Source organism: Sciurus vulgaris, assembly GCF_902686455.1.
Source record: "Sciurus vulgaris genome assembly, chromosome: 3".
Lineage (NCBI taxonomy): Eukaryota > Metazoa > Chordata > Mammalia > Rodentia > Sciuridae > Sciurus > Sciurus vulgaris.
The window spans coordinates 93,300,264-93,372,352 of record NC_136463.1 but is presented as its reverse complement, the minus strand read 5'-3'; the positions used below and the strand labels follow the sequence as shown (position 1 = coordinate 93,372,352).

Below are 72,089 nucleotides of genomic sequence, written 5' to 3'. Positions count from 1 at the left end.
CCTCCATCCCTCCCAGAAGGTCAGAGAATCACAGTCACACTTCTTCTATCTGTCTTTGTATTAAACAGAAAAAAGAGATTTACCTGGAATTTTTTTCTATTATTAGGTGATCAATTCTTCTTAGTTATTACAATAATTATCATTATCATGATTTTATGATATGCTGGCAAACCTGTCTGCCAGTCTTTTATGTAGTGAAAGTAATAAACCCCTTTTCTTCACTACTTTCCTTTGTTGACACATATTGATACTATACTGGTTAGATAATAAAACTGGTGTACGTTTTTATGGTCAGAACATGCAATGAATTTTGAAAAAAAAAAAAAAAAATTTTTTTCCCCAAAAGAAAGAAGTACCAATAAAGAACAACTGAGAATTCCATCCTGTAAGTTCAAGCACCTGAAAAAATGCATCTTGCTTTTCTGAGGGTCTCTTTATGTATCAGGGAAAGATTTTGCCAGTGTCCACTGCAGGTGAAAATGCTTTGATTGGACCCTTAGGAAAAAGTATGTGGAAAAACTAGCAAGTCAAAGAGTAAAGCAAAACAAAATAAACAGCAAGTCCCTTAATTAGATGAAAACACAGTCAAATGCTGAATTTTTGTCTCCTAATTCCTCCAAAACTAGTTGGAGGGAGAAGAAATAAATGGAGAGTTATTTCAAAGGACAGCTGTGGAGACCATCAATCTTCTTATCAAATTCAGAAAATATCAGGATTGTTTGATACTGGTGAGATATAAAAGAAGGGTAGAAAATTTTTGTTCTCCCACACAAAAAGTGGAGTTTCTTAAAATGAAGGCCTGTGAGTTCTGGTAAGCCATCTAGATGCAAGGCAGTATTTGCAGGTCTGGAGTCATGTCCTGGACTGGACTTTTCTCCCTGAAAAATATATGTCTTTGAGACTGCATCCCTAGAGAAGACAGTCAGGGTTTTTTTCTCACTGGTGGAAAGAGTCTCCTTGATTCACATTTCTTTCACCTTCCATTGGTTGTAGCTATGCCAAGATACCTAATCCAGTGACCACTGATGTGCATTTACGTGACTGTGGACCCACCTCGATAAATAAAAGACTGTGAGTGTACCAACAAACATTCCTAACGTATGTTTTGTACCCTATTTTGTTTTCATGATAAACTCTGAATCTCACATTTTTCTAGATGCTAGAGAACATCTCCTTGGAACTTGATTTTCCAGACCTGTATCCTGATTATACCCACACCTCCAATGGTTGCCCATATGGTAACTTTGTGCAGATATTTAAAAGGTATACTTTTCTCAAAGGTACTTTACTTCCTTCTATCAGAAAAGTGCCATAGGACACTAATTATTTTTAGAATAATGTACAAAATTGTTTCCAAAAAATTGTCCTACTCAATATGAAAGTCTGTAATGACCACAATGGGAAAGGTTGATGGGGTAACTTTTGCAATGTCCAACAAGCAAAACCATTATTTTCTTTTTTAGTTGTACCAGAGAGTATTATTGTTATTATTTATTTATTTGTGGTTACCAGGGATTGAACCCAGGGCTGCTTAACCACTGAGCCACATTCTTCGTCCTTTTTATTTATTTATTTTTATTTTGAGACAGGGTCTTTCTAAATTGCTTAGGGTCTTGCTAAGTTGCAGATGCTAGCTTTGAATTTGAGATTCTCATGCTTTGGCCTCCCAAACTGCTGGGATTACAGGCATGTGCTGCCACACCGGACTGGGAGTGCAATTATTTAACCTGTCTCTGTTTCTGCAAAATGAAGCCAGTAATAGGATTCTGGGAATTATATAGGTTAATACATATAAAGCACTTAAGAACCTGGTAATAAGAAACATTCAGTAAATAAAAATTATAATCATTACTACTGATGAAGAAATGAAGTTTTGTTAAGAAGCTTCCCCAAGGATATCCAGTTGGGATACAAAGTGGATCTGATCTCTCTCACTCAAAGTCAATCTTCTTTCCTCTGCTTCATGCCAAATCTTGCTCAGGAATGTGGTCTCTGGTCAAATACCAACAATGTTTGTCCATCAACAATGAGTTGTAACTGAATGGAAAATAGCTATGAAATAATCTGATATTAGGAGGCATGTTATAGAAATGCATGCTGTTTTTACAGATAAGTTAAAAAAAAAAAAAAAACATGAACTGTGCTTTCCAGAAAATCATGCGTTTCTGCTTAGTTTGCAGTTCCTTACTGGCATCTAACTTCCTGTAAAATGAGTGTCCCATATTCACTTCCCTGTTTGGGACCTACTGTAAGCAATTACAGTCTTCATAATTTTGAATTTTAGAACAATGATTAGTGGTCCTTTTGCAAGTTTACAGATTCTTGAATATCAGAGCCCAGAAATTTGTAAATAGCTGTGAACACTGAGGAGGGAAGGGGAGGGTGCTGGTGCCTAAGAGCCAATCCAGATCTCCTGCCTGATAGTCCAAATAAAGACAGCCTTGCGGCATCTGAAGCAGCCTCAAAGCACTAAAGGCTCTCCTCTCATTCCTCTTCTTCACTACCCTAAGTTCCTGCTATCACTGCCCTCCAATAAAATCCCATCACTACACCCCAAGGTGTTAAGCGTGAGCTTGCCTTTACTTTGTATCCTGAATGTTCCTGTAGACATCTTCAGGTCTTTGGGGAGGATTAATTTGACTGCTAGAAATGACCAAAGTATCATCTTGTGTGCTTATCCATGGAGCTCGTTTACCTTGCCACTTCCCCTCTGCTCTGTTGTGTGTCACCGAGTGGGGAGGCAGTAAAGGAAGAAGGTTGGCTGACTTCTGAGTGCTGTTTTCCAGGGACTTATGTTATGCCCACAGGCACATATCTGTGTTTGGGTTTGTTCCAGGAAGTCACTAATAGAACATTGGAGGTCAGAGGAAAGAAGGGAGATGTTCCCATTTTTATTCCAGGGGTGGGTTTCCATCAGTGTTGTTCCTCCTCTGTGTCTCCAGCAAACCCTGCAATGACCTACATTGGTTTCAACTTTCAATAGGTGACCCTCCACCCCAGAGCACCAACAGTAACACCCCTTTCGTGCTCCTTCAGACATAAGGTGGCAGGGGCTCTCTGTGGTTGCTTATCTCTGGGTTGCCTCTCTCTGGATTCATTAAGCAGCATCTTCTGTTTACCCTATATAACTTGGGTATCGGTTTTCTGTGATTTTTTTTTTTATATACACTGAGACTGGTTTTTGTTTTTCTAGCTGGACCCTGCCTAGTAGAGACTGATTTTAGAAAAGGAGGAAGTGGTGGTGTCGAAATAAGTATAAACTCATGAGTACGGTGTATTGGTTCATCAACACTGAGTTTTAAATCAACAGACAGTAACTATGAAATGATCCGATGTTAGGAGACATACATTTATGTTATGGAAATAAGCTCAGATTGAACATATTTTGATCTGAACTGTTGTGGAAAAGATTTTGATTGAAAATAAGGTGTTTCAGCTCCTAACATGCTGTACTACAGGCAGGAAGGAAGTCAGTACACACCAACTTAATGATGGGGACACATCACATCCAAGGGCCTTTCCACATCAAAACCACAGGCTTTCTCTCCTGCAAGAACACAGTGCTTTCTCTGAGAGTTGCTTCATGCTAGCAGGAAAGGAAAGGGCTCCTGTCACTCAGGTAGCAGCAGACAAGAGGCCTTGTCATACTCAGGATGGGAGATCAAAACAGCCACTCCAAAGAAGTATTTCACAAGGTGACAGTATCCATCACCATAAAGAAGAACTGCTTTCTTTTTTCATTCTATAATTGATGAATGCCTGCTGTGTGTTGTGTTATTTCAGGTACCAGGGTCAGAATCATCAGCAAATAAAAAAAATACCTTGTCTTCATGGAGTGTATAATATGGGGGAGGGATGGCAGAGAAAAAGAGACAAAACACAAAATAAATGGTAGCATCAATATTCAAATGGTGATATATGCTATAGAGAAAGTGAATAGTGTTTGGAAGAGAGGGTTCAAATTTTAGATGGAAAGGCCTCACTTAGCGTAGCATGTACATGAAGTCCTAAAGGAGGTGAAGGAGAGAACCGTGGGCCTTCTGAGTAAAGAACATAGAGGCAGAGATGGAAAGGGCATCATGTTAGGGAGGAAAGTGAAAAATACAGAGAACTCCAAGGGCAGTATGAGGTGTCTGGCCAGAGCCTCTGGAAGGATGGCATTCTTAGTTGGGAAAGGGCAGAAATGAAGTGGAGAAGTTTTGCTTAGGGTTGGGACTGGGAAGATTAGGAGCTTAATACTTAGACATGTAAACCGTGAAAGACTATTACAAAAGGAGATGCCACATAGGCAGCAGCTTCTACAAATCTGGAGTTCAGAGAGTGGGTGGGGAGGTTAACCCTGGAGATGTCAGCAAATCAAGAATACTTACATAGCATGAAAAGCACAAAGGAGTGATAGTGAGCATAGACAGGCAAGTAAAAGGTCAAAGATTGAGTCTTTGTCCCTCCAACATGAAGAGGTCAGGGAGATGAGTGAAACCTGAAGAGAAGCCTTGGGAGTGGTAGCAAACGAGCAACAATGAGGCAAAACATGAAGGGGTAGCGGTGTCCTGAGAGGTTAGCAAAAAGGAAGTGTGAATCAGGACAGAAGGTGGCAAATAGTGCAAATAATTGGAAAAAAGGTGAGGACTGAGGGCTTACCATCAGACCCAAGATCACTGGTGATGCTAACAAGACCAATGGCAATGGATTGGCATGGATAAAACATTGGGCATACTTAGGGAGAAGAGAAGCAGAAAATGACTGACAGTGAGCGCAGAAGACACTTTCCAAGAGAGTTTCCGTAAAAGGCAAGAAGAAATAATAGAAAAGGAAGGAGAATTAAGAATTTTCTATGGTAGAGAAATAGACACCAAGATATTCTATTGATAAGTAAAACTTAATAGTGAAGAGAGAATTATTATTTTGGGGGGGAAGCATTAACAGCAAGGACAATGTGTTTGAGCAGACTGGAGGAGTTGATTTCCAGTGTACAATCAAGGAGTTGGTTAGTTAGGAGCATGCACAGTGACCCACTGCACCAAGAGGGAAGGTAGAGCATGCAGGTGCAGATGACCTAGGTGAGTGGATATGGTAGGAGCTTGCAGAGTCCTTTTCTGTTTGCTTTTATTTTCTAAGTAAAATATGAAGCTGAGAAGGAAGAAACAAGTCATCAACTCAGGAGGTGGGGTACAGGTGTTGGAGGTTTAAGGAAGAACTGGAAGTATGAAATACTTCACTAGTAGAGTGAGAGAGAAATGGACATGGAAATATAATTTCCAGTTAGTGTTAGAGCCCACTTGAGATCAGTGATCACAGATTGAAAGTGAGGCCATTTGTCCTGGTTTTATGCTCTTCTCCAGCCATGTTCACTTGCAGAGTGGCAGGGCGTGAAGTAGAAAAAGAGTCCCATTTAACTAGGGCTGTGTTTTTGCCTAGGATGAAGCTAAAAGATGGCAAAGAAGTCACAGATATATACAAGGGAGGGTTTTAATTACTGGTCACTAGAATTAAGGTGGGTAAAAATGAGATTGAATCTGAGATGAGTCAGAAAAAAAGGAACCATTGGTAATAGTGATAAAATGTAGGTTTTGATGGGGTCAAGGGAGATTGGAGAAGTAGTACGAGGAGTAAACGGGAAAGATGGTAGATGTTGGTCAGAGAGGATGATTCTAGAAATAGAGTATATGAAGGGGGCATAGTTCAGATAAAACAAGGTCTGTGATATAATCACAGGTGCAAATGGCTGAGGAATGCAGATGAGAGGAAAAGAAAAAGAAAGGAAGTCACTGACTTAGAAGCCAGAGCACTACAAAAATCATATTAGATTAGAAGGATATTAAAATCACCAGGAAGCAAGCATGGTATAAAACAGTGACAGCAAGCCAGGATTAAAATCTTTAAGAATTAAGTATGAGTTGTTAACTGCAGCCAGAACAACGGTGGTGTGGAATAACCTGGCAATCTGAGATTCAAAGCTGAGTTCTTTCATAGAGAAAGGACAAAATAGGGAAGTAGCAGCAATAAGGGGCCAAAAGGACACCAGGCCTCCTATCAGCCCAGCAGCCATTTTTTCAAATTGCAGAGGGCCGGCAGCAGCCATTTTCAAAAGCCCTGGGGACAGTCTCCTCAACAGAGAACCAAGTTCTAGAATATAAGGGTTTGGGAATAGAGACATTTTTAATTCTAACGGACCGGGAGTTCTAGAAATCACAGTGGAAGGATTTTAGGACTTTAGAATAGTTAGATATGATCAGAAACAGAGTTCACGGAGTTCAGAGTATGATGGAGAGCCTGGCAACCAGGACTTCTCATTTGTCTTTTGTTGAAACTTCAACTTTTTTTGGCTACTGACTTGTAGCACGGTCTAATTATCCAGGGACATGTTTCTCCTCACAGGGCAAGGAGCACAGAGACATATACATATACACTGGCCTGTATTTAAGAGACAATTTTCACTGAGCTATGATGCACGATGCCTAAGAGATAATGTATGAAAATTGGAAAGCTCAGGGTAGTGAGTTCCTTTCATACTTAAAAAAATTTGCATGAAAGTGGGAAGGAGTTATAAAAATGTAAAATAACAGATCTGAAATTGGGGCTGTCTTACTATTATAGGGAATGCTTTTTCCACCCTTACCCCAAGGATAAGATGTCACACTCTGGTGTTGGTATAGATTTTGAGGGCATGGGGAGGAACAAAATAGATTGAGTTCTTACAAGAATCATAGGTATATATTTTGAAAGCTGCAAAAGCAAAATTTTATTTTATTTTATTTGCAAATCAGACTAGGTGTCACTTTCAGTCTCATTCCTTCCTGATGGTTAAAAAATAATTCAGTCACTTTCAGGTTAATTCAGACAAATAAGATTGTTCATTCATTTCAAGTAAAATCACAAATGCAGAAAAACTTTCTATCTCCATCCCCTGAGCATCAATGCCCTACGTTTGGGGTTGGGGACATTTGACTTCATTGCTGAGAGAAAACTGGTGCTTAGGTCTGATCTGTACAGCAATAGTGCTATGAAAAAATAATGTGCCAAGATCTCTGTCAGAAGTGCTAGGTAATCACTGGTACTCTTTTGCTTCCAATCCCCCTATTCAGGCAGGCCTCCGTGACTGTGACTGCTCCTTGTAAACATGAGATCCATTGAGGATCAGTGGCCATCTCTCCACCCTCACACAACACTCACTTGGGTGGCAGCGAGTAGAGTGGATAGGATCTTTGGAATGTCTGCTCAGAACTTCCAGCCTATAGGAACACGTTTTGGGGTGTGGTGCCCTCATGGCTCTGTCTTACAGGCTTGGCTATGCGATGTTAGAAGTAATAGTTTACCCATGGAGAATTCTCCATGCAGCCTCTGTCTCCCCAGCTTCACACAAGATGGAAGACCCACATACACCGGATATTGTGGGATCTTCAAATTCAAAATCGATTTGTCATGAGGACGTGGGATATTGGCCAGGAACGAAGAGCAAAACATTGTTATTGAAGTCATACACTCTACCCATGAAGTAAAGCATTTTATGCCCTTGTTCTTTGGTTCCCCATGAGGAAGAACTTTAATACCATTGGACAAAACACTTGTTACGTTTTTCCTTTTTCCTATTTTAATTTTAGTAAAAAACTTAAGCTGACAAATGAAATAATTTGCACAGCAATTGTATTTTTTCAAAGAAAGTTGCTATGTAAGTGGAGAATAATTGTTTTACATTCCTGAGAATGAGAAAGAGAGAAAGAGCAGATGGCTCCTCATGCTTGTGTTGGCTTACAGGCTGGTTCCAAATGGCAAAGTATTGCTGGGCAAATATTTGGAATCACAATGACCCTTTACTATTTGTTGAGAATATTTCAGTACTCTGTGTACTCTGCAAGTCATGTTCACCATTAGGAAAAGACATAAAATATGAGTGGGGGCATCAGTGATTTATTAAAGCATGAGAATGGAATTTGGGGAGAAAAAGCCAGTGAAGGAGAGGATATCCATCACCAAATGGCAAAGATGCTAGCAGGAAGGAAGGACTCCAAGCACATTGTGGAATTTGAGGTTAAGGTAGTGTTTTAGTCAGTTTTTTTCGCTGCTATGACTAAATGACCTGACCAGCACAATTATAGAAGAGGAAAGGTTTATTTGAGGGCTCATGGTTTCAGAGGTCTTAGTTCATAGAAGGCCAGCTCCATTCCTCAGGGCTTGAAGTGAGGCTGAACATCCTAGCAGAAGAGTGTGGCAGAGGGAAGCAGCTCAAATCATCAGGAAGGAGAGAGAGAGAGAGAAAGTGAGAGAGAGAGAAAGAGACACTCCACTCTCCAGATACAAAATATATACCCCATAGCCATGCCCCCAATAACCACTCCCTCTGGCCACACCCCACCTGCCTTGAGCTACCACTCAGTTAATCCCTATAAGGGGATTAATTCACTGATTAGGTTAAGACTCCCACAGGCCAATCATTTCTCCTCTGAACCTTCTTGCACTGTCTCACACGTGAGCTTTGGGGGGACACTTCACATCCAAACCATAACAGGTAGGCAATACTCTTATCCAGGCATGGACAAACTAAATGTGCTTGATTCTTCTAGAGATCAGAGCTAATATCAAATGAAAAGTGGATCTCAAATTATTGATTCTGTTCTCTGAAAGTCAAAGGCAACATAATTTAGCTTTTACAGAGCTATTAGTCTAATAATTCATTATTTGACTTTTAGTTAAACTCATTAATATTTTGGAATATCTTTTGACAATAAAATTAAAGTACAATGATGAATGTCTGAAAAATATCAAACTGCTTAGGCTTAAAAAGAAGAAAAATTGAAACATACCTGGTAATTTGTAGTTAATTTCAGGGGGTGTGAACTGACTCACTCAATACTCTAGTTTTTTTGAGAATAATAAAGAACCAGAAGAGGTGGGGAGTTTATAGCTCATGTAGTCAGATGGGTCCCAGTTTCCATTTCCACTGTGACACTTAATATCTGTTTGATAATAGGTAAGTCTTAACCTGTCTTAGGTTCTAGAGTTTATCTAAGTGTTAGTTTCTTCTGGAAAAAGAAAAGAAAAAATATATTTCATTATTTACAAGAATGAAGCACATATTATGTCACTTAGCATAGTGTCTGGGATGCAGATCTAGAACTTTGTATCTAGTCCCTCCTACTAAATTTGTTATTCAACGAATTGAACTAATATTGCCTGAACTATTTGATTTTTCTTTGAATGCATTTGGGAATAAATTAAACAGGACATGTTTGCTTTGCTTTATATCCCATAATGATTGAAAAACAACTGAAGGGCTGGTGTTGTGGCTCAGTAGTAGAGCACTTGTCTAGCATGTGTGAGGCACTGGGTTCAATTTGTAGCACCACATGTAAATGAATGAATAAAAAATAAAGGTCTATCAACATCTAAAAAATATTTTAAAAAGAAAAAGAAAGAAGAAAAACAACTGAAAGTCCATTGTCCCATTGGAAGGAGGCTAGAAAGACCCAGATTCCTTGTTTCCTTGAAGTAAATAGATTTATTTCTTCAGCCATGCTTTGGCTGCGCCCATTCTCTCATTCCTCTTCTCTATCCAATATGACATTGAGGTATAATTTCTATTTGTCAGGATTAGAAGTTGGCAAGTACAATTTACTCTACCCCATCCCAACTAATGCTCATTCCTGTAGTAGGAATTTATTTTTCTCTTCATACTGTGATGTATTCCAGGAAAGGGTTTTGCCTTATGGGGTGGGACAAGGGGGTCTCTAAAAGCAGATGGAACTCTTCAAGATCCTGCTCAAGTGTCTCATCCATGAAATCTGTTTCTTCATGCCTCTAGTAAGAATTCATTCCCTCAAGCAGTTTCTACAGTACACTTTTGCATTCATGTCTCACTCTATCTTGAAATATAGTTGTTTCTCACATGTCAGTCTTCCTTCATACTCAGTAACATCTCTGAGTGCCAGCACCAGTCTTCTCCTTCACTGGTATCCTTCCCATTGTACTCAACATCTGATTTTGCACATGACCAGTGTCCAAACAAGGTGAGTCCCTATCCATCAATCACCCTGCACAGAACCCTGAGATGACAGTTTTGGTTAACTGACAGTGTACACATAGAATTGTGTGGAAATTGGGGAATTTGTTCAGGTAACTAAAATTATCTGTAACTTTATTTTGAAGTAAGTAAGAAAGATTGAAGTTGTGGAATCAGCACATCATGTAATATAGAAAGCACGTTCTGGTCCTGCTGGCTTCCAGCTCCTTGGCTGAGAAATGTCACAGACTGTTAAAGCTTGCCTCCAAGCCAAAGGCACATCTATTTACACAGTTGTGACTATTTCTGTTTCAAATTTACATCTGCTTCTCAAATGCCCCTCTTCCTTCACAGTAATATTTTCTCACTGCTCCGTGTAAATTCTCCCATTTTTCACGTTATTGATCAGAAGGGGATGGAAGGAGTGGCTCTTGCAGAAAGGGAAAAAAAAAATCACTTGGCATGTGTAGTTGCCTTAAATGCCTGACATTTACATCTAGTTCCCCTTCTGAAAATTAAATAATGCCCTTTTAAGGCACAAAAATGGAAATGTTATAAACTCCGATTTTAAATAGCCGTAGGTATTCTCAGCCGAATTTAAACATATTTTTCTTGATGGGAAATGATTATGTCTTACAGATCCCTCCAACACTATTTTGCTCAAGCCAGCAGACCTCTGTTCTTTCTGATTGGAAAATGTAAATCATACTTAAGAGTTGTTTCAAAAAAAAGAAGTCTCGAGCTGAGTCCTTGGACGCAAAGTTGCAGCTCACTGCAGATTCTACAGCTGAGTTACAACTCACTGAAAATCGGGGATTTAAAATGGAAGCGCTGACAAACCTTCAAGCCAGGGTAGCACAAATGGCGCCTTGATAATTTATAGTCTACAGGCAGCTCTTGGGTTTATTATCACAATGACAAATGCACTGTCATTGTTAATAGGATATTTCCCAGCAAGGACTTCTTGTTATGCAAGCCAGGTTCTGTATGTCATGCAGCATGATAGCAATAAAGTCTACAAGAATTCGTAATGAACTTCAATTACTAATAGATTATGGTTAATGGGAAATATGTGCAGTAAAGATATGAGTTTTTATATGCGCCTTCTGGTATTCTATGAGGCAATGATTTATGCTACAATTTGTTAACATTTTCCACTATGAAAAGGCCCAATTTGGTAGAAAGCCACTTCATTTATAACATATATTTAAGATAATTTTGCACACAATATAAATGAAGGCATAAAATTAGATATTAATCTATTTAATTCTAGCATTTTTATTTTCATTGAAAATGAAGACCCTTTTCTTTTCCGAATAGTGGCGTTGGTTAAAAATTCCTACTACAAAACAAAGCATGAGATATATTGTCTTTGAATTAAATGTAACATGTTGTATGTTAATTTATTTGTTTAACTTCCTTCTGTAATTAAGGACCTGTTAGAATTTGATAGACACTGGGGTCCTGCTTATGTATTATTTTTAATTAAGAAAACCTACATGTATTCATGTTAAATTAAAAGATGAATTTATAACCCACATTATGCTTCCTCTAACTATAGAGATCCATGGCTATGGTATAAATGTGGAGGTACATCTATAAATGATGTGTGTGTGTGTGATACACCTAGACAGACAGACACACACACACACACACACACACAGTCTCTATACATACACACAGATGAAAACTGACAAAATTGAAAAATGCTTACCCTAACTTAGTAAATGCAGGCAAAAAAAACAAAAACAAAAAAATTCAATTATGACAATTAAACAATTCACTTACAGATTCTGAGTTGTTTTTATGAATTAAGAATTATGAGAATTTTAGAGCAGTCATACAGTATTGCATACCTGAAAGCAACTTTACATATATAAAGTATGAGTATAAAATAGCTAAAATAAATCATAAAAAGTTCATTTTTAAACTTAAAAAAAAATCATGCTTTTATGCTTTTCCTCCTCTTCAAATTTTCAAGTTCATGTTTTCTTCCCCATGGGTGCTACATGATGTTTTCAAATGGCAAGTGCAAATACAATGAACACCTACGAACTTATTATTTTTATTACTTAATAGTCATTGAACCACAGTTTTTCTTCTTTTTTCTTTTTCTCCTCCTCCTCTTCATCATTTTGTGGTACTGAGGATTGAATCCATATGTGCTTTACAACCGAGCTACATCCCAGTTCTTTTAATGTTTTGTTTTGTTTTTCATTTTGAGATAAGATCTTGCTGAGTGGCTGAGGCTAGCCTCACACTTGTAATCCTCCTGCGTCAGCCTCCCAAGTCTCTGGTATTACAAGTATGAACCGTACCGTAACACCCAGAAAACCATGGTGTTTCCCTGAATGATGATGGCTCTAAGAATCAGAGAGGCCTTAGAATATACAGTTAAACATTTGAACTTTGAAGGGAGACAATTCCAGAATACAGCTTTACTACTTCTTAGTTTATGCTGTGTGCAAGTCTACCTAAATTTATTATACCTCAGAGTCTTCATCTAAAAAATTAGAATAATTTAAAAACTTTTTATGATGAAATTTAAGTGAAACAAAACATCAAAAATTTTGCATAGTGCCTGAAACATACTCAATTCATTATAAATAGAATTATTATTAATAGTAGTAGTGATAGTAGTATTAGTAGCATTTGAAGAAATACTGGTCTATGTAGGTCAGTAAATGATGTAATGTTTATATACTTATTATTATTCATTATTATTACAAAATTCCTTATAAATCTCAATATCTTATAGGTTTAGTGAACCAGAAAATCACTTGATCTATTCATAAAGACAGATCCTAGGTTCAGACAGCACACATGGTTCAGATTTGGTATGTAATGATGTCTTTTGCACATCTAAAAGGCCTCCCAGGTGATTCTTCAACCTACTGAAATTTAAAAAGCAGTACATGGATTCCATTTGTAGAATCTGTTAATGCTCATCTCTCTATCTTGTTGAAACAGACTAAGTCATCTGTTGGGTGGGTACTTGACATTGCGCAGATTAAACATCTAGAATCCAGGTGATTGACACCATGGAAACAGTTCTCATCTTGATATTTTGGGCCTATTTGAAAAAAAAAAAATTCCTTCAACAGCTCTAGTAACTAGAGAAATGCAAATTATAACAACTCTAAGATTTCATCTTACTGCAATTAGAATGGCTTTTATCAAGAATACAAACAATAATAGATGTTGGTGTGGATGTGGGGAGAAAGGCACACTTTTACATTGCTGGTGGAGTTGCAATTGGTGCAGCCACTCTGGAAAGCAGTATGGAGGATCCTAAGAAAACTTGGAATGGACCCACCTTTTAACCCAGTTATCCATTCCTCGGTTTATACCCAAAGGACCTAAAAAAATCAGCAAACTACAGTAACACAGCCACATCAATGTTTATAGCAGTTCAGTTCACAATAGCTAGATTGTGGAACCAAACTAGATGCCCTTCAACAGATGAATGGATAAAGAAACTCTGGTATATACCCACAATGGAATACTATTCAGACATAAAGAAGAATAATATTATGACATTTGCAAATAAATGGATGGAATTGGAGAATATCATGTTAAGTGAAATAAGCCAAGCCCAAAAAACCGGAGGCTGAATGTTTTCCCTGATAAGTGGAGGATGATATATAATGGGGGTGGGGGTGAGGAATAAGAGAATAATAGGGGAACTTTAGAATATGTAGAAGAAAATTAGAGAGGGGGATGAAAAATGATGGAATGAGACAGACATCATTACCCTATGTACATGTATGATTACACAAATGGTATGAATCTACATTGTGTACAACCATAGAAACGAAATGATATACCCCATTTGTATACAATGAATCAAAATGCAGTCTGTAAAAAATTAAAAGCTAAATAAAAAAGTCACCCATTTTCTTAGCACCAATGCAACCAGTGTTATATTTTCCAAACTATTGCTCTTATCATTCTCAAAATGTTTTTGTACTTTATAGGTTAGAAAAAATATTCTGAGAAAGTTGGGGAAGACTTGGGTTAGAATAACCTAGCTATGGTAGTTAGGATATGAATATAGTTGCTATTACTACAAAAAAGTTAACATAACACATACAAGGTAGATTGTCATTTCTCATGTGATAGTCATAGGACAGCAGCCCACACTTAAAGCTTCTCCTGCATGTCCAGGGGCTTGACTTTTTCTGTTACATTGATCCATATTTTCTAGTACGTTGCTGCTGTCTTCATCTGCATGGTCTGAGATATCTCTCCCTACCACATCCACATTCTAGCTATCCAGGAGAAAGGGAAAGAGAAGAATGAATTTCTTCCACTATCAGTCTATCTTGTAAACTGTGTTGCTGCTTCTCAGGTCCTATTGCCTAGAACTTAGTTATATTCATAAACTTAAGAGAGTATGAGAAATGCATACTGGGCAGTCATGTTTCTAGAAAAGAATTAGACACTTCATTAGCATAGAATTGTGGGGGGGTAGCACTAGTAGGAATAACAAGTCTCTGCCACTGGGCCTCACACATCTGGCCAGTTGGAGATATACAGGTTTTAATCAATTTCTTGATAAAGTCTCTTGTTATAGATACTCAGTTACTGAGGATGTTTTTGCAAGGTCAAAATAATAGATCAATTCCCTGGGATTGCCTTCCCCTACCCAAGAGGCAAGTCCAGTCACATAGGAGCTAATTTTTTAAGATAATGCATTGTTGAGCCAAAGCTGATCAAGTCAAACAGGTGCTATTTTCATATCAGAGATCCCAGCTGAGCTCAGTGCCTAGGAAATCAAATGAAAATTTGGAAGCTAGGAGATAATTCCTGTATGAATATTGAAGAGAGAAAGGGACAGAGAATCAACAGCAGTACATTAAAAGCCACAAGACCCAGTGGTTATGAACATCTTTGGGGTTAATTTATGTGGGTTGGAGCCAGAGCTCCACAAGATTTGAGAACATGGAGAACGTTATATAAGCAAACCTTGGTTTCTTTCTTTGTGAATTTGGAATAAAAATATTAACTCAATCACGCATAAACTTGTACAAGGATTAGATTATATAATGCATATAAATACTTATAGCAGTGCCTAACATCTATTAAAGCCTCAATAAATATTAACTATTGTTAATGTAGAGACCTTAAAATTCTCTATGGTCTGCTTTATTTAGCAGAGGCTCTTACTCCATGATTAACTTTTTTTCAAGCTGGAAATCAGGAGAGGCCAAGGAAAACAGGGAGAAGCAGCCAAGCAGAGGAGCCAGGATTTGCTCCATCCCTAGGACACACAGATGGGAAACTCATGAATTGCCAAGTTTCCCAATAAATCCATCCTGCGAGGCTTCTCATGAAGTAGTAAGCCCTAGGTAGCTTCCTTTTCCAATTCAGTTTCTAGTAACTTTTAAACAATAAGAAGTCCAAACTCTTCTCCTAATCAGCCCTGAAAGAATAAAAACTAAAACTAAAAATAATAATAAACAACCCCCAAAACTGTAAGGCATCTTCCATTAAAGCTATTGTGGAGTAGATGAAGCCTCTTGGAAATGTGCAGAACAGCAATATCTTGATAAATAAGCTATGGCTGCAATGTGCTTGTGCTGATAATAAGTAGCATGGAACAACTGCCTCTTCTACAAAACCCTGGGATTTATGTCCAGTCTGCCTGCATTGAAAACTAGAGAATTAACTCATGAAACCCATACATCAACACGTGTAGAAAAGGGAATCACAGTATAGAAATGAAATTAGCATGAAATTAGTTAGCTGTAGGACATAAATAGAGGTACTGACATCTCTGCGTCTTCTGTATCCAATGTCTTTGGAGAACTCACCAAGCCTGGACTGCAGTTGATGGCCCCTGTGATTTATTTCAACATTTTCTACCCTAGGCAGGTTGTTTGCAAAGTCCTTCAAGTATCATTAAGACGAATCAGGAAACACAGATAATTCTTCAGGAGAAGAATATGATCATGGGAAGACGCTGCTTATACAGAACATCCACAATGTGTCATTGCAGCCTCCAGAACAGGGCATCACTGTATTTATTAATCCATTGCCACAGAGATTACCACAATCTGACACAGAGCTCTAATGAATTTTTGGCACGTTTGGAAATTGTGACTCTTGTTGTCCAGGGAGCCTCGTAAATCAACCCCCCTTTTACTACAGTCGCCTTTTCATGGTGTATATCACACTGAGAAATGGATTACATGATCCGAAGCTTTAACTACCTTGCATTAGTTGATCGTGTACTATGGATGTATATTACACAGTATATGAATCATAGGGGAGCTAGAATATGGGTGACAGATCATTTAAACATGAAATTGGTGATGCCTGCAACCTGGTAGAAATAGAGACAGAGAAATAAAGGCAAAAGTCAAAGTGAATGGATGGGAGAACCCAGGTATTTGCTGCTAGCTTAACACAAACTTATCAGTAAAGCGTGGTGTTCAGAAAGAGTGCTATTTCACAGTTAAAGGAGATGATTTTTCTTCATACTACTCTTTGATCCTCCAATTGCTGTTTTGTCCCTTCTGTAATCAGACCCTTTCAGTTTACTAATGGACTTTTGGCAGCAGAGATGATTTATTTCTATGAAGTCTTAACTCTACATCTAAGATGAAAGATGATCATAAATTTAATTTGCCCAATATATCGATGCACAGTGTGGAATCAGAAAGCCTGGAGTCTAACTTACTTCCAGTTAACCAACTTGCTTTGAGATCTGGGCTGTTATTTAGCTTGTATCTCACCTGAAAAGCAGGATCATTAACAACCGATCTTTCTAACTCATTGAGTAAAAATCTAATGAGATTTTATATTTGCTCTAACTAGGGCATTTGGAGAGCAAGAGGTAGACACCCACATAGATCCCACCAGGGAAAGGGTATCTGTTTTCAGGAGAGCCATAGATAGGAAGTGGAATGGTGAGGAGCATTCCTGAAACAACCAAAGCTCATTTCCCCTTCAAAAGTCATGTCATCTTAAACTCCTGGCATCTCTCATTCACTACACAAGACTGGTCCACTCTTGTTTAAATTGTGGCTTCCTCATATGATCCTCTTGCATGGGCCCACAGTGGCTATCTGGGCTGAATCTCTAATGATCAGAGCTCAGCTGTTATAGGAAGTCACAAACCTCACTGCTGCTCTTCAGACACATCAGGCTCGTTCCCACATCAGGGCCTTATACATCTGCACTTACTTCTTCAGAGACTTTTGTTCCAACCCTTGGCAGGACTTGTTCCCTTTCTGCTGCATTCAAATCTCTGCTCAGATGTTCCCTTTTTAAAGAGACCTTCCTTAGCCACTCCACCTGGTTCTATACACTGTAGTATTGCTTTCCCTTTATTTACTTTTATTTTATTAATATTGCCTCTTTTGACATAAATTTATTTTTATCTATTTCACCCATTATAGGTCAAGTCAATAATGACAGAAACTTGTATTTATTTTTAATAACTGTATCTTTTGCTTAGAATAATGACTCACATCTAAAAGGTAGTCAGCTAATATTGGAGAATGTATATTTGGTGAATAAATGAATGAATGCCTGGTTGTTCCTGATTTATAATTCCAAATTTTTAACGGGAGAATTTAATGTATTCATTTCATATTTTTCAAAAGAGAATGCTCTAATCAATTTCTGGCTGATTTGTGAGTTGTCATTCATGGCCAGCTGCCCATCCCTTGGTCTGATTAGACAGGGTGAGATGAGGTCACTTCACATGGCAGAGTGCAGGCACAGAAAACTAGGACTACAGGGAGGCAGATGCCTTAAGATGGACTTTGAACAGCCCAGCCCTGATGGTGTGTGGGCTTCTTAGAGTTGCTCTGGCAGAGAGAGAGGCCATATGACTTTGACCAAGAATCACAAGGTTGGAAACTAGGTTGTCTCCTCCATGTACCAACTCCCTGTCCTGTTACAGTTTTCTTAATGTTAATTTCTTATTTGCTCTGTATTTTATATTAAAACTTCTATGTGTAACTAATAATAATGATAGTATTTTTAATAGTCCTTATGAGTCTGGCACTTTATGAACATATTTATGTAGTTTAACTTTGGGAATCCTCATGGCTATCCTCTGAGGTAGGCACCATGATTCTCTTCATTTTGTGTGTGAAGAAATGTGAAAACAGAGAAAATGTATTGTCTGAGGTCATTTACAGAGTGAATAACGCAACCAGGATTTGAACCCAGGAAGTCTGGTTCTATAGCTTCATCTAACTAGAATATTTTTATCCATTCATTCCACTGTGGAACTTGGCAAGAAGTCAATATTTTCTTAGAAATAACATTCTGATGAGGTAAATACATAGAAAAATATTTTCAAAATAACAAGATATTATTAAATATACATTTAAAATACATTAAATGTACATTTTGTTCTGTACAGTTTCACAGACCTAAGATCTAGTACTCTCTGATTTTCCTCTCTTTTTATGGATATGTAGTGGATATTACTTAATTTGGGGGCCAAGAATGGCAGAATTGTCAATTAATGAAGTTACCAATTTTTGTAGTAAGCAAATATCAAGATCCTAGAATACTGACTGGCCCCATATATGCTTTCTCTTCGGATACTGGCATTACTCTTTAATGACAAATATAAAATATGGCATGAGAAATAGTCCAAAATGAGTTAAAGTGCACACTAATGCTATAAGCAACACATATTCTTGCTGTGTTTGCTTCTATTTTCTTTTGCTGTCTTGGTGATTTAATCTAGGGCACCACAACATACCATGCAAGCACTCTACCACCAAGCCTCATCCCAGACCCGTGTTAGGTTCTTTGAGCTATGCTTACAATAATAACATCAACAGATAAGTGTAGGATAGATGTTTGAAAAGGGAGGAATTTATCTGTGACCTTTTTCTTTATTTTTTCCTTTTGGTACTAAGGATTGAAACCAGAGGTGCTTTACACTAGCTGTACCCCCAACCCTTCTCTTAAACTATTTTTTTTTTTCTCAAAATAGGGTCTTGCTAATTTGGTAGGCCCTTGGTTAGTTGCTGAGGCTGACCTTGAACTTGTAATCCTTTGTCTCAGCCTCCTGAGTCACTAGGATTATAGGTATTTGCCACCACTCCTGGCCTATCCATTATCTTTTTCTTAGCATCTACCATATGCAAGGCACCATGGCAAACACTAAGAGATATACAAGATACACAGAACATTCTAAATTTATGCATATGAAGGTTTTTTTCAGAACCACAAGAAAAAAACTTGAAAAGTCAATATATGACCAGACCAAATCCTTTGTAACATCATGCAGTGCAGGAACAAGCCAATAGTTCAATCCCTTGAACCTAGAGTGCTTTCAGTCACTAAAAGGGAAGTGCTCATGGGCATTTTTCTCTTAAAGAAGGCTTCTGTATTCCTACTGCATTAAACTGAAACAGGTAAGAATTTATCTGTCCTTGTGTTTCTTAGGAAAGGCCCTATGATGAAAAAATAGTCATATTTATAAATGCGAATCTGTGCATTTCTATTATTTTCCACTTTTAATAGCATATTGGTTCTAGTTTTTATTTCTTCTTGCACATGTGCTTTGTACAGAAGTCCATCATTTGCTGTATAGAGTCTTGATTTCTATTCTTCTGGTGACGCTGTGCAAGGTCATCCTGCCCCATATCCATCACTCACATGTGCCTAACAGATTTCCTTTGTCAGTAGTACATATCAAGATGATTAATGGTTCAATGTTCATATTCAGAAATCTGAGTAGGTAACTGTCGTTTTATTTGTTGGAATTTATAATTCAAAAAAAAACATTGATGAAGTTGTTCAAGAGAAGAGATCAATACAATTCAGTTTTACTTATTATGAATGACACAGCTTGGTAATTTGTTAGTTTCAATAGGCTATGTGTCTGCATCCTCCCTGGGGATGAGCTTGAGGATTAAGGAGGGGTATCCACTCTTTTTAAAAAGTGACTACACTGTAGCACTGAGAGGTAATGCTCCAACAGGAAAGACTGAATACCATCCTGAGCTGGAGGTTTCTTTGCTGGCACAATGAGAATCTATAAGCTTTGTAATAAGACCTTACTTTTATTCTGTTCTGGCAGGGAACATTAATTATTTACTTACTTTAAACTATTATTTATAAAAAAATTAAAAATATATTATTTAGACCTATCCCAGCAATTTAGGAGACTGAGGCAGGAGAATTACACGTTCCAGGTCAACCTGAGCAACATAGAAAGATCAGCTCTCACAGTAAAAAGTGGCAACCCAGGACAACTGGGAGCGCCGTAAAGGAGGCCGCTGGGCACAGTGCTGGGACTCGGAGCAACCACTGGGGCTCCGGCGGCTGCCCAGGGGAGGAGTGGCGAGGAGAGCTGTGTGGACTCAGAACACCGGGGCCTGCCCTGAGGAGGAGGAGGAACGTGGCCACTTGGATTCGGAGTGACTGCACCAGAGCTACAGGCGGTTGCCAGAGGAGAAGCTGCGCGGCGAGCTGTTTGGACTCAGAACGACGCTTCTGAACACCGGGGCCTACCCTGAGGACAAGGAGGAGGAAGAGGAGCGCTGCCGCTTGGATTCGGGGTGACTACACCAGAGCTACAGGTGGTTGCCAGAGGAGGGGCTGCGTGGCGAGCTGTTTGGACTCAGACCACTTCTGAACCCCGGGGCCTGCCCGGAGGAGTAGGAGGAGGAGGAGGAGGAGCGCGGCGGGTCCTTTGGACTTGCAGTGACTGCATTAGTGCTCCAGGCGGCCGCTCAGAGGAGAAGGCGAGTGGTGAGTTGTTTGGACTTAAAGGGACAGCTCCTGAACACAGGGGGGCTGCCTGGAGGAGAAGCGTGGTGGGTCGCTTGGTCTTGAGTGGCCGCACCAGAGCTCCGGGTGGTTGCCCAGAGGACGCGTGCAGCGGGTCACGTGGATTCAGAGCCACTCAGAGCGACTGCTCCTGAACACCCGGGGGGTTATCTGGAGAAGGAGGAGGAACGGGGACGGTCACTTCGACTCGGAGTGATTGATTGCCCAGGGCTACGGGTGGTTGGTGGGAGGAGGCACGAAGTGAGTTTCTTGGACTCCTGGTGACGGCACCGGAATACTGGGCGGCTGTCTGGAGGAAGAGGCCTGTGGCGGGTCTCTGGGACTCAGAGCGATTGTTCGGGGCCCCAGGTGGCTGCTCAGAGGAGGGGCCGCATAGCCAGGCGATTAGGTGAGAGCAGGGTCCCAGGATCTAGGAGGCTTCTGGGTGGAAGAGCCGCACAGAGACAGGCTTAGGGCAGAGTGAAGGTTCCAGGCCTGCGGGCAGATTCTCTGAGGAGGGGCAGCCTAAGGAGATTCATCTGCGAAGGGTGAGGCTCCCAGGCCCAGGAGGTAGGGCCGGGCCCCTGGGAACTTTGCAGAGGAAGGCAGCCCAGCCCAGGCGGTAGCTATAAATTGAGGGGAACCTCTAGGAGGGAACTGACCAGCGAGACCTCCCCACCGGGTGAGTCTTCCCTGCTGGGTGAGGTTTCCCCACAAGGACGGTAAAACCAGAGACTCAGGCCCAAACAGGCCTTGCCTCAGCCCGCAGCCTAGGTCCCCTTTGGATGACCATTGGTCAACAAGTGGAGGCACCTCTGCCCACTAGCTGGGATTATACCCCACCTGAAGGCCACCACTCCTAGAGAGGCAGCTTCCTTGTGCAGCACCGCATTATCAACTTCCTCCAAGACTTCAGCCTACTGAAGGCTAAGGGGGGATATATATAGAAATCTTCAGGGACATTGTAAGTCAATAGAGGAAATCTGCAATATCTCAGCGGTCCACTGATACCTGAACAGTATGAGAAAACAAGGAAAGAAAATGCTGCAAACAAATCTAGATGTTACATCAATAAAACCCAATGACAGCATGGCAGAAGAAATGACAGAAAAGGAGTTCAGAATGTACATAATTAAAATGATCAGAGAAGCAAACGATGAGATGAAAGAGCAAATGCAAGCATTGAATGATCGCACCAATCGACAGTTAAAAGAGCAAATACAGGAAGCAAAAGATTATTTCAATAAAGAGTTAGGGATATTGAAAAAAAACCAAACAGAAATCCTTGACATGAAGGAAACAATAAACCAAATTAAGAACTACATAGAAAGCATATCCAATAGGATAGAACACCTGGAAGACAGAACCTCAGACATTGAAGACAAAATATTTAACCTTGAAAACAAAGTTGAACAAACAGAGAAGATGGTAAGACATCATGAACAGAATCTACAAGAACTATGGGATATCATGAAAAGGCCAAATTTAAGAATTATTGGGATTGAGGAAGGCCTAGAGAAACAAGCCAAAGGAATGAACAATTTATTCAATGAAATAATATCAGAAAATTTCCCAAATCTGAAGAATGAAATGGAAAATCAAGTTCAAGAGGCTTATAGGACTCCAAATACACAAAATTACAACAGACCCACACCAAGGCACATTATAATGAAAATACCGAACATACAAAATAAAGACAGAATTTTAAAGGCTGTGAGAGAAAAGAACCAAATTACATTCAGGGGGAAACCAATACGGATATCAGCAGACTTTTCAATCCAGACCCTAAAAGCTAGAAGGGCCTGGAACAACATTTTTCAAGCCCTGAAAGAAAATGGATGCCAACCAAGAATCTTATACCCAGCAAAACTTACCTTCAAATTTGACGATGAAATAAAATCCTTCCATGATAAACAAAAGCTAAAAGAATTTACAAAAAGAAAGCCAGCATTACAGAACATTCTCAGCAAAATATTCCATGAGGAAGAGATGAAAAACAAAGAAGCAAATCAGCAATGGGAGGAATTATCCTAAAGGAATTGTCAAATAAAGAAGGAAACAAGTTGTGTCAAACAAATAAATAAACAAAATTTAAAAAATGAACCAAATGACCGGGAAACCAAATCATTTCTCTATAATAACCCTGAATGTTAATGGCCTGAATTCATCAATCAAAAGACATAGACTGGCAGATTGGATTAAAAAGAAAGATCCAATAATATGTTGCCTACAAGAGACTCACCTCATAGAAAAAGATACCCATAGACTAAAGGTGAAAGGATGGGGAAAAACATACCATGCACATGGACTCAGCAAAAAAGCTGGAGTATCCATCCTCATTTCCGATAATGTGGACTTCAAGCCAAAGTTAGTCAGAAGGGATAAAGAAGGTCATTTCATACTGCTTAAGGGAAGCATAAATCAGCAAGATATAACAATCATAAACATCTATGCCCCAAACAGTGGCTCATCCATGTATGTCAAACAAATCCTTCTCAATTTCAGAAACCAAATAGACCATAACACAATAATACTAGGTGATTTTAACACACCTCTCTCACCACTGGACAGATCTTCCAGACAAAAATTGAACAAAGAAACCATAGATCTCAATAACACAATCAATAATTTAGACTTAACGGACATTTATAGAATATACCATCCAACCAAGAGTGAATACACTTTCTTCTCAGCAGCACATGGATCCTTCTCTAAAATAGACCATATATTATGCCACAAAGCTAATGTTAGCAAATACAAGAAGATAGAGACACTACCATGTATTCTATCAGATCATAATGGATTGAAGTTAGAAATAAATGAAAGAGTAAAACACAGAAACTATTCCAACATCTGGAGATTAAACAATATGCTATTATATGATGAATGGATAACAGAAGGTATTAGGAAGGAAATTAAAAAATTCTGAGAGGTAAATGAGAACAAAGAAACATCATATGAAAATCTCTGGGACACTATGAAAGCAGTACTTAGAGGGAAATTTATTTCATGGAGCGCATTTAATAAAAGAAGTAAAACTCAACAACTCAACGACCTAACACTACAGCTCAAAGCCCTAGAAAAAGAAGAACAGACCAGCACCAAAAGTAGTAGAAGACAGGAAATAGTTAAACTCAGAGCTGAAATCGATGAAATTGAAACAAAAGAAACAATACAAAAAATTGACAAAATAAATAGCTGGTTCTTCGAAAAAATAAACAAAATTGATAAACCTTTAGCCACACTAACAAAGAGAAGATGAGAGAAAACCCAAATCACTGAAATTCGGAATGAACAAGGAAATATCACAACAGACAGGATTGAAATACAAAACATAATTAGAAGCTATTTTGAAAATCTATACTCCAACAAAATAGAAAATTTCGAAGACATCAACAGGTTTCTAGAGACATATGAATTGCCTAAACTGAACGAGGAGGACATACACAATTTAAATAGACCAATTTCAAGTACTGAAATAGAAGAAGTCATCAAAAGCCTACCAACAAAGAAAAGTCCAGGACCAGATGGGTTCTCAGCCGAGTTCTACAAAACCTTTAAAGAAGAGCTCATTCCAATACTTCTCAAAGAATTCCATAAAATAGAAGAGGAGGGAACCCTCCCAAACTCATTCTATGAAGCCAATATCACACTGATACCTAAACCAGACAGAGACTCATCAAGGAAAGAAAATTTCAGACCAATATCCTTAATGAACATCGACGCAAAAATTCTCAACAAAATTTTAGCAAATCGCATACAAAAACATATTAAAAAGATAGTGCATCACGATCAAGTGGGCTTCATCCCAGGTATGCAAGGTTGGTTCAACATCAGGAAATCAATAAACGTAATTCACCATATTAATAGACTTAAAGTCAAGAATCACATGATTATTTCAATAGATGCAGAAAAAGCATTTGATAAAATACAGCACCCCTTCATGCTCAAAACACTAGAAAAAATAGGGATAGTGGGAACATTCCTTAACATTGTAAAGGCCATTTATGCTAAGCCCATGGCTAATATCATTCTAAATGGTGAAAAACTGAAAGCATTCCCCCTAAAAACTGGAACAAGGCAGGGATGCCCTCTTTCACCACTTCTATTCAACATCGTTCTTGAGACTCTGGCCAGAGCAATTAGACAAACCAAAGAAATTAAAGGGATACGAATTGGAAAAGAAGAACTCAAACTATCCCTGTTCGCTGATGACATGATTATATATTTAGAGGAACCTGGAAATTCCACCAGAAAACTCTTAGAACTCATAAGTGAATTCAGTAAAGTAGCAGGTTACAAGATCAATGCCCATAAATCCAACGCATTTTTATACATAAGTGATGAATCTTCAGAAAGAGAAATTAGGAAAACTACCCCATTCAAAATAGCCTCGAAAAAAATAAAATACTTGGGAATCAATCTCACAAAAGAGGTGAAAGACCTCTACAATGAGAACTATACAACACTAAAGAAAGAAATTAAAGAACACTTTAGAAGATGGAAAGATCTTCCATGTTCTTGGATAGGAAGAATTAATATTGTCAAAATGGCCATACTACCTAAAGTGCTATACAAATTCAATGCAATTCCAATTAAAATCCCAATGACGTACCTTACAGAAATAGAGCAAGCAATTATGAAATTCATCTGGAAGAATAAGAAACCCAGAATAGCTAAAGCAATCCTTAGCAGAAAGAGTGAAACAGGGGGTATTGCAATACCAGATCTTCAACTCTACTACAAAGCAATAGTAACAAAAACGGCATGGTATTGGTACCAAAATAGAAAGGTAGATCAATGGTACAGAATAGAGGACATGGACACAAACCCAAATAAATACAATTTTCTCATAGTAGACAAAGGTGCCAAAAATATGCAATGGAGAAAAGATAGCCTCTTCAATAAATGGTGCTGGGAGAATTGGAAATCCATATGCAACAGAATGAAACTAAACCCATATCTCTCACCATGCACGAAACTAAACTCAAAATGGATTAAGGACCTCGGAATCAGATCAGAGACCCTGCAGATTATAGAAGAAAAAGTAGGTCCAAATCTTCACCTTGTTGGTCTAGGATCAGACTTCCTTAACAGGACTCCCATAGCACAAGAAATAAAAGCTAGAATCAACCACTGGGATAGATTCAAACTAAAAAGCTTTCTCTCAGCAAAGGAAACTATCAGCAATGCGAAGAAAGAGCCTACAGAGTGGGAGAATATCTTTGCCAATCATACTTCAGATAGAGCACTAATCTCCAGAATCTATAAAGAACTCAAAAAACTCTACTCCAAGAATTCAAATAATCCAGTCGACAGATGGGCTAAGGAAATGAATAGACACTTCACAGAAGAAGATCTACAAGCAATCAACAAACATATGGAAAAATGCTCAACATCTCTAGTAATAAGAGAAATGCAAATCAAAACCACCCTAAGATTCCATCTCACCCCAATTAGAATGGCGATTATCAAGAATACGAGCAACAACAGGTGTTGGCGAGGATGTGGGGAGAAAGGTACACTCATACATTGCTGGTGGGGCTGCAAATTAGTGCAGCCACTCTGGAAAGCAGTGTGGAGATTCCTTAGAAAACTTGGAATGGACCCTCCATTTGACCCAGCTATCCCACTCCTTGGCCTATACCCAAAGGACTTAAAATCAGCATACTACAGAGATACAGCCACATCAATGTTCATAGCTGCTCAATTCACAATAGCCAGACTGTGGAACCAACCTAGATGCCCTTCAATTGACGAGTGGATAAAGAAACTGTGGTATATATATACACAATGGAATATTACTCAGCCATAAAGAATGATAAAATTATGGCATTTGCAGGCAAATGGATGAAATTGGAGAATATCATGCTAAGTGAGATAAGCCAATCTCAAAAAGCCAAAGGACGAATGATATCGCTAATAAGTGGAGGATGACACATAATGGGGGGGAGGGAAGGGTTAGTGTTAGGGTTAGAGTTAGGGTTAGGGAGGGGGGAAAGTATGGAGGAAGGAACTACTGTATAGAGGGTAAAGAGGGGTGGGAGGGGTGGGGGGAAGGGAAAAAATAACAGAATGAATCAAACAAAAAAAAATAATAATCAATGCATTCTCATGTGAATAGTTTAATGATGTCTAAACATTGCATTTGTCAATATATAATACCAGTTTTTATTAGATAAATAATTAAAAATTCAAAAAAAAATATATTATTTATCCATTATTGTTACTTAATTATTTACCTAAGGAGATGCATTGCTTATTATTAAATGACAAATGTTTATTATTAAAAATAAAATAGGGAACATCATATACATTTTTAAAAATTCCTAGAAATCTACTATCCAAGATGATTTTGGCCTTAAGAGGTATTGGAGCAATATTAAGGATTACAAAATATCCAAATAAATTCGAGGTTTTATAGAAATTTAGTAACTGGTACAAGGCACAAGTTTTAGTAAGTTTTTTTGATGGTGTGAACAAAAGACCCGACAAGAACATCATAGAGGAGAAAAAGTTTATTTGGGGCTCACAGTTTCAGAGGTCTTAGTCCATAGATGGTGATTCCATTCCTCTGGGCCTGAGGTGAGGCAGAACATCATGGCAGAAGGGTGTGGTGGAAGAAAGCAGCTCAGGACACGCCAGTAAGGAAGGAGAGAGAGCTCTCCTCACTAGGGACAGAAGAATATAAACCCACTCGCACAACCCCAGTACCTCATTTGGCCATATACTACCTGCCCATAGTTACCACCCAGCTAATCCATTTGGGTGTATTAATGCACTGATTAGATTAAGATGGTCATAACCCAATCATTTCACTTCTAAATTTTCTCACGCATGAGTTTCTGGGTGACACTTCGTATCTAAACTATAACAATGCATTTCAAGTTAATTGAGGTTTTTTTTGTTTGTATGTTTTTCGACAAATTTTGTTTACATGCCTATAATTTTAGGAGAAATAGTTTGTTCTCAACCTTACTCTTAAACATATAAATTTCAAAAGTATTAATATTTTATTTTTAAAAAGTGAAACTATAAAATTACTAATATGTTACTATTTTAAAATGTGGCAGCCAGAAATTAGAAAAGGAAAAGAAAACCCTAAATCAGGCTGAATAAAATACAAAAGTTACAACATATCAAAAAGACAAGCAAAACATAATTAAATCATAGATAAAATTACAAGAGAAAACAAAATGGGAAGAAATGATAACATATGACAAGGAGTTAATTTTGTAATGTTCTAAAAGTGCCTACTCTTAATAATCAATAAAAAGTAAGATCAGAATGACAATAGAATGCACAAAAGACAAATACTTCTTCACAGGAAAAGAAAAATCTGCTTTCTTGGTGATTAAATTATCAATAAGTATTGACTTCACTAGCATTTTAAAAATCCATAGTATATATTTTATTAATATGCTAGGAAATTCCATTATAATCAACAAATAGAAAAAAATGTATCATCAATAGCCCTGTGAATCTCAGCTGTCTCATGTTCCCAGCTTATGTGACACTTAGTTAGCCTGCATGTGGTCTCTCATGGATGGATAAAGACAGAAGTATTCCACAGGATTCTACATAGAAGTCTAAGAGTGTCTTAGAATTTTCTATATTATAGATAGGCAATCCTCTTATCTATTTTCTGGGATGTACTGGTAGTTTTAGTATGAAAATGAATGATCAACAATTCAAAACATAACTTTTGAATATGCTACCATGATTGATAGTTATGCCTCAACTACAATGAAACTCAAACTATTGTTAAAAAGGACCTTCCCCTCTTTCTTAACACTAAATCCGGGCTCCTGTAGATCTTTCATAATTTCTGCTTTGAGATCTGGTGGTGCTGTAGTGTTAAAGTTGCAGGTTTCTGTCAAAAAATCCCAAAGCAGGTCTCCATTTTCATTACCATCAATAAAACAGTCAGTTATGTCCATGGTGGACAGAAGGTCATAACACTCATACTTGATTTCCAGGTTGTCCAGCATCTGGGTGAGATCAGATGATGTGACATATTGGCAGAGGTCATCTCGGGGTAGGCGGGATCCATACTTTTTCCATAGCTTGTCCCAGCCACTAGTTCCTGTGCAACAGAACAGAGTTCACACTTTCATTTATTACTTCTTTTATTTACCTACTGCCAACCAGTACACCAGATGTTTGGGAAGAGCAGTGAACAAAATAAAACTTTCATACTCTGTGGAAGTCAATTCAAGGACCACAGAGGAAGGAGAGGATTAAATAAATAAGTCAACATGTCAGATGAGGATAAGTGCTAAGTGAAAAACCTAATGAGAATAAGGGATGAGGAGGCTAATGAATTTGAAGAAATGTCATTTTATCTAGGGTGGTTACAGAGAGTCTCTTAAATAAGGTGACATTTGAGCAAAACCTGACAGTAAGCCATGTAAAAATCAGAGAGATTACTCCAGGTAGAGAGAAAAGCAACTGCAAAGTAAGTGAAGTAGGCACATGTTTGACATGTTTAAGAACTAACCAGGAAGCCAGAGCAATTGAAGTTGAGTGACCGAGGGACAGAATAGAAAGGGATGAAGTTGGATGAGTGGCAGGTGGTCTAGATGAAATGCCAGATCACATGAAGCCATATTGGAAACCACTGTAGAAACCAATAGAAGTTTCTGGACTGATGAACATGTTCTCTGTGTTGTCCACTGTGATAGCCTCTTACCATTTAGTTATGCAGCTCTTAAAATGTGATTAGTGTTGCTGGGGAACTGAATTTTAGAATTTTAGGTTTAATTTCATTTTAATCAATTTTAATTTCAACTTCAATAGCCAAATGTGGCTCCTATATTGGAAAGCACTATATTAAGGTGACAAATTTACATTTTAATAAGACATTTTGGCCATACAGGGATAAATAGACTCTAGGCACATAAGAGAAGAAGCAGAACAGTGAGGAGGCTACTGAAGAGAAGTGGTTGGATATTTTTTGTATCTTATTCTCCTATATCCAATGGTGTTTGGCAACAACTTGGATATTGGGTATGAACAAATGAAGAGTCAGTGGAAACTCCAGTGATTTTTGCCTAAGCATGTGAAAAGGCAGAATTGCCATTAATGAGAGACTGGAAGAATGAGGGAAGAATGATTTTTAAATGTATCAACAGTCATCCAGTTTTGGAAATGTAAAGTTGAGATACCTAATGGATATTCAGGTGGTGATATAAGGAAGATAGTTGTTTGTATTTGTCTAGAGATCAGTGGGAGGCTCCAAGAGTAAAAAAGAAGCAAATGGAAGGAAATAAATTATAATTTACTCAAACGAAAGGGTAACCTCATATGTCTATACACCACTTAGAAGACATTGCTGTAGACCGCCATTAATTAGGTTTGCTACAAATTTTGTACCCAACTTTAGAAGGTAATTTACCAATATCTGTTGTGTTCAGTTGAAAATTCAACCCAGCATAGAAGCTGTATCATGTAGTTTAAGCTAAAGTTCCCAGAGTTAATTCAACCTAAGAGACTATTCAAAACAGGAAATTGTAAATAATAAATACTCTAGATAATTGATATTCTACTAATGTTTCAGATGATGGAGAGATACATGCAGGATTTGCTGTAGAAAAAGATAAGACTGGAATGAGGCAGAAAAAAAATTAATTGTAGTTGAATTTTAAAAAGGGTCATGAATATGTATTTTTAAATACTGCATACCAAAGACAGTGAATTGTCTTCTCGAAAAAGAAGCCCTATTATCATTATTATTATTATTTTTTAACCTGGTGGAGAGAAAAGAATCAAACACCAATTGCAGAAAATTTGCTGGTATCAGTGCTGTGACTCAGTGCCATTTCTGAGCTGAGCAATTATACACTCTCTGACTGATGCATTATCATAATGGCTCTCAGTGGGCACAACATATGGTGTTACTTTTCCTTTCAACAAGATATAAACCAGATTATTTTTTCCCTCAGTCTTAAAAATAACACCCCATGATTTGCCTGCTTCCTTGGGAGAAAACAGAAAACTTGGTAAACTCCTTCTATGTTATCTCCCTTGACTATATAAGCTGTCTTTAATTTGTCAAGTCTCTCAACTGATACCCAACTATAACATCTGCATGACGATACTACCAGCATCATTTTCGTTGGGGATACTCCCTATTTAAAACAAAATCCAACTCTTTTGTTCTTATTTCTTCTATTTTTCCTCCTCAGATCAAATCTTTCATCTTCATAATCAGGAACTGCTGCTAGTTATCGCTAAGTGTATATTTACCGAGCTGGGTTGGTTATATAAGGAATGCTTAGGAACAGAGAAAAGGTGCTTTTCCCTCAAGCACTATGTATTCTAATAAACTGACCAGTAAATGCAGTCATTTAATTTTGATTTCAATTTCTTTCTTTTCCCATTTAGTGGTACATATTTACCTTTTACTGCTTTTGTCTGGGCATTTCTGTGTGTGTGTGTGTGTGTGTGTGTGTGTGTGTTATTGAACCTTTCTAGTGACTGACAGTACAAGCTCAAAAAAACGAAACAAACCAAATTCACACATTAACTATGCCATGGAACAAATATGGAACTGAGGTATATTTTGAACACTGCTGATCACATACAGTATCTTAGTCCAACTAAATGCTCTGCATGAATAAATGACTCCGCATTTCATTACCTTAAAATCTAATAAATTTCAAATGTAAGTGTCCACATGATGCTTAAATAATGGTAATTTGGTATATTCAATGAAAGAATTCATCCCATTGGGACTAAATTAACATCTGACTGAGCTGGGCATATAAGAACTTGGGCTACATGACTTACTTAGGATGATCCTTCAGAGCAAGATGATTCTTCAGACACATCATTGATCTACCTAGATGATGTCTTGGCTAGATGAGTACTCTCAGGAATTTAACTTAGTGAATAAGATCTAAGCAGTTCTGAGTCTACCAACAATAAGCACTCCACTTTCTTCATTACAGAGAAGATGTAGATGAAAATATTATCCTAAAACAAAGGAAATACATACAGAAACATCTTTGATGTTTGTTAAGTGACTTCCTTTTAGAAAGTAACCATAAGAATCTTAATTAAAATGGAGTGCAGTGTGAACCCTTTCAGATTAGGTGTTCCAGGATTCAAGTTTAAGAGCTGCTTGTTTCTTTTTGATTGTCTTATTTATTTATTGGGTTAGAGATTAAATGCAGGGCTTTGTACATGCTAAATATGTACTCTAGCACTGAGCTACACCCCCAGCCAGATTAAATGTTTTAATCTAACAAGTGGATGGAGAATGGAATTTCGAGAATATGTTTGGTTTCCAACATATACTGTTCCTACAACATACTGTTCCATACTGCTTCCTACAACAGTAGTAGGGATGTAGATGGAGCAACTCAGTCTGGGAAGAGTTCTTAACATGTCTTTTATCCACAGACTAGTCTAGCAGAGATGGATTTGAGGTTTTTATTATGAAATGACTAGTAAGAATGTGGATTATTCCAGTAAATGTTTACTGATATAAAAATATCTGGTAACAAATTTTTGTGGCTAAATTTGTTTCCAATGTTGAGAACTAAGCTTGATCTATTTTTAAAAACAATGAACTATATTTGTATTGGGTGCAATGATACAACCAAGTAAATATTGCCGTTTTTAAAAAGGAAACCAGACAATGTGCGGGCAACAGTATCTAGCTCAGAAAATGTGTTGTTGTAAGGCAGGCTGGTGGGTGCATGGGTTTATCTTGGTGATAGAGGTAAAGCAAAAGGGACTTAAACTATGCCATGTAAAAAGAGAATTCGAATAGGGAAGTAGGGAGCTGGCATCTTAGCACTGAGCTAAAAGGATATAGGGGAGGTTGAAAGAAGTTGTGAGAACAGGTCCAAGGGAGATAGGCCCTGAGTAAGCAAGAGGAAGGCCAAAAAGAGACTGACTGTGGGACTTTAATGCTGAATTCTGTTCTCTGCTCTTCTTCCTACCTTCAAGTCTCAAATAATAATGCTCTGGAGAAGGAGGGAGGTAGGACCATGTCCATCCTTATACATGGTGAAATGAGATGAGAAAGGGTGGGTGCAGCACATGCAAGGTCTAGAAAGAAAGAATTGAAAATTGAATGAGGAGCAGAAATTTAGAAAAACAGAGGCTGGCAACCATCAGGATCATGTAAGCCTGACACCTCATGAGTACAAGAATGATGAGGAGGGAAGACAGACTATCCCAGTAACTTAGAATGAAAGCTTCAGTCATTTACTCAGTAATTATAAGCATTAAGTATGAGCCCATAGGACTAGGGCATCTGGAGACTTTCCAGTTAGACTCAGTCAATGACCGTGATCAACATATTTAACAGTTCCTTTTCCTTTTTCAGATAGGATGTGTTCTTTAACTGTAAAGAAAATTTTATTGGGAAGGATTTTTTTTTAATTTTAACATTTTTAATTAATTTAACACTTTTGATAAAAGCAAAAAAAAGTTGAGACATTTCAGCATTAGGAGAGAGAGAATTGAAGAATTCAAAATTAAAAATCTAAGTCTATTTTCTCCTTTTCTTCAGTGGTTCTTCTTTCAAGAAAAAAATGAATGTGATATTTCTTCCACGGCAAGGTGGAACTCTTCTAAGAAGTGATTGTGGGAAGGGAACAAGGAAATCAACCCTAGCACCATAGTCTGACTTCTCTTACTTTTTGCATTCTTATGTTTAGGAATGATGTCTATTAGCAACGTTTTGTCTTTAGGACACCCATCTCCTATGCCATAGCACTAATAAAAAAAAATGTGAACTGCATATTGAGAAAGTGAATAAATATTTCCACTATCCAAACTACATTGATTAACTTTTTCCTCAAAATACTTTTCTGAGGCATGTCGGAGGCCCTGAGTTTGATCCCCAACACCACAATCAACTAACCAATCAATCAATCATTTAAAAAAAAAAAAAAGCTAACTTGTTTTTCAGTCTTTACTCCCTTTCCTTTGATTTTATCCCTTGAGTGCATATTTACATAGCACATATGAATCACATATATGGCTAGATATAATATGGGTCTGATTATCCAGAAATAGCCCTTGAGCTATCTAAGACTCAGAGACCAAGTTTACAGAAGTATCAAGTGCCTTAATTTTCTTGTCCCCCATGCCTTTGTGCCCCATATGTCATTATTCACTAGGCCTATTATGGTTTTCACTTTCATTTTTCTCTCTCGCTCTCTCTTTTATTTTTTTGGAGGTGGGGAATGGTTATAGGGATGGAACTCAGGAATTTGTGCACGCTAGGCAAGCATTTTACCACTGAGCTACATCTCCAGCCCTGGTTTTCACATTTCTTGATGACGATAAACCATGTATTATAGTAACTCATTCAAAACATGGCCAGCAGAACACTGTATTTATGAGGACACTTGGTCAGTTCTCAGTTGCATAGAAAACTCATGACATTTTCTAAATCTGGCTTTTAAAAATTAGTACATATTCATATACTATGGCACTCTAATATTTAACTTCTAAAAAATATTTTAGAATAAACCAAATATAAATAGGAGAGTGAATTTGCTACTGATATGAAATGTATTCTAAAATCAAACCATATTATTTCTGGATGAATTGCTATTTCTGTATGCAAGACTTTTTCTGGTCCACTGATGCAGACCATCTAGAACAGACTATTGACAATGTAAATAACTAAGTTTACTTTTGCATTCCTAAATGCAACACAAAGTACTTTAGTCCAGTGTCCTAATTTAGAGAGAGGTTAGTAGAAAGGATCCTGTTTATATGATCTCTTTCAAAATCCCTTTCCCATATAAATGAATACTTTTAACTAACTAGAGGTAAAAATAGTATATTGAAATGTTCCCATGGGGAGCAGGTTGTGTATAGGAGGTCTCATGGCCAAACTCTCACATAAGTTCAAGTACAGGATTATAAGCAACAACTATATTTGCCATCTTTAAAGTTATTTGTTATATTTAAGAAAAAGTTAATTTTATGACATAGGGGTTGAGTATGGCATCTGCTATGTGACTGAGGAAGATAGGGACCTTTGTGTATTTCAATCAATACATCTATCACTAGGTGGGCAATCCACCAAGACTGCTGGAAGAAAGGAATACTGTAATGAATAAATTACCTCAATGATGTTGACATTTCATTTTCTAAGAACATTTACTTCTGTTCTCTACTTGGCACTCTGTATCTCTGGAAGCCACATGATATGATCAAATGCTTTCTTTGGAAAATACATCATCACAAAACAAATCATGTGGGCCATTTTTAATAGGTATTTGATAAAAGCTACAAGTTGCTGATGGCTTAGAAATGCAAATTAATCAAATGTGATAGCACCTGAAATATTTTAACCTTTATTTGTTAATTTCAGAAGCAAAGGGATACTCAAGTGACACAAAGTAAGTAAATATAAATATTCACTACTCTTAGGCTCACTTAAAAATTCCTATCACTTGAATTTCCTCTATTGTATAAAGAATTCATAAAAGAAGACAAAGACCTTTACCCAAGAAAAAAAAGAAAATAGATGTTTAATTCCTTTACATTCCCTAATTGAGAACTGTGGTGAAGGACTTTCTTAATAGTACAAAAATCAATTGTGTGCAATCAGAAACTAAGGCAAGAATTTTATAACAATGAAAAAATATACTAGCTTTCTTCAAACACATGAATCCATATGTACATGCACAATTGCCATTTTAAAATTCAGGCTGAATGAAAATAACTTACCTGACACAAGAATAATGAGAATTTTAGCATTGTTAGCTAAGAGACTATGGAAGAATTTCAGGGTAGCTGGGATGTCTTTTACATAATACAGCATCTAGAGAGGAGGGAAAAGAGAAATGAGACACTGCTCTGTGTTGGAGTCTTTGTTGCTTGATCTAGAAGGTTTGATTTTCAAGTTCAGTGGATTTTTATCCAACAAAACACTTAAGACATTTAAAGATTAAAGATGTTACATGGAGAGAGAGAACAATAGTATAAGAAAATATTTGGGAAAATGGAAAACTCTGACACTTGCTCAACTAAAGCCAAATTGTTTTAAATTTACTTTCTGGCTTCTATAACACAGACATTTTGATTCCATTCCACATGGGGACATCGATCCTCTGCCTATTCTATATTTTGTAAACTGCAGTTCTTTGGGGAGAAAATGGTGCTGGCACCGTAAAATCAGACCCCATTTCATGGAACGTTGCTCTAAAATTAAGTCCTCTGTATTAGCCTCTCCATATGCTCACAGATGCCTTAAAAAAAAAAAAAAATAACAGAAAAATGTGACAAGTTCTGATGTCTAGGACATTGACCTGAAAGAAGGAAGTTATTATGCTTGTTTATGGAGTATTAGGGGGTCAACCCACCCTCTTTTAGTGAAGTGCAGGTCTTTTCAGCCAACCCACAGAGTGTGGTATTATTCATTGGGAGTGGGGAATTTTCCCTAATGACATGCATGCTCAAGGGGTTAACCACCCTGCAGACACTTCTTATAGCTCACCTTCAATTCTCTTGAACAAGAATTCAATATTCCATATAGTATGCCCATAAAAGAATTCTTTGCACAAAGGGAATACAACTTAAGCTACAGACTCTTGCACATGAATGAATGAAATAAAATGAAGCTGCTTGTGGCCCATGCTACCTCAGTGGCTGTGTTTAGTGTCAGGTCACTCCACCTGGCCCACCACAGGGAGCACAGACAGGCACCAACAGCTGATCCACAAGATGGCTAAAGACTATGACATGCTCTGAATGAAAAAGAGGCAGGGCCACAGCAGATGTCCTGAATTGTTTTCTAAGACACCGGAAGATCTCTGGGCTGACTGTGAATGTCATGAGAGTCTTAGGATTGAAGTAGCAGTAAAGAGACAGAGCTCAGAAAAATGTAGAGTAGATAAGGAGAGAGAGATGCTATGAGAACAAAAGAACAAACATGGAAGTCTGGGGGAAAAGAGGAGAAAGAAGCTGATGCCTAAAACCACAGTATTTTAGAACAGGGGAAATAATGGGAATCAGAGTGTAAGTGGGAGAATGGGCTTTTGGTAAGAGGGGGCTTTTGCAATAACAGAAGGAGATGATGGGTACAAATGCAGCTGTTTGCAAGTGTAGAGGGTGACAGATGAACTTTCATCTGATGATTTATATTGTTTCTACACAATAAGAAGTGAGGTCATCAGGTGGGAATTAATGGCCTTGGGGAGGTTGCAAGAGAAGTAAGGAGAAAAGGGAGTTATGAAATAGTTATGTGAGCAGGTGGGAAAGCAAGTGTAATAGACAAATACCTAAGGCTTGCTTACTAACGTTAAGTACTCCTTCATGGACAAAAGGTTTGTCAACTAAGGGAGCAGAAATGTAGAATTACCTAAATATGTCAACCGTGGAGTCACTTCTTTTGGTTTCTTAGTGAGTTTATTCCTTTGGTGTAACTATGGCTATGGACTACAGGAAGGAAGAGTGTAATGTTATTCACCAAGTGATAAATCTAAAATATGCACATCTGCTGGTAGTAGCCAACTCCCAAACCCTAGACATTCTTCATGCTATCAAGAAATATCCATGGTGGCTGGAAATTCAGCCTTATGCCATCTATTCAAGAGTTATCATTCATTAGGCTGTTGGTGCTAGACACAGAAATAAAGTCCTACTTAATGACTGGCTGATATCAGTAAAACTTTATTGATTGAAGGAATCATAAAATTTGTCCCTTCTGCTTTACCCAGAGTAGACAGGCCATTTATTAAAGGCAAAAGCAAGAAGATTCAGAAAAACTCTGGGACATTAGACATTCTACACCATTAGGGCCATTGGAAAACTAGCCAGGATATATATCTACTCTACTGTGTATTCTGTCTACTCTGTTTGAATCTGTGTGTTTCCCACTGCAGAAAACTAATCAAGTCAACATATAAAAAAAGAAAAAGAAAAAGTGATGACTATGGAATAAAGAAAATTCACATTTTGGGATGTTAAGGAGAATTTTATCAATACTTGTATTTGGATAGATAATGCTCACTTATCAAATGAGAAATCACAAAATTTTCATTAAAAAAACATTAAAATGTTATACATTCTTGATGCATATTTCTGAAAAATCTCCCTTCTGATAGTATAATATAATAAATATTTCTTACCTGAATCATATGAATAAAGTCCCACTTTTGAAGCTCTTTTTTCTCCATCATTCTATTTTGATATTCAGATGATGTCTCCTTATGCCAAGCAAACTTTATGTTCTCGAGGTTTGATGTCTTGGCTACAAGCTCTAAAATACAGAAAAGAGGTGGCACACCATCAATTTTAATTGCAAATGTGGAGCCCATTTCCATTTAGAATTTTAATGCAATCAATGTTATATACATAACAGATATAAAACACTTTTCTTCTTTTTTTATGCAACTATGGGAAACCTCAAGATTCATTCTGATTTTTTCCCAGTATTAAATGAAATTAGAGGTGAAAGAAAGAGTCAATAGGAAAGAATTATGAGAATATGGTTAGACATAGATTACATTATCTTAGTATTAATGGGGAATCAACTAGTGAATTTTATTAATGTAAAGTTGATATGAAACAGGTATATGACTGTGTAACCCAGGAAGAGGCAGACCACAGCCCAGGCCTATATCTGGTCTACCACAAGCTAAAAACATTTATTTGTTCTATTTCCTGACTTGTTGTCTCTGTCATTCATGTTTCATGCAATTACATTATAAAGTAACTGGAAAAATCAAAAGAAGGATAAAATTTCATACTTTGTGAAATGATATGGAATTCAAATGTTGGCATTTATAAATAAAGTTTTACTGAAACATACTAACACTCAATTTACATGTCCATGGCAGCCTTTGTGCCAAAACAGCAGAGTCAATTAGCTGTGACAGAGACTGAGTCTTAAACATTTACTACTTGTCCCTTTTTATTAAAAAAAAAAAAAAAAAAAAAAGAGTCAATTCCTGCTGAAACCCATTAAAGATAAGCTATTTAAGGGCAGGAATTCTGTAATATTCTGAATCAATGAATGACTCTGACCCTAAGAATAAAAATTAAAACTAATAGTTGATGACGACATGGAAATGGATGGAGAGTCAATAAGAATCTAATTATTCACTGTTCAGGGCTGAAGTGTTCAGTCATGCCTTTAAGAATTAATTAGGTTCTTCTCCCAATAAGCTTATACAGAGCATACCACAGTTACTCTGTTATTAATCATTCAAGGCAAAAATACGAGATGATAAGCCTTTGTGGACAAGATCTGGCATACAGCACCATGGGCTACAGGTACCTCTGTATTTGGTGATTTGTTCTGCACTCGGTTCAACAACTTCATTGTTGATATGAACTCCTGGGTATTGAGCCTGCACTTTGGAGAGAATCTGAAGATCAATTTCACCTAGAAGATAAATATACAGAACAGATTACACCACTCCAAAAAGAAGTGATTAAGAACAATTTGAGCTGATTTATTATCTGCCTTACTTTTACAAGAAAAGACTAGCAGAAAGAATAATGCTGAACTGTTTCACTGCCACAATGCCTGTGATACAGAAAATCTAGGTTTTCAGTAGGAATAATAATATAATTTGAGGGGGAATGTACATGCCATTCATCCATTCATTCACACATATAATCTTCATTTAATATCTATCACTGAGTTTCATTAAGTCAAACATGTTATTGATTATAGGAGACAACAATCCTTATTTTTGTTTTACCAAGTCAGGAAAAAACACTATTAGATATAATTTTAAGATTTTATCAACTGAACAGAGACATTAAAATAAGGATAAAATAGCTTAGAGTGAATAAACTTGTCTAGGCTAGGAGAATGGAAAAAAAAGATTAAAAAAAGATAAAAACATATGTTAGGTAAAAATAAAGGATACAAAATATGTCAGACATCTGCCTTCAAAAATACCACTGCCTAGTGGAAGGGACAGATATGGCAACAATCCTGGCTGCGGTACGCGGGGGGGAGTCCGTGGAGGGAAAAAGGTGAGAGAAGTTAGAATAAGCAGAGCTTCTTTGAAAGAGACCACTCTTGAGCTCTGTCTCTCTCCAGGCGAAGGAGTTGGCCCAGAGACTTCTAGAAAGTGAAGGATTGCAGGCAGAGGGAACAGGAAAATAGAGGCATAAAGACAGGAAAGTAGCAGAGTACCTATGAATCCTTGTAATATTGGGCAAGGCAGGGCTTCTAAGCAAGAAGAAATCCAAGAGGTAAATGGAGAGAAATATCTGGACAGAAAAGATACTTTTCCATTAATTAATTCATCAACTACTAATTGTGCCAACAACTGCACTAGGCTACAGCAAATACTAATAAGACCAGGTGGATTCCCACCCTGATGGAAACTCAGTCTGTAAGTGATGGCATAGGAAAAGGTGGTATGGTTGATGGACTTGCATTTCAAACAGGTGTTCTCCATGTAGTGGGTGTATATGATCTTGTCAATTTGCTTTACCTCTCTAAGCTTCATTTTCTTCATCAGAAAAAATATAGAGTAAGAATACTGAATTTATTAGTTGTGGAGGGTTAAATGTGTTAATGCATATAGAATACAGTGCAAAATAGAATTGGCACTGAATAAATGTTAGCTATTAATTATTTTTATTGTTGCCACTGAGTTCCTGTCTTTAAAACTATTCCTTCTCTTCCTATTACTGATGCCTCCAAATTAAGTTTTGTACTTTTATTCGATTAGGTTATGATGTTGACCTTCATTAAAATGGAAATACCTCTTGGCAAGATTAGCATATGAAAATTATGTTAGACTTTAATGTTTTGGCATAAGTGACATTAACAGAACCTTTCCAAGGTTAGACATCACAGGCAGAAAAACAGGTCATAAGACTGGGAGATCTGGAATAAAGTAAATGAGAAAGATAAACCAGGAATAGAAGATACTAGACTAGGAAAAGAGGATAGTCAATATCATAATGGTAGTCCCAAGAAACACCAATAGGACTTGGATTCTAGAGATGGTGCATATGAACAGGAAGGCAGGGGTATGAGAAAGAAGCTGAAATGGGGGATGAAAAACTTATTTTACTCCAAAGACGGCACTACTACATAAAATCTCTTATTCCTTTCCTAACAATTCTAGCTACAATTTATTGGCCAATTATTTTCCAAACACTGTGCTAGACCCTTTACTTGGAAACTCTCATGTGCTGAGGGAAAACTACCTAGTATTTGAACCAGATAAGATGATTTGAGTATTTTTAATAATATTTTCATTATTTAGTACATTATACTTATACCTAATAGTGGGGTTCATTTTGACATATTTCTAAATGCATATAAAATAGTTTCCCCAGCATCCTCTTTGCCTCCCCTCTTCCATACCCCTGGTTCCTTTACTCTACTTTATTGGACTTCCTTCTATTTATTTATTTATTTACATTTTTAGGAGCATTATAGTTATATATAAGATTGAAATGCATCGTGATATATTCATACAAGCACATAGCATAATTTTGTTAACTTCACTCAGAAGATACTGATATATCTAAAGTTTAAGGCACATCTGTTAAAATCTATAGTGTTTTTGGTCTTCTAACTTCATACTAAGAAACAGGAACATACTGAATACTGAAAGTACATAAAAAGTATCTTATTCTTCTCTAGCATAACTATTTTTATTCTTCTCTAGAGTAACTATTTTTGAAGGAGAAAAATAAGGCAAATGGCTGATAAGAAAAGCTATAGGCTAATGAGAAAGAGATCCCAGCTTGCCCCAAAGGACTGGAAGATGAAAGTACTCTTCTTGTTGCTGTCATTCCAGCCACTAACTTCAATTTAAGAAAATCAGTTATGAAGATTTCAAAGTCAACATTTTGAAAGAAATAATGGAAATGTCATCATTTCTCCCTCTGAGACTTGATAAGATCCCCTTCTCCTAAGATGGATCCAGACCTGATCGAATGGCAGATCATATCCAGCAACAGGCTCGGACAGGTTCAAAGCCAGTAGTCGCTCCTCCTGAGACACTGATAGAAGATGCAATGCTAGAATAATAACTGAGATAAGGAAACCATGAGTCTGGGTAACAACCTCTAGAGTGCAAGCCCATGTGTGTTACATCCCTAGTAAAAGTGAACAAATAACAAGAGGAGGTAATGAAGTTGTTTCTTCAGGAGTAAGAACATGGAATCTATTTCTGATTTTACAAGCAGGGTAACTACTATGGTTTGGATATTAAATATCCCCCCAAATCTCTTGTTGTTGAACACTTACTTGTCCTCAATTGATGGCACTGTTAAGAGATGGTGGAAACTTTAGGGGTGGAGCCTAGTTGGAGGAAGTAGGTCACTGGGGGTATGCCCTGGTATGTTGAAATCCAGACCTCTTTCTCTGCTTCCTGGCTGCCATGAAGTGAGAAGCTTTCCTCTGCCACATGCTTCTGCTACAATGTATTGCCTTGCCACAGGCCTAAAAGAAACTAGGCTAAGTGAACATGGACTGAAACCATAAGCCAAAGTAAACATTCTCCCCTTTTAAATTGTGTATCTCAGGTATTTTGTCACAGCAATAGAAAGTTGATTTATACTATAATCATACTGCCTGTTTGCCAAGGACAGCTCCATTCTATGCCTGTTGTTCTAGTGACCCATCTGGTTTTGTTTTGGTGACTCAAATTTTTCCCTTTTAACAAAACAATCTTCTTTGTATTTTATTTTGTAAACAAAAAATTTAAAAGGATTTATTTTGTAAATTGACCAGTATAATAAAGAAAACTGGAAGAATTGAATAAGACATAAATATTTCAAAAATTATAATTTTAACTCCTTTTACCTACTCTCCCCAGTTCTATCAAAAGGATTTTAGGTTGGATATCTTCTTCATAGATGGCATCACTTAGGTGTCTTCATGTAGTGTAAGGGCTGGCTGATGACACTTTGATAAGCTCACTAATCCCGTTCACAAAGGTAGAGCCCTCATGCCTGATAACCCCTTAAAGGTCTTATCTCCTAATACTACTGAATTGGAGATTCAGTTTCAACATGAGATTGGGAGGAATATAGACACTCAAACCACAGTAACGTGAAAAGTGAAACAATATAAACTATGAATTTGGATATTATGATTTGTCCATGAATGTTGGATTTTAATAAATGTCCAACTTTGTTAGGGAATATTGATAATAGGGAGGCTAAACATGTAGAAAGGGGCATCAGGGTAATTCTTTTACCTTCCTCCAATTTTGCTGTGTATTATGGTTTGGATCTGAGGTGTCCTCCAAAAGCTCAAGTGTGAGACAATTTAAGAAGGTTTAGAGGAGAAATGATTGGGTTATGAGAGTCTTAACCAATCAGTGAATTAATCTCCTAGTGGAATTAACAGAATGGTAACTGAAGGTGGGTAGGGTATGGAGGAGCTGGATCCCTCAAGGTGTGCCTTTAGGGTATATATTTTGTAATTGGAGAGTAGAGTCTCTCTCTCTGCTCTCTGATCATCACATGAGCTGCTTCCCTCTGCCACACTCTTCTGTCATGTTTTTCTGCCTTACCTGGAGTCCTGAGGAATGCAGCCAGATGACTGAGACCCCTGAAACTCTTGAGTTCCCAAATAAACTTTTCCTCCCCTACAGTTGTTCTGGTTGGACCTTTGTGTCAAGCAGTGAAAAAGCTGATCAAAACACTGTAAATTTAAAATTTCTCCAAAAATAGTTTTTAAAACAAACATATTCTTCCACAATAAAGCATGTCAGGAGATAGTTGAGGCTTTCTTTTGTATTAGTCTTGTCTAATGATTTAACATTTGGTTACAAATATTTTCTTGAAATTTTCACTTATGCTCTTCAGTCACATAAGCTTTATTCTTTCCTTTATCCTCCTTGCCTGGCCATTACATAGTTTTCCTACTAAAAGATTCTTTGCTTTCTCTTTTGTGTCAGTAATAGCAATGCTCTTGTCCAAGCCCGAATAGTCCAACTCTAATTTAAACACCGCAATAATATCCTAAAAGGTTATCCTACCTTTCTCTGTTCTTGTCTCCTGCAAAGCTATCACCATGACAACCATTTAAAACTCTATGCTAAATGAGCCCATTACTTACCTGCTTAAAATCCCTAATGACTTTGACCAACTGGGTTAGGGTCAAGCACCTTGGCTAAACATAGTTCAGCCTGCCTACTTCCTTATTCTCATCTCACAATTTCACATTTTGAAACTTTTGTCTTCAGAAACCCCGTATCACTTGCATCCTTCCAGTCCATCCCCATGGACCATGTTCTTCATGTGTTTTTCTTCTGCCCATGCTTTCTCTTGTGTCTAGAATACTATTCCTCACTTCCTTACTTCATCTAGCTAACATTTATGTGTCTTGAACTCTGCCATACATGACTAATTATCCTGGTGATTTTCCCACAGTGCCTAGAAGCAGTCTCCAAATCCTCCAGGATTGGCAACACAGATAAAAACCTACTTGTCTTTCTTGATCTAAAGTACTGCTTCTCTGCACTCATTTAATTCAGTAACGAAGGCTTGACTCCAGTAAGTTTGTTAAAAAGAATCAAGGGCTTCAAAATGCTACATTTAACAACTGAACTGGTTTAGTTGTTAATCACTGAAAGGCATACCAGGGGTTATCAGACCCTATGGTACCATGATCCAGCAGTTAAAGAGATACAAAAAAAAAAAAAAAGAAAAAAAGAAAAGAAAAGAAAGAAAGAAAGGAGGGAGGGAGGGAAGGCAGGCAGGAAGGAAGAACATTTGTTCTTGCTCAGTTGAATCCTTCTGTGCAAAAATGTTATGAACGTGTTCCAACATTCAGTATTAAGTACCCTTATTACAAATGCTTTTAGTGAGCACATAAGCCAAACTCATGTGTCAAAGAGATGGCAGAAACTAAGCTAGGCCTGAATCCATCAAATTAATTCAGAAATTCTCATCACCTTCAGAAATACATGAAAGATATAGAGAAGCCAGGAGTCTGTTCTAAGGGAAGTGAGATGATACATGCTCAGTTAATAGTCTCCTTTCACATGTGAGTTCCCATTAGGCATTATTTGATCATAACTATGACAACTGTAGGTTACTTATTTTTGACATCATAATTTTTAAGATATATAAACACCAACAGTTGTGTGGGTTACTACCTAAAGCCTTCTTAAGAAATGTCATTAAGCCAGTAGCACACACCTGTAATCCCAGTGACTGGGGAGGCTGAGGCAAGATTGAAAGTTCAAGATCAGTTTTAGCAACTTACCAAAGTCCAAAGAAATTTAGCAAAATCCTGTCTCAAAATAAAAAATAAGAAGGGCTGGGGATGTAGCTCAGTTGTAAAGCACCCCTGGATTCAATCCCCAGTACCAAAAACAAAAACAAAAATGACATTAAATGTTTCACTCTTTAAAACAATCTGCAAAATTTCCAATAGAAAATAATGATTAAATAGCTCTATTCCTGTGTATTAGCCTTCTTTCCCTTTTCTTTTTTCCCTTCTCTCCCTTTTGTGAATAGCAAAGCAAATTAATGGGTTTGGAGTCTGAGCATGTTATGATGATTTAACAACTGATTTTGTCCATTGATCAATATGTGGAATTTGAGCAGTTAGGCAAATCCAAACATATGTCAGCATAAATCAATAAGTTATAGAGCACTTTGTTTCAATACACAGTGCCTAGAAAGACATGAACTGAATTATAATCAGTGGTTATCTCAGGATGGTGGAATTTTAGGTTACTTTTAATCCTTTTTTGTTTCTTATCTATAATTTAAAATTGTTCCCACAAAACTTCAGTTGGAATTAATTATGTTAAAGTGTTTATCTCTCAATTCAAAAACCTCTGGATGGTTAATTTCATGTGTCAACTCTATTGAGCTATGCGGTGCCCATATTTTTTGCTGGACAATATTCTAAATGTGTCTCTGAGGGTGTTTCTGGATGAGAAAACATTAACATTTCAACCTGTGGACTAAGTAAAGCAGATTGTCTCCCTAAGGAGGGTGGGTTTCATCCAATCAATTGAAGACCAGAATAGAAAACCCAGAGCTGGGATACTGGCCCTTTCTGGTCCTCAGACTCAATGAAATTTTAGGTTCCTTTGCATCTCCTGGATACCAGATTTCAGACTGGAACTTACACTACCACTTCCCCTGGGTCTTCAGGCTGCAGACCACAGACATTGGGATATCTCTGCCTCCATAATCACGTAAACGAATTTCATATATATATGATATATATATATTTTGGTTGTTTCTATGGAGAACCCTATTATACCTTATCATCCCACTAAATAAACAACTCTGCAATAAAATAGGCACAGGTCTGAACTGATTATGGCTACAATTTTATATTTGAATGACTATCCTAAGGCGTCTATAACAAAGAAGAACTCACATTAGCCGCAATTCGGCATTGAGCTTAATATCATTATTTAACCTCTCTACAATAATTACCGTTTGACATTAGTACCGTTTTTATTACTGTTTCTAATTAGATATACTTAAATAAGGAATCCTTTATAATGCATTAACTGTTCTCTCACATACTGGATGGATATTTGATTTTACAAAAACACAATAATTTGATTTTATAAGATATGGCTACATTATCATAAATGATAGTATATGGAAGATGTGACCATCCCTTAAATCATGTATGATCTTCATCTGGTGACTCAAAGGACTGGTCCTCTGAATAAGTCTTTCTGTTCGTAGTTAATGTGCTAATAAAGGAGACAACAAAATGGAACTTTGCCTAAAAATATGCTTGCTTTATTGATGGATGAACATGTCTGCTGTTGGAGAGCCAAAGGCAATCCAGGGATGGAATTAGAGTGGTTTTGTAAATTCCTAATCCTTGGTTATTTGGCTCTCTGGGTCTGCCTCTAGTGCATACCCAGATTTCTGCATAATTTTAAAAGGTATTTAAACCTCTTCTGACCTCATTTCTTCATTCATGAAATGGGAAAATATGATGTATATTTACTCCCTTCTGCCATTGGGCAACATTTTTTAAAATTCATTTTTGTAGACTGGTTTCATTTAATTTTTCTATATTAAACTTGTAAAAATCTTTGACCACAAAGCAGGGCAATGAGTTAATATACTTAATTCGCTCAAAAACTGGTTACAAAAGTTATCATTGAGATCTTGAAATAACAAAAAAAAGTACTATAAATTATTTAATGAGAACCAGAGACTAATTTGGGATTTTTGCATCCCAGAAAGCCTTTCCTTCAGCTGTTCATCTGCTAAGGATCTAATATATATCATGAAATATCTAAAGTATTGACTAGATAAAGATAATTTTTATAAGTTAATAAGCAAATTGACAATTATACCAACTCATTAAAAATCAGAAAGATGAAAATTGAAATGGCAATGCAATATCACTTCATGCTTATTGAACTTATAAAAAATTCAGAAAGCTGGAGAGTGCTAAGTGCTATCAAGAATATTCAGACAGAGGAGAGTTAATTGAGGCTGGTGAGAATATAGATTATCATGGCCTTAATGGGGACTAATTTGATAATATTGATTCAAATTAAATATATGCACAACCCATGACTCACATACTCTTAATTTGGGATATAATACAAATATATAAACCAAAGAAATTCTCTCACAGGTTGATGAAGAGATACTGTACCATGATCTTTGCCACAGTGCCATTTGTGATAGAATGAGGTTGACAGCAAACAAGAAAAAAACTATATAGAAAAATTGAATAGAATAAGGCATACACACAATACCCAGTGTTCTGCCAACAAACAGAATCTACACATTAGACCTGTACCTAGCAATGTATGTGAGTGTTCAAAATGCAGTACTCAGTGGAAGAGAAGAATGAAAATGGATGTGTCACCCTGACGTATGCCTTTCAACATAAAAATTATCTTTGAACCAAAGGCAATTAAGTAGCACCAGAAGAAAGAAAAATTTTCCCTATCCTTATCTTTATACCTAAAGGCAGGATACAAATTCTCTTATTGAATGTAGTTCTAGATTCTTCTCAGTCCAGAGACAGCAGCAGAGGTACCTGTAAACAAAACTTACTCTTAGTTTCTGTCTATATATATTCACCTTCCCATATATTTCCTGCCCTTGGATGCTAAAACTGCTTTCTTTTGTCTAGTCATTTCCCCAGAAATTTATTGTTTTCTTCTTGAAGGTGGTCTATAAACCAGACTTCTGAGCCACTGCTTTGAGTTACTTTTCAAGGTTTCTCTCCCATCATGAGCACTGCCCATTAGTAAACATGCTGGTTTTTCTCTTGTTAATCAGTCTCACTAAAGGGAGCCATCCTAAGTAGGACACTCATAAACATTGACAAAGAAAAGTATTTTTCATCCTGGACAATGTACATAGTACAAAATATAAAATAGAAGAATTTTTAAAAAAGCGTAGATTGGTAATGGGAGATATGTAACACATAAGTGCAAGTTATTACAATGCCCTATGGAATTCTGTCAGGAAAGCAATGAAAGGAAAATGGTGGAGTTATTGGCTGTAATGAGGAAGGAGGAAAAGAGTCCAGTGAGGATTTGAGCCAGTCAGCGAGTCTACTGTTAGCTCTCCTCCAGGTTTTAGACCACTTACTTTAGACTCTAGAACTTTCTCTATAATTATGTGTAACTGGAATGTTCTACAGGTTTCATGATATAAAGGAGAAACTATGGAATTTAGGAAAAACTAGACCTGAGATTGGCTCTCAACTCTACCACCTACTACCTGATCAGAAGTCCTCTGAGCTTCCCATCATCTGGACATTAATGTCTTCAATTCAGTGAAACCTCACAGAGTTGCTAAGAGAACAAAATGTGATAATACATGAACACCTAGTAATATACCCAGAAAAGACTAGGCCTGCAGCAGAACTTAACTCCTTTGGGATTCCTCTTCTAAAATGTACAAGGCAGGTTATGTTATTATAGCAGATAAAGGGGAAGAAAACAATTTTTATTACAGCTATTGATTGGTGAATTTTGGGGAAGCCACATGGCCATAATTTACTTCAAAAGTTAATAAATTTTAGCTGTTTTCTTATAGGTTGGGTTGTAGGTTTTTATCTGTTCTTTTCACTCTTGTGATACTTTCTATCAAATAAATGATGCTGACTTTTTGTTTGGGAAATTGAATGACCACTAAGTTTTTAAAATTCCTTTTCTGCAAACCTCTATCCCTTATACTACATGTTTCCTCAAATTGCCACAACTCTAGAATGAATTCGCATATCTCCTTTCTGGGCTATGTTGAGCATTTTACTAAGATCACATATTTCTGTAGTTGTCAAATCTTGCTTTCATACAAGCCATATTTTAAATGCATTGTGACTACATTTAATGAGAGACACTTAATTGAGATATTTCATAGTGGTATTTAAAAGAAATCCAAAAATTAGGAAAAGAGGGGTATCAGTGTCTCATTTTCTAGACAATTTTTCTCTATTACCTGAACTACAAGGATACATTTAATATGACAGCAGAGGAATGTTGCATTTTTGTTTAAAATTCAAGTTCATTTAATTAAAAATGAGGGGAAATTATGAAAAGAAAAAAGTAGGAGGCTATACAAAGACAAAATTGAGCTCTAATTCAGTATTTGCCACAATTATACACATTTGCTAATCTCCCTTACTTTTATATTATATGTCTATAAATTAGGAATAATCTGGTCTATGTTAAAGGGTCACTGTGTTAGAGAAATTATATGGAGACAGTTTGCCATAGATCATGATATCCAGTAAGTGTTCAATAAATTGAAGCTATTATTTATTAATTCAACCAACATTTTAAGGCACCTATTAAATACCAGGTTCTAGTCATTGGGTGCAATGAATAAAACAAACACAAACATCCAACATTTATGGATGGCAACAAATCCCATGGAGAAAACCAAAGCAGCAAAAACTGAGGTGAAGGCTATGTAATTTTCAATGAATAGTCAAGTAAGCTTTCAGAAAAGGTGACATTTAAAAGAAGCCTAAAGGAGAATAGGAACAAAGGGAATGATGATTTGCCTTTCTAATTGGGCAGCTCCATAATAAAATGACAACTTGGAAGAGTCTTCATCATTTATTTGTGATGTCTGGCTTGTCCCACTGTTTGATCCTTCAGAAAATGGAACTCAAATCCCCTCCTGAAAACCCTGGGGCTTTCCCAAATGAGAAAATCTGCAGGTCAAGAAAATGGAGGATTAAAGATTGTGATAATTGCCATTTGATTTCAGTCTATTCTTGCTTCATTTCTCATATCAAAATATATGTGAATACTTGAGATTATCAACAGGAAAAAAGTTATTCTATTACATATTGCAATAAGATTATTATTGCTCTTGTTCCCTCTCCTAAAATATTAGGGAAAACTTGTTTCTAGGAGGAAAGATTGTTGAGATAACTTCATGCTTAGTGAAAAAAAATCATTTCAGCTAGGAGTTTGCAACTAGAGCAAGAACAATCTGACTGTGAGCTGCCATGCGGAAGATAGAAGATTCTTGACAAGATCCTCTCTTCTCTTTCCTTGTTATTTTTTTTCTCTCTCTCTCTCTTGCATGCGTGCACGTGCACACTCAAAGAGAAAGCATATTAGTATTGAAGCAGTTCTGTCAGTATGGAAGAATGAGAGTCAAATATTAAAATAGCTGCAGGGTCTTAGGAAGGGGATTATAAATATAAATTCTGAGTCAAAAGGGCATTGCCATTTGCTTTCAGGTGACTTCCAGCCCTTGGCCCAGGAGATCTACTGCCTGTATGCTTTTCAAGTGCTGGATACTTAAGAAAAGTTAGTTAGCCAAAATATTCTATGAAATATAAACTTAAAGAAAATGTTCCATGAAGTATCACTTTTCTTGGGACTCTGACGTGGTTACTGAAGCATAGTTTCCCAAAAAGGAAAGAAAGAAAATGTTTCAAAGGGTATAAAATACTTAAGTTAGAGATATTTGATAAACAACTTAGAAAAGACTGAGTTGTGCCTTAACTTTAAGCTTATAAATTTTAAGTAGATAATTCAATTCTACTTCAGCATACATAGAAAGAGAGGCAAATTCTATACATGCACTATTGTAATGTTTGAAAGTTATATTCAGTCACACTTAATGGAGTACTTCCTTCTATCATCTCTACTTCCAAAAACATGATTTGTAAAATGAAACTACTTATACTGGCAAGAGTAGTCCCAGTCAACCAGGAGGCTGCAACTTCATCTATCCAGTGCTTGCTCTCCTGCACCGTCTCTCACTGAGCTTCACTCCATTAGCCTGTGGCCATTAGTGGTGGTTAAAACACAAAACTTCCTGAAGAGAATTATTAGTCATTTATACTCTAGAGTGAGGAGAGTCTGAGAGTCTGCTGTCCTATGGAGTAAAAAGGAAGAAATCATCCACAGAAAACACCCAGATCAGAGGACAAGCCCCACACTGTCAATCACCACCACCTTCACCTGTCCCAGGCCTAATTATAATGGCTAATATGCTCTTCTGTCAGACAGACAAGAAACTCCAGACTCTAAAGAAAAGCCCTGCTAAACTACAAGGTAGCTGGAGATGCTCTTAAAGTATTTGTACAGGTACAATACAGTTACAGGTGAATCAAAGTCAGACAAAGGAGAACTGTCAAGGAAACATATGTTGGGACAGTGCTATGGGCTTCTACTACTTAGCAGAAGAAGAAAGAAGAGAAATCAGATAGTTCAGCCCTTATGTCATGTCTCAAGTATAAAATCAAGTTTTGATTAGGTTTATTTTTTCCCATCCCTAGCTAAAAAATACACAGAAAATTCAAGGCATAGATGGTACAAAGTAGAAAGAAAAAAAAAAAAAAAAAAAAAAACTCATTGCTAGAGAAAGCAAAAGTTATTGTCTTCTTCCTAAGCTTTTCTGTTTCCTTCAAACAAATAATTTTCTTTAGCCTACCCAGGTGAAATCATTATGTGTATAAATGATTCTGCTTTTCTTCCTAGACAGTCAAACCATGGATATATCAAAATGCATCTGGATGTTACTTGCAGTGGATACACTGTATTCTCTTCCATGGGTATGTGGGATAAATGATTTAATTATTAATCTTTTATTTATATAAATATAAATCAATTAAAAGTACATGTATACATTTTATGTATGCTTATATATGGAAATATGTTTTATTTATATCATTTGTTTTATATGCTAAATATAAAGTCATAGACCATATAACAATGCTTCAGTCAACAACAGACTGCATATATGATAAGATAACATGGCCTAGTGATGTCATAGTTGTTTCAGCCTGCCTATGTACAACTCATGCTGTTTGCACAACAAAATCACCTAATAATGCATTTCTCAGAATGTATTCTCATTGTTCAATCATGCATGACTGTTCTGTGTGTGGAGTGGCAGTAACTAATGAACTGGGGCTGCGGGGGTAGCCCAGTGATAGAGTGTAGTCCTAGCAGGTTTGAGGCTCTGAGTTCAACACCCAGCACCACAAAAAGACAAAACAAAACGAAACTAACCATGTATATTTAATTATATACAGCTTCAGGTATTTTGCTAGTATGAAGAGCTCATCAATGCACAAAAATTTCCATAAATCAAAAATCTCAATGTTTTCAGGTTAATTCTGAGAACTAGAATTAATGGTTAGAATGAGACTCTTAATTTGTGTTAATATTGAAAATAGCAACAACAACAACAAAAAGTTAAAAAAAAAAAAACCCTGAGGACAAGGATGCAAAGCTGCTCAGAAAAGATGTGACGGTATCCGTCAGTGGCCCTCCTGAATGGGCACCACCAGTCCGCTTGCTGGAACCCTGTACATGGGGAGCAGAGAAATGGGGTGAGGCATCCAGGAGATGCTGAAGCAACATGTGGGGCTGTGGTGGGATAGCAGGGGAATGGCTACTTAATTTCAACATTTTAACACCCGGTATGGTCAGGCCAGTGTATATTAGATGAAAATCAGAAGTGTTCTTGACACCAAATGCCAATTTACTTTCAGAAGACTTTAACTTCTTTTCATTTCCTTTCTTCTGTACATGAAAGATTCTACATAGTAATTGCAATTGGCTTCTTCAATCTTGAATTGTTCTCAGTGAAGTTTGAACTTTTCTTCCAATAAGATTTTTGCATTTTATATTAAATATGTAATTAGACATCTAGCCAATTTTTTCCCAATATTTCCCTGTTTGTTATTGTTAATAGAGATAAAGTTCAAAGACATCCAGGGTATTGATCCCAATCTCTGTAGCTCTCAAATACCTTGTGGCACATATTATTAGACTTCCCATCATAAAATGAAGATAAGAACAGACTCCTCACATCAGAGATGCATGTGCTGGCATTAAATGGCTTAAACTGCAAAGATTCATGCAGTAGTGAAAGTCAAGCAAGAATCTATTCACTAATTAAGAGACCATATCCCAAACTAGCTCAAAACCCAGCAAGTATACACATGCAGTCCTTCAGGAAAACTACAATAATTACATAACATGGACTTTCAAGCAGATTGTAAATAATCCATACTGAATGAAATATGCTCAAATGCTTATGACGACAACAAAAAGACCAAGGTTTTACCACAGGACAGAGTTTTCTCTACCAATATTACCTTTATCAGGCCACTGCTGCTTTCTTATTAATTCTAAGGCTTTACAATTGAGTTTATTTGCTCTTCTAAGTATACAGTCATTTAATCTGCAAACAATGATAGTTTTGTCTCCACTCTGCTCATTATCCCTTGTTTTTCTGTTTCAAGCCTTATTAAATTAGCCAAAACAATCTCATCCGCTCTGCTTTTAATGACAATGACTCCAATGTTGTACCATTATGTTCCATTCTCTCAAGTCTGTAATGTATTTGTTTTTAAACAATACTTTCATATTCACTGAAAGTTTTAAATACAACACAATGACACAAAGTCTTTTGGTAAAATTACATGTGGAGAATTGTTTTTTAATCACTTAGTTATGAATGTATTTAATAATACTTTGACCCCAAGATGTGATTATCTAACACAGTCCTATATATATAATGTAGTATTACTATAGTTTATATCCTTTTAATAATGGAATAACTGCTATCATCCTGTATATGAGTAAAACAGTTCCTACTCATTTAAAGTTAGAAGTAATTAGCACAGGACTAAAACTTGCTTGCATATCTAGACATCCCAGTAAAATTTCACTTCCTCAATAAAAACAAACATGGTGATATGACAGGACAAAGGTCTACCTCTTTCCTGAAATGTTTCTCATAAAACCATGATTTTTAGGACACAACGTATCTTTAGTAGTCCAAACACCCAAGGCATTAATATCCAAGTTCATTCCATAACATGTCTGACAGGTACTTTTTCAATTATGCTAACACTCTTAAAGTGACAGATGACACTATCGCCTAAGATGTGCTACCATTTCTGGACATGTTTGATCATTAGCAACTTCTTATACTGAGCCAAGAAACCACCTTCTGGGACTTTGAATCATTGGCCTCTTGGGTGCAAGTACTTTGCAGTTTATTCAACAGGAAATATTTAGAGAGGGCAATAAGTGCATTCAAATTATTTTTTCTAGAGAAAAAATTTTTTTAAAAAAGAAAAATCCCAAGTTCTCTGTATTTCCCTAATCATTCCTTGTGGCAGGCGAAACCTGGGGCCCAGGGTTACGCCACGTGCATCTAAAGATGGCGACTGGCAGAGAGCAAACGGCGTCCTGATTATGCCTGGAGAGAGGCAGGAAGCTTTACAAATGGCTGCATGATAATCAGTTCAGCCGCCTAGCGTGGACAGATATACTTTACATGTATGCTTGAGCCAGTGATCGCTTGACCTTTAACAGGATTGGATGGACATATCTGGTTACAATTGCTTATGCATGAGACTGCTTATATATTGAGGGTGTTATTTGAATAAAGGGGAAGCTGCTTCATGAACCACTGAAGTGTACGTGTCTTTCCTCCTGCTGGTCGGGCCATAAGCGGGAGAAGCGGCGCTGAGCTGCTTGGAGCAAGCCAGGCAAAGAAGCCGCCGTTTTCCATAAGCGCCCCGGCAGGAAGCAGCCCCGGCGGGAAGCGCGGTTTTCCATAATTCCTGATTTGTTGCTCTAGACTCTTGACTTACACTAGATCATTGGAAAACATTAACTTTGCTTCCTGCCACCTCCTGGTTTCTAAACCTGACATACCGGCTCTTCTAGTTCTTGCTCTAGTTAAGTTCACTCTACTGCTATACAACTAGGTTAAAGTTATAAACTTCTGTGTCACTTTAACATGTCATGTATGAAAGGAGACAAGACTAAAAAAATCTGAAAAGATTAGATTTTCAAATAGTTGGTCATTCCTGAGTACCTAATCCCTCCTTTGCCAGGTTAATAATTATTTTTTATATCTGTTTGGTCAATTTGTTGGACTAGACTAAAGAGACCTGGGTCTTATTCTAATTTAATGGTTCTCAGGCTTCTTTTTTGTTAAGTAAGTGTTTTGATAGTCTCCAAATTCTATTTTTTAACCTGTTTAGGTATGCTGGCATTTACATGTTACAGAGCAAGAAAAAACACCTAACCCAACTGTTCTCAATAGATATCAGTAAAATTATCATCAAAAAGATATAAAATACCACCTGTATTTCACATGTGAGTTGCTTAAATGGATTAACAAATTATCAATAAACATACATGCAATGATATTGTGTATGGTATGGCAATTGAGTTGGTATACTATAGGTTAATGAAAATAGTAAGAAAACTGGATAAAATGAGATGATTGAATTTTAGTTATATCTAACCCTTATACAGCTTCCTGACATTTGAACATAAGAACTGAACAGTGGGACAGATAAAATGATTCTCGCTTACGAAAAACCCAGAGCAAGGAGAGCCTGCTGCCCATTATTGCCTTCCAGAATGTTTTTCCAGGCAAAATGTATGCACTGTAAATTAATAGCATTCCCCCTTACCAAAAGGAATATGGGCTTATTTTTTTTTCCATGTACCATCTAGCATAAATATAATACTCATTAAAGAAGGAATAATAATGAAGCTCCACTGGGTGGTTTGATTTTAGGAAACATTAATGTTAAAGATGGACCAAAAAGCAGATTCTATGAGATTTAGAATTCAATGCAATTACTCCTAAACCTAAAAACAATTGCTGAAATTAATATGATATGAATACATAGAGATCCTGAAAAAACAATCCTAGCTGCTCCTTATGTTTGATTAAGGCACACAAACTCATGCATATATACACACACAGCTTCTCAGTTTGGGCTCTCTGAAAGCTATGTGGTCTCTGATTCATGATTTGTTTTCCTCCACTTTCTTTTGGGAGGTTCATATAGTATTTATCTCACACATTTTCCTAACACTAAAACATATAATCTATGGATAACAGTGCTGCTTATCAGTTGTATTTTTACTGATGTGAAAGATTATTGAAATCCTACACCAAAGAGTTTTCCATCAATATCCTTTCTTTTGAACTGCTTAGAGCCCTGATAATTGCTTGGCTTTTGAACTGAAGTGCCAAACACCTTTTTTAAATACCCTTACATTTTTCATAAACTATAGGAACTCTTTCCACACAAACACCAGCCTCTAAAGAAGAGAGACTAATAGATAGAAAATACACCCTCCTTGCTCATGTTTCTGAAAAGAAAATCAAACAAACTCCAAAGAACATGAGCACTAAGTGGTATAAAAGCAGCACTTTCCCTTAAAAAGATTTCTAGTTTGTGGCTTTGGGTATGTTTTTCAATTGTGCTGGAAGAAATGGTAGTGCCATTACAAATGCAGAGATGATTTGTGCCACAGATATGTAGAAAACACCTGCAGTTGTCTGGGCAATCAAGAAGAGAACATTGAGGCAGTGAAACCAGAGAGGCTGGTAAGCCAAGACTACAGTGGGATCCCACCACTGTACTATGGGAGCTGAGCACAAAGTGCCAGAGAAGGCGAATGGCCTCATTTGCCAAGCATTAGAGTTAAGTGGTTTGATTTGGAGAGATAATCAAGCCACAGGATAATCTCAGGCATATTGTAGCTCATAGAATATATGGGGAGACCATTTCTCTAAGACAGGGATAGGCAGTTCCTCCATGCAGGTGCTTGCAGTTAGGCAAAGAAACTTTATTAGATAACTGACACCCAGTTACTAGAAGAGCAATGAAATTAACTGCAGCATTCCTTCCCCTCAAAATGCTGTCCTTCTCATGACAAGGATACCTAGGGATTTTAAATGCATTGCTTTTGATTTCATGTAGCTCACTTAGGTAGTAAAAGCTAAGAACCTATAACCTGAATTTCTTTTGGATTTCTTCTTATGTTTCTGATCAGTTTCATATGAAGAATGACCCTAAAGGGCATCCATATTCTTTCCAAGGCAAGCCTGTTATTACCACAACGTTCAACTTCTGTCAGAACTCTAAGTGTTGTTCCCTTTATTTTGGTAAGTTCTCTATATTAGCTCCTAGGTGTACCTTGATGTAAAGAAACACTGTGCAGGCCAAATGTTCCTTTCTCTAGATAGCTCATAAGCACCTGGATAAATTTGCATTTGAAATTCAATTAACTTTTTATTAAAAGGTCAATTAACTGGGTCATAATAGAGATTGTTTTTAATTACTTTTTCTTTTAGGGCTTCTCTTTTTGTCCAAGCACAAGTGACACTATCAAATCATAGTCTCCTTGCTTGTTGGTTGCCTGAAATTCATATGCAAAATATACTGGAAATGACTGTCTTGGTTAAATTAATTAATAGGACACTCTTTGAGCAATTCATCAGGCTTACAATATCATATAATCCTTCTGGCTTATAGTATCAGTAAGCAATAATAGAGTATTTTAGCTTAAACACTTTCTATAGTATTATCCATGACTATATCCTTCATTATTTGTCCTTGTTGGTTTCTGTTTTCTCGGTGAAAGATAAAATGATTTTAAGGATTTATCCTTATTAGATTATATCACAGTGCATTTTATGAAAAATGAGCCAATAATGTCATCAAAACCTTGCAACAGGGCTCTTATCTTCTTTGTGTTAACATAGGCCAAAATTCAACTCATTGATGTGGCACTGGAACCCGTGTACTTAGACTCAGGAGATTACCGCTTAATAGTAAGTAACAATTGTCAGTATAGTATCCATGTTACCAATTTGGTAACCATTACTAAGCAAGTGCTCAAACAAAAGAAAACAATATTTAAATAATTAAATAAATATTTAAATAAAACATATAAATAATACATTCACATATTTTTATATTAACATGTTAAATCAAACTTTCATACAACTAGTAACTTACAAATACAAGAAACACTATTTGGGAATTTGTAAGAGGCAAATAATGGGAATAAATTTGTTTTATTTTTTGCAGAGGGGAACAGCCCTTGCCTTGCAGGAACAACAATGTGCTAAGCACTTTATAAACATTTTAACTATATTATTCTCATTACAATTCTATGAGATAAAATCCATCATCCTCATTTTACTGATGAGTAAACTGAAGCTTATATCTCAGCCTAGATCATACAAATCATTAGTGGCCATTAGAAATGACACCCACATCCATCTGCCTTTCCAGAGTTCACATTTTTCCCCTAGGATAAAAGAACAAGCCCAAGTATAGTGGAACCATCAGTATTTAAAAGGTTTGGGGACTGTTTTGAATCTTGGAAGGCAGTTTTGATGTCAGGCACGGTGGTGATACATGCCTGTAATCCCAGCAGCTCAGGAGGCTAAGGCAGGAGGATTGGGAGTTCAAAGCCTGCCTCAGCAAAAGTGAGGTGCTAGGTAATTCAGTGAGACCCTGTCTCTAAATAAAATACAAAACAGGACTGGGGATGTGGCTCAGTGGTTGAATGCCTCTGAGTTCAATCCATAGTATCACCCAAAAAAAGAAGGCGGTCTTAAAACTCAACCAGAGGAAGGGAGTGGTTTAGGTCAATGCAACTTGAAGAGTTGCAACTTGAAGAGCAGAATCACAACGGTGTAAATGAACTACACCATCAAACACTTTTTCCTCCAAGTGAGGCTTTCTGAAGCCTCAACTCTCCAAGTGTACAGCAACAGTCCTTCTGGTGAACAATTCTAATTCACTCCTGGACCAACAACAGCTCATACACCAGTAATCAGTATATGGACCAGGCTACAAGTGGCACAAGTTTAAGAAACTTCTTATGAACTTTTTCTTTTCTGTGGTATCATTTCAGATAAAAGTAAACCTACAAATAATTTTGCTTTCCCACTTATAAAAAGAATAAGAGTCACATCACTTATCCACATGACACATAGTAATGAAGGTTAATGTCCTAAACTATAAATCTACAGAGGCATTAATCTTAGTTGAAGTGATATTGCTAATTTTAATGTGCTGATCTTTTCCAAAAACAAAGGTAGTTTTTCTAAAGAATAAAAAGTATAGCCATCAAATAGCATGATATTTGCAGCAAAATACAAACTTTTAAAAAGTATTATTCATACCTGCACCTCCGCCTATGCTCAGAATCTTAATTTCTGATTTTGCATCTCCGATCCTGAAAAAAAAAAGTGCAGTTTAAGAGAGATGTTGCTAGGTGCTTTATAAAATCTGATTACCAAGTCTATTTGAAGAGAACAGACTAAAAATACAATAAACAGAAACTAGGCTAACATGCAAGGTCCCAATTATTTCAGTGGTAATAGTGCCCTCTTTAGAGTATCTTTGTAAACATACAGATTCCACTCATAAACAGTCTTGAACTGGAAGACTTAAACATAGCACTAGGAACATCTCAGAGGTGTGAAATACCATTTGCTTGAAGATCGTTTAGAGATCAAGAAAAAAATAAATGTGGACCTTTGAGTCTGGTGAGGTGATCAACCCTTTAAGGTAGACAGGGGAAAGGTCAAGGAATTTCACCCTATGTCTATGGTGTCTGCTGTCTTCCCTTCCTTCTTCCCTCCTTTGGAAGGTTTGTTTTGGTTTTGGTATCAGAGATTTAACCACTGAGCCATGTCCCCAGTCCATTTTATTTTTTATTTTGAGAGAGGGGTCTTGCTAAGTTGCTTAGGACCTTGCTAAATTACTGAGGCTGGCTTTGGACTTGGGATCCTCCTGCTTCAGCCTCCCAAGACGATGGTATTACAGGCATGCACCACCACATCCAGTTTCCTACCTTTCTTTTAATAAACTAATGTCTATTATGCATTTATTATGTACTAGCCTAGGTACTGAGGATCACAAATGAGTAAGATACTACTTGGCTCTCACTTTGAAATGTGAGATAATAAAGCCCTGAATTATGGTTTGAGCTCTAGAAATAGAGAAGAATAGATGGACTGGGAAATAAGTTAGCACTTGCTTATAGGTGGATATAAAGGGGTCAGGAAAAAAAAATATGAGTGTACAATGACTGTCACGTTTCCATGGATTAAGGGTGACAGAGGATATAGTGTGACAGCAAGTTTACCTTTTGTCAGCTCTTTATTTCTGAGGAAATTTGAATTCAGAAGACACCTGGACATGCAAAATTAACTGGGTAGGAGAGGGTCAGGATCAATGATGTATTCTGAAAAATTATCGCCATAAAGTAATGGCCAAAGCAGAAGAGTACAGCCCATCACCCCAAACAAAATGGTGCCAATATAGAAGAGCAGAGGGAACATGATGCAGCACCCACTTTTAACAGTCACTGAATTATGAGGAATATTCAATGGAGATATGGAAGAAGAGTGACAAAGTTCAGAGGTGCTGGGGGAATGAGACAGAGACAGCCACCAGCAGCATCAAAGGCAGCAGAATAGACTACTAAGAAATAAAAAAGGAAAACCCCTCCACTGGATTTGGCAATATGAACGAGTTTGATAACAACAGGCTTAAAAGAAGGTTGCAGCCAGATGTCAGATTAAAGAGTGAGAAGAGAGGAGGTGACAGGTAGAAGAAGAACGTGCACTGAAGACTGCTGTTTGTGTTAGTGTAACAGTGGTCCACTTTATGCTTTGAATATTGCTCTTGCTGCTCTGCCCCTGAGACTTATTTTTTAAATGGACCTTTTTCTTCTCTTCTTTTTCTCTTCTTCTCTCCCTGCTCCTCCCTAATCTCTCCCCCTCTCTAATTTCAGGGGAAACAGGATTACCTTTCTTCCCCATCCTAGGCAGATTTATCTGTCCCTGAGTGCACACCCACCTTAAGAATGAAGAAATCCCAGACTTTGGGAATGGTACCTGAAGGTCTCAGAAATGACTATCTTCCAAATTAACAAGTGAATTTCAACTCTAACAGAGAACATGTGGAATGTAGCCTTTGAATCATCTCTTTAAAAGCCCCCTGTTCCTATTGAGGGGCAGAATCACAGTCTCTGGGACAGGAGTCCCCGCTGTTTCTCCTTTGATAGCAAAGCAATAAACCTTCTTTTTCCTTTTTCTCAAAATTGTGTCCTTGTTATTGGATTGGCATTGGGCGGGGACAAGGACTGAGCTTTCAACAACATTTGGACTGTGGGATGATGAAAAATCCTGTGACACAGCTCAAGGGAAAGAGTCTGCATGGAGCAGCAGAATGAGACAAGGTGGACCCTGGTTCTGGAAGAAGCCCGGAAGGCTAGAGAAAAAGGCAGTTCTGACCACCTTCCAAGTTATAATCATGAGGTTTAGTATACCCATCCTCATAGCTATATCTTGTGCTCCTTTTTAAAAATCCTTTTATCTGTGGACAGCACAGGGGAACTATGGCGCAGGGAATCCTGGTTGAAATCCCAGTTCACTGACATGTTATCTTGAGCAAGTTATTTGACCTCTCTATAAAACAGGGTAATAATACCACCTACCTTACAGGGTTGTTAATAATTGTATCTAAGTCATAGAGAAGTTGTATTAAATTATTTAATTCATCTAAATCTCTTAGAAATACATTTCTACATTTCTATGGCAAGCACTCAACATTTGCTAGCAATTATTGTGATTCTAGCAAAGTGATTTACATGAATTAACTTTTAGAATCCTCACAACTCCTCCCTGAGTTAGATACGATATTGTCCCATTTCATATATTAAAATGGTAACAGATATTATTGAACATTTACTATTTTTGAGGCAAAGATCCAGATGCTTTAAACAACAATAACAAATTTAACTACTGACAGTTAAACACTACAACCAACCCCTCAGCCATATTCCACTCTCACCCCAGATAAGAAATTGAACATTTACTCTCTGGAGAAAAAATAATCTCAGTAGTAAATTTACATGTATCTGAGAGTCTCCCAGGAAAGAGCTGAGTCTATATTCAATTACCATTATGAGTCACTCACTCAATAAACCCTGCCCTTACATACACAAATAGGATCCTAACTACTTTTTAGCACCTTATTATTATTGATCGTATATACAACCAAGACTTATCAGGGGCTAGGGTGGTGGCTCAGTGTTTGAGCACTTGGCTCACATGTGAGAAGCACTGGGTTTGATCCTCAGCACCACATAAAAATAAATAAAACAAAGGTATTGTGTCCATCTACAACTAAAAAACAATATTAAGAAAAGGATATATTTATTTAAAGAAAAAAAACTTATCAGGTAGTTGGATATCTCCCTAAACATGAGAAACAGAAACTAAATTTGGGATACAAAATCATTTTCAGTAGAGTTTTATACCCAGTAAAACTATCTAAAAAGAATAAAAAGAGAGTGAAGGCATTTGTAAACATAAAATTTTCAAAAAGTTTACCTCTCATTTACCATTAAAGTTCTTACAGCATTAGCTCAAAAGAAAAAAAAAAAAAAAAAAAAAAAAAAACAGAACTGAAGAAATCAAGAAAGAAAGGTATGAGATCCACCGTCAGGGAATCAGGGAATCAAACACTGAAGAGAAGAAAAATTTCTGGAACATTAAATACATTCCCTCATCAATAGCTGTATAGCCTGCCAAAAGCAAATCTCCCCAGATTGCAGAACAGAACAGAGAGCTCCAGAAAAGATGTTTCCATAGGAAAACTAAACAGATTATTTGATATATTAGTAATTGCTGCTTAGGCATCATTGTAGTGATAGGAACCTAAAAAACTAAAATTCAGCAAACATAGTCAATTATAGGCAAAACACAAAGTTAGACATGAAAAGAAATGTAATTATAGTATAAATACTGTTCAATTATGAATGATATGTACATATTATGAATAATATGTAAGTTTGCAAAGTGGATCCACTCAGTCATTTCTTCCTAGTTTTCCATCATTATTTTCTGAAGCAGAGGGTGGAAGCAATTCATCCCCAGATAGGTGATTTTATTATCTTTAGAATGTGGAATCTGTTACTTTCATAGACACTCATATTATTTAACCAAAGAATTTGACATGAGAGATGGGAAAATGTATGTTTATTTAGATATTTTAGTAGAAAAAATTAAGAAATTAAAGAATTCTATGTATTTTAGATTATGAAAAAAAAATTTCATCAGAAACAAAAGACTTTGAGGTTTGAAAATGATTACTTCTGGAGAGTGGGAAGGACAGGAGACTATGATTTTTTTATTATAAACTTTTTAGAACCATTTGACTTTTTAAAATATGAATATGTCTTGTTCTAATAAGAATGTTAAATAGGCTGAGTCCACACCCAATTAACAGCCACCTAGCAAACCCTGCCCTTATATACTCAGTGAGACTCTGAACCACTTTTTAGTGCCTCATAACTTATAAACAACTTCAAGCAAAAACTTTAAAAGCCCTTCAACTAAAGTCAAATTTCAAACATTACTTTCAGGAAAAATTTACTTTCTTAATGAACAACATTTGGATTCAGGTTTTCCTAATTCTATATTGTCATTATAATGCAAATTTAATCATAACTTTGAAAATTCACAAACTTAACTTTCAACATTTCAGTTAGATTTGGATATTCTTTGAAGACAGGGAAGGGACATCCATCATTGATTATGTTATATTGATCCAAGTTGTGTGGCTGAAGAGAGCCAATGATCTGGATAAGCTACAGAAATGAATATGTTCTTTTAGGACTTGAAAAGAAGACAGAGATTAACTCATTATCTTTAAATTTAGAAGTGAGCAAAAAGACCTAAAGAAGTAATACACAATTAGTTCCTTGATAAGAAGTTATCTGTCTTTGCTATTTACTTTGATTTTTATATCACTACCACATTACATATTAATTTTTTTAAAAAAAATTTAATTGTCAATGGACCTTTATTTTATTTATTTATATGTGGTACTGAGGATCAAACCCAGGACCTCACACATGCCAGGCAAGCACTCTACCACTGAGCCACAACCCCAGTCCTACATATTAATTTTAATACATTATGAAATTCTGTTTTTTTAGAAGCAGCATTTTAAAAGGCAAACTATGTCATGAAAATGGAACAAAAATTTCCAACAAGATGGAATAGTAGAATTCCATATACACCCAACAATGTCTGTTCTGGTCAGACTGTTACTGCTGTGATGAGAGAATTTTAGGCCTATCATAGAGAAATTAGAAAACGATAAAATATCACATTTCTTTGCTGTTTGCAAAGTGGATCCAGTCAGTCATTTCTTCCCAGTTTTCCATCATTATTTCCTAAAGCAGAGGGAGTTGTAGCAATTCATCCTCAGATAGGTGATTTGATTATCTTTAGCATGTGGAATCTGTTACTCTCATAATGCTTATCAGCTCTGGCACAAATTGAATACATTAATCACACACCAAAAAAAAAAAAAAAAAGAGTCTGGAAGAAGGAAAACTAGTGAGTTTCACTGATAATGAGAAAATGCTCTTTTTCAAGGGCCACATTGCTAATATTAAGTTGAAAGGAAAAGACACTTTTTGAAGACTGATAACTATAATAGGGGAAAAAGGAAAATGAATTTAAAGGCATATTATGAGAACTGAGAGGTACCCACTCATTTCTCAGGAGCCAACGGTATTTTGCAATTATTCGTATTTGATTCTGATGAAAAGAATCTCTATCTCATTTGGGACTTCTTTGCAGTGTAAAATTTGGAGGAGGGCTGAAAAATCTGAGTACAAAGATTTGTATCTTATGTATTCCCAAATGAACATGGATTTGTGCCTTCAAAGGGTTAACACTTATCTCTGTGCAGCTGGAAATACAGCACAAATCGGAGCCTTTGAGTGTTTAAAGCAAAGAGAATGTCTAACCCGAGCACTGCAGGAGACAGGCAGGAGAGGGCAGCGAGGAGAGGCAGAGGAGGAGCTGCTAGGAGCTGCTATCAGCAACTCCCCTTACCCCCACGCCCAGCCTGCCGGGCTGGGCTCAACCCATCCATCACTGGCGCACAGCAATCCGAGGCTTGTCCCTTTGACAAAAACGTCCCTTTTTGTTACCTTGCTATTATGCCTGGCAGCTTCTTGTCCATGAATTCCTGCATGCACTGGTGTTCCGTGGAATTGTCGAGAAACCTCCGAAAAGATTCAACATATCTGCTGTGGTCAGAGAACAAGCTCCTCATGGAAGATGCCATATTGGGTTTTCTAAGGAAGATAGGGAGGGAAGCAAGGTTTAACTTCCTCTCCTTCTCTTCCCAGTTCCCTCTTTCTCTCCCCACCCCCAGTGTTTCCTTTCCAAAAAAAGAAAAACTAAGCACATTGCATTAAATCAACATTTGTGCCAGTAATTTAACCCCTACAGAGTTGCACAAATGTTTCACAAGAAATAGAGGGAGTAAAGCAAGGCAGTTTTGACAACCAATGACTAAAACTTGTTTTAAAACTCCTGAAATCCCGAAACCCATAAAAGCAGATTGCATTCAAATCACTTCCTGTTTTGTTAGCAGCTGCCACAAGCTCCAAGTGGGAAAGTGTCTGTGTAAGGCAACAAAACACAGGGATAAACAGGACAGCTACAAGACTAGACACCACTTTTAGAAATCTAGGGCTGCTGAAACCTTTGACAAAAGATTTTCATCTGTCTCTGCTTTTATTCACAGGGGAGTTTCAAGCCTTCACATCCCTAACACTTCAACCTTAAGTTCACCTGCTGCCTTTCTTGAAATGTTGATTAATTCTGTGTAACTATGTAAGTCTCTTGAGTCAGGAGGACAATGAGAACTATTAACTAGATGGTAGTCTGAAACCTTCCATTTTTCTCTCAAAAAGCATTTGTTCTGGTAATTTCTGAACCACTTGCAACTTTGAAAGCTTTTATCTCTGCATTATGGTTGTTTAATATATTGGCCTTTAACTTCCTGGCTCATTCCCAATATGACTGGAAGCTCACAGAGACAGGAACTTAGTCACACCTACTCTCCTTTAGGTTACCCAGTAAGCTTTCCATTTATTTTTCCTATTTATTTAGATTGCATGATGTGCATGATGGTGGGATTCATTGTTGCATATTCATATCTATACACAATACAGCAACTGTTTTAGTCAGCTTTTTCGCTGCTGTGACGAAATGATCCAACCAGCACAACTGTAGAAGAGGAAAAGTTTATTTGAGGGCTCACAATTTCAGAGATCTTAGTCCATAGAAGGCTGGCTCCATTCCTCAGGGTTCACGGTGAGGCAGAACATCATGTCAGAAGAGTAAGGCAGAGGGAAGCAGCTCGCATCAGGATCAGAAAGCAGAGAATGCAACGCCACTCACCAGATGCAAATATATACCCCAAACCAACACCCGCAATACCCCACCTCCTCCTGTTACCACTCAATTAATTCCATCTGGGGATTAATTCACTGATTGGGTCAAGGCTCTCACAACCCAATCATTTCTTCTCTGAACTTTCTTGCATTGTCTCACATGTGAGCTTTGGGGGGACACCTAATATCCAAACCATAACAGCAACATAATGTTCCAACATTATTTCCCCAGGATTTCTCCCTTCACCTCCTCACTCCCCCTAACTTTCTTTCCTCTACTCTATTGATATCCCTTTGATTTTCATGAAATTAATTAAATTAATTTACTCAATCAATTCAATTAATTAAATTAATCCAACTGACCTGATTTTACTTTAATTTTTGATTAAATTAAAAATCATTTAATTTTTTTGAAAGATTAAAAATATGCTTATATAATTCCACTATTCAGCTTTTTTTTTTTACTGTCAGATGTTCTCCATTCTTTTCATTTTAGGGTAGCTTCACATGTTACTAATAGTGCTAAAAATTCCACTTATTGAGCTCTTGTTGGCATTTGTGTGTGATTCTTTTCAAACTTAGCTTGAGATTTATTCTTTTCAATGCCTCCATGAGCTTCCCTACAGTACAGATATGAAGACTGAGTTTCTAAGAGGATGAGTGATTTGCTCAAGGATATCTAAGAAGTGTCAGGGTTGATGTATAATTCCAGACTGTTAAGCCCTGGTACAAGTACTTTCACAGAAATCTTTATATTTAGCCAGAATCTGCCTGTATGTAACTTCCAGATAGTACTCCTATTTCTGGTTGCTTAAGGAAACAGAATGATTTAATTCCTTCCCCATATAACACTCATTGAAAAATTTGCAATTGATTTTTAGGACAACCTCATTCCCAGATGTCTCTCCCAGAGTTTGTAATTCTTTCTTTTAGGAAAGTATACCTTTATGTAATTCATTACTTTGTTTCCATCTTTGAAAAAATTCTAGTTTGTATGGGTTCCTTTAAAAAACAATGGCATTTGTAAATAAATACAACATGGCAAAGGCTGCCTAACCAATAGAGGCTATTATCCTCTGGGCTTAGTCTGTTGTGTTCCAATGTTCTGACCAATCCAATTTCTTTAAGATTTTATTAGGTAGTTTGCAAAAAATGGGTTACATGATCAAATAATTTAGAAAGCACTATATCAAGTAGTTTCCTCTGGGTATTCAAAATAGCATTAGTATATTAAAAATGCATGTCACCTTTGTCACATGCCCTTGAAGAGATATGCTATTTGTCTATAGCATTCTCTGATTAGAATTCTCTTAGAGCTCTTCCCAAAAATTTTAAAGAGGAGGGCTTGTTCTTTTCAGCATGACATCAGCATTTGATTAAGCTCCAGTTTCAGTGATCACAATTTCCTTTAAAAATTTCATATAGAGTATCTATTTCATAACCTATAAACCATTTAGAATTTTTGTGGGGATTAAAACATCTAACTGGTTGGAATCATCAAATCTTGAGAATCCTCCTTTCCCTCCCTTTTGAAAATTGGAGCAATAAGCTTGCAATTCCTGCATTTGCCATGACTTCTCAAAGATTACTGGCAGTGGCATCACTACTGCTTTTTTCAAGTTTTTCCAGCACATAGGGATGAATTATTCCAAATTTAAAATATTGTCTAACTAACATAAAGTCTTATTTATTTTCTTACTTATTTGGGGTTTCCATCCCCTGTAACATACCATGTATTAAGTTGTTATACATTATCTCATTTAATACTCCTAACCCTCTGGGGTTGGAACTACTAATACATCAAGTGAGACTTAGAGCAGATAAGTTGCACAAAATCCATGACTCCTAAGAGCAACATATGAACCCAAATTCATGTTTGAGTACAGGTTCACTACTCTGAATCTTTTCAATATAAAGATTAATTTTCTTGTTAAATAAGGCGGGAGCAAAGAAAAGGGGAGTAATTCTTTATTCTTCCTATCACCTATTAATAGGATAACATCTGTGCTAGATCAAAGCAAACAAACAAAACAAAGGGTTCCCCTTATTTATTCCTGTTCTGGGTGTGCTATACTAAAAAATAAATTAACAAAAGAAAAGAAAAAAAACAATAAAATCTTCAGGACTCATTTTATTGTACACAGCATCATTCAGATATCTCCATTCACCTTTAGGCTTCTGAACACTGTTATTTTTCTGGATTCTTAAACTTAGTTATATGTTCATCTTCTAAATAGTATAACATCCATCTGTCTACCTTCTATATCAATTCAGCTATCTATCCATTCACCTATCTTCTATCCATTTGCCTGTCTAGAAGAAAATGGCAAAATTATTAAATTATCTTTGTGAAATAATTCAAAGAACCCAATTTTCATTTTTATTGACAAGAATGGAGGAGGGAGATGTTTTAAACAAATTGACTGCTTTCCTTGATCCAGTGGTTTATTTGAAATTTAAGAGGCAGGTTGACCCAATTTGGTCTTAAAGGGAGATTTGAAATCATGATACATACTATTTTAGAGCTGAAACATCACAGGGTACCTAATGAACATGTAAAATTTTTGTGTGTATCAGTCAACATTAAACTTTTTAAAATGTACTAAAAATAATTTTAGAGCTGGATTAAACTGGCAATTTCAGGCAAATGGGATAGACTTCAGCACTCTTTCCCTACCCCACAACATTTGGCTAAGTTTCTCATTGTGTAGAAAAAGGTCAAGAAGCAAGGAGCAATAAAGAGAAGGGCCACATTGCCAATAATTTTTTTTTAAATGCAAAGAGCCTGGATGCTATACAAGCTTAGCTTCTTACACTGATGTCAATTATATAACTGTTCCATGCTTCATTTGTTTGTTTCCATAAACAAAAAATTAGAAAGAATGTAGGCTAGACAATCTTTGAGACTCCTTAAAGTTCTAATTAAATGCCTTCATGTTTTAAAAATGATAGACTATTGTGGGCCAGTGAAATTAAAAGTGGGTGTGTACATATCCATAGCTGGTAGAGTCATTGTAACCAAAGACTATCAGTAAATTATAAATATTAACCTGAAGGTAGTTTCTGGGTGAGCAGCCCTTTAGTTTTACATAAAATGTTATTAGCCCAGTTTTACCAATGTGAATTGCTGAAGGTCATGCAGTTGGTAATAATGCCATGTATCTTGTTATTTTTAATGACATAGTTGTTTCAATTTCACTTTATTAATGTAGAATTTATAATGGTATTGTTTTAATTAACTCAAAATGCAAAAAGAAAAAGGCCCCAGATACCTAATCAGGGACAAATCAAACCAAATAATTTGGAAGAAATATTTGTGGGATAATTAGTTGAGAAAGAAAAGAGTGGCAAGGTGAACAAATGTGTTAAGGCTATATCAGAGTAAGTAGTGGTATTCTAACGGCCGAAAGCTAACATGTGAAATGTTTAAGAATGGAAACAAGGAAGGAACGAAGATGGAGACAAGAAATAATCTGAGAACTAAGCTCCTATTTCATAAGTAAAAACTCTGGAAAGGTCTAGATTCCCTTCTGAACACTGTTGGAAAGTATTTAGATCCTGCATGTTGTTGGAACTGAACAACTATCAAAACAAAACAAAATGAAATAATAATAATTCACTGAACAAGCTAAGCCTAGGAGTAAAAGTCCATGTTACAAACCATTCAAACTTCTCACCCTAAGATTGCCTTAAGAAGTAGCTCTAATGGTATATTGGGGATCTGTTGCAAGGAAAGGGCTCCTGAGAGGAATTTTTAAAGACAGATAATGTAAGCAGACTTCCATGTTACTTGGTGAAAAGCATGTGCTCAAGTACATGTTGGGTGAGAACTCTTTTCTACTGGGGAGGCTTTGCCTATGCATGACCCAAGACTAGAAAGAATACACACATCCACAGAGCCCAGAGAGAACTCTGTTTTAAAAGATCACACAGATTAAATAGAATAAAGACACAAGTCTCAATATACACATTGAGGAAGTTTGGATGTATGAATATATCCATATAAACACCACTCAGATCAAAATGTGAAGTACTTCCAGTCTTCTAGAAGGTTAATTCTTCCTTTCAATCTTAAGTCCCCTACCCACTTCACAGATAATCAGAATTTTTACTTTTATTCCTATAGATTAATTTTGTCTGTTTTTGAACTTCACATAAAAGGGACATAAGAAAGGTACTCTTTTGAAATTTATTCTTTTTTGGTATATCAGCAGTTTGTTTTTTAACAATGTACATTATTTCATTATATAAATATTCCACAATTTTTTAAATAGTTTTTCACTTAATAGACATTTGATCTAAGAAATTTAGCTCTTGTAAATAAAGTTGGTAGAAATATTCTTGCATATATCTTTTAATGGAAAGTCATGGTGAAAATATTTATATCATGGAAATTGGCATGTTTTATGGATCAGGACTTCTTTTTCTCTGCCTGAAGAACAGGTTGTTCAACAATTAGCAGCACACCATTGCTGTTAGCCCTGTGAGTATTTGCAAAGCAACTATGGGAAACTTCAGTTGCTTTTTAAATTGACTGAGTTGTGGTAATGCAATAGAGGCGTCCTTTTTCAAGTCTCTAGCATGAGCTTCCTAAGGACTATGACTAATCATTGTGCATGGTAACCATTAGAAGAAACAGCAGCATCTCCCAGTATCTCTTAGTTTGTTAATCACCCTTCTGATAATCTCGAGACTGATCTGGGCACAGTTCCTAGGTCTAACAGATACCAGGACAACATTTCAAAGGTTATTTATGCTCCCTGAGCCTTATTTTCTTGTATGTGAAATAGAGATAATAATACTTAATGAGGAGTAAATAAAATTATGATTAGTAGTGTTCATCATATTGCCTAGCACATAGTAAACTCTGGTGTACATGGTAAACTCTGGTGTAAGATAGATTTCTCTAATCTCTGGTTTCCTTCAATTATAAGATGAAGACAATGATATCAATCAGGTTCCCATCCAAATGGCAGAATCTATGTCAGTTGATCCACAGGGAATTTTTACTACGGAGAACTCACTATTACAAAGGTGTTGAAAGTACAAACTAGGGTGGTGAAAACCCACCAGGACAGGATGCTCCTATTGCCTATAGGGTTGGAGGTACAAAAGCAGAACATGGTGTTGCCAAAGCTCCAGAGCCTGAGCTGCCTAGAAGGAGCTAGAACAACAGAGGGACACAGCCACTCTTAGAGATGCTGCTGAAACAGAAAGGAAATGGGCGGAAGTACTGAGCATCCCCCCTCTTCCTACCTATCATCTCTACAAGTTTTTCTATGACTAAAACTAATTGAAAACCCATTGGCAAGAAAGCTTGGATGATGTAATTTGTAGGAGTCAACCCCTTAAAGTACTAGACAGTGCAGGGGAAGGACAAGATGTGGATTCAGTAGTAAATAGGCAATGACCACCACAAGTAGCTACTGTATTAACTTGTTATGAAAGCTTTTTTTTTTTTTTTTTAAATAGAAATGTAAAGCAAAATACTTGGAACATAGTAAGCGTTCATTGAATGCTATATAATCACAATAAAATAGTGCAAATAAAAGATAGCTATTATGATAGCTACAAGTCAAAGGAAGAATAGTATTCATGAAAACTTAAAGGCTGAGAGGACGGACCATGACCATCATCTTTCCAGGACTATTAAAAAGATTGAACTTGTTGTATGAGTAGAGTATTTGGCTGAAAACTATTTCTTGGGAATCTGTCAGAGTTTTGACAACTTGCCAGAAGTACCATCAGAAGGCACTTGGGTCTTCCCTAGTGCGAAGTTTCCAAGTTGGTGGGGAGCAGGGTCTGTTGGCTCCTTCCTGTCAGGCACTCACAGAGAGTCAGGAATTAAAAGAATGTGTGAGCCCTGTTCC

General features: G+C 36.9%; 1 protein-coding gene across 1 annotated transcript; it reads right to left on the bottom strand.

Moving 5' to 3' along the window:
* Nucleotides 1–27,252: 27,252 nt before the first annotated feature.
* Nucleotides 27,253–65,265, bottom strand: HNMT (histamine N-methyltransferase). The gene is made up of 6 exons (XM_079134811.1): nt 64,966–65,265; nt 59,126–59,178; nt 39,009–39,116; nt 37,858–37,988; nt 35,456–35,549; nt 27,253–28,835 (listed from the first exon to the last, which is right to left on the bottom strand). Exons 1-6 carry the CDS (start codon nt 65,100–65,102, stop codon nt 28,480–28,482), a joined length of 879 nt encoding a protein of 292 aa, XP_078990937.1. The 5' UTR covers nt 65,103–65,265; the 3' UTR covers nt 27,253–28,479.
* Nucleotides 65,266–72,089: the final 6,824 nt, after the last annotated feature.

Bases quoted from the DNA above. Each gene is read 5' to 3' on its own strand.
- HNMT (XM_079134811.1), bottom strand. From the start codon at position 65,102: ATGGCATCTTCCATGAGGAGCTTGTTCTCTGACCACAGCAGATATGTT. The intron at 59,179-64,965 runs GTAACAAAAAGG...TTTTTTTTTCAG, and splicing joins CTGCCAGGCATAATAGCAAG to GATCGGAGATGCAAAATCAG. The intron at 28,836-35,455 runs GTAAGTTATTTT...TCTGTTGCACAG, and splicing joins TCTCATTATTCTTGTGTCAG to GAACTAGTGGCTGGGACAAG.